Genomic DNA, 60,718 nt, shown 5'->3' with positions numbered 1-60,718 from the left:
CTTTGTTTATCAATGTTAGATTGAAATTTGTTGATCCTCAATGGCCAGATTAGAGGTCAATTGAGTGTACATTACCGTGCACACAACGTGAGTAGGCAGAGAACCCCATCTCTCATACAACTCACTGGGTATAAGAGGTGGTGGAGTCACATAGAAAGGGAGGCTCAAATTTGTGGTTTTGAATCCTGTTGTTGAATAGATTAATTTCCTAATCCTACAAGCTTAGGTCTTTCTCAAGCTTGAAGATACACCTAAGAATCTGTTTTGTCTACGAACAAGGAAGCTATAAGTAATGCAACTATGAATCTCATGGAGAGTTCGATCCTGGCTTTGGAAAAAGGTCGATGATGTTGAAGTTGAATGGAGTAAATAGAAACTTGATTCAAATTCCGAATGGTCCATGGCATTGAACATTGCACGTCCACGTGCCTCTGTGCCAAATGCCACATCAACTCGTGATTGTGTTCTCTATCTCCTACATGGTCCTCCTGGATTGGTTTAGGCATCTTGGTCTTCCTCGTATTGTGGTTCTCCATTATCCTAGTCGAATCCATCATCCCTCACAGTTCAATCATCATCTCCTTTATATCATAACATGGTGGTTTGTGGTTTTTATGTTTCTGATAATAAATTTTCAATTCTAGTAGTTCTAATGTCATGACATGAGTTTAGATTTTCAGTTGTGGTAGTTCTAATGTTCTTATATTAGTTTAAAATTTCAATTGTAGTAGTCCTAATGTTTTTACATGAGTTTAAAATTTTCAGTTAGTAATGTGTTTTTTTTTAATTTTATTTTAGAAGGTATGAGATCAATGTGGGTTTCACTGACTAAAAAATTTCTTCAAATTTTTTGCCTTATGAAATAAATCAAATAAATTAATCTCTAGCTAGCATGGCTGAAGGCTTTACTTAGAACATGATGCCAGTTTCGATCTATATCTTCAAAGATGTCTTAGGAGAATCGAAACCATAGGAAGACATCAATAATCCCACCAACTCCAGCCTTGGAATCCCACTAAGGTTCTCCTACTGCATCCCACAGTAGAGCAGTTTTGAATCCCATAGAACCATTCTTTGCCTCTCACAAAGCTCACAAGCTCAAGGTTAAATTGTTTTATAAATCGTTGGGGTAGTGTGATCCCCTACTTTTTATTTATAATTTCAATGAAATAAGCAAATAGAAAACCCCCATGTGTGGTAGGAGGAATTCCTTACAACTTAAGTTTTCCACAAAACAAAATTTCTTCTAGAACTTAAATAGAAAGTTACACTTTTTTTTTTTTGATGAAAAAATAGAAAGTCACACTACTCACGTATAAAATTCAAATCTCTCATATTTGGGCTTATAGCCCATTATAATAGTAAACCCAAAAATACTAAGCCCACGACCCATATAACCATTGGACACTCAAAATTAAACAAATTAATATCCATTCTTAATAGGGTTGCAACATGGTCAGGTTGGGCTGGGCCTTTTAAAACCCTAGCCCAACCCTGAGTCCCCATAGCTGGGCCCAAGCTCGACCCAGCCCTGACTCAAAGCCAGAAAAATCCAACCCTGACCTGCCCTCAAGGTCGAGCAGGGCTGACCTTGATTGGCCCTAATCATGGGGGGAAGGGAGATATGCATGGGCTGGCCAAGTTGGGAAGGGAGATGCATGGGTTGACCAAGCTGGTAAGAAGAGAGGAGAAAGAAGATAGAGAAGAAGAAGAACATTAAAAAAAAAAAACGGCCCGACCCTAACTCAGGGTAAAAAATTCCCAACCCTGACCCGCTCTCAGGGCCAAGGTATCTCAACCCAAGCCTTGTTCGGGCTCAGGGCGGGCTCGGGCCATCAGGGCCAAACTTGCACCCCTAATTCTTAGTGACTTGGTTTGCTGCTGGCCTTCTTGCTCTTCAGAACTACATCAATATTATATACATGTGGCCTTGGTATTATATGTCATGTATTTTTTATGGGAAAAAGAACTCTCTCCGGGAGTGTGGCATACACCAGCACTCCCATGAGTCTATCTCTTCCCTCTCCATATGAAAAGACACAACTACCCCCTTGTTTTGAAGAAGAGAGATATAACACATGGTAATGCTGGCGTAGGCCGCACTCCCGGACGCAGAAAACCAATTCCCGGTATTGGTCCTATTTGATTTGGATTGATTTCTTTTTCTCCTATGTTCTACGAGAAGCACATGCGCACTGCTAATTTTTGGTATAGAAGGCAAGCTATCAGGTGAGGATACTGCGTTAAAATACAGCTAATTCAGAAGTCTTAGGATTCACGGCCATGGATGTTCTTCGCAATACCTACTCAACTGCTTCGGACGACGAATATGATGATGAGAAAGTTGTATTACCTCCATCTAAGCGCTTCAGACCTGAAAATCCAACCGTACAGATCCATTTGTCACCGGAATTCCATCCATATTGTCCTTCGAAACTTCCAAAAGAAGCTTCAGTTCCTGGGAGATACGTTTCGAAGAGAGAACGAGCATTGTCTGCAGTTTCTAGGGTTTCTGATCCAAGTCCATCCTCCATGGTCATCACATCGCCTGGTTTTTGTCTCTCTTTCATATCCTTCTTCTTATACTTATAATTGCTGCTATTTTCTCATGTTCTCCTTTAAATTGTTGAATTTCTAATGGGACTATTCTGGGGTGTCTATATTCATTTCTAAATGTAGTCTGACAAGTATGAACTGAAGTTCAATGATTTTGCTGAGAATGAGAGGAGCATTTGTTATAATGTGATTATTAAGCACTTGCTGAACCTTCTCTGGTGTCAACTTTTCTTTAATGGTTTGGGGTGAGAAATTATAAAAGGAATATGAGAAAAGAAGACCAACAAGGTAGAGAAGAGCATAAAGCCCAGTTAAGCTTATAGTACAAGCAAGGTTGCTATTAATGTTTGAGGTTGTTTCCTGAAATTGGAAATACTTCTTACTTAGCACATTCACTATATTCATGATGCACTTGCATGGTTTTTGTTCTCTCAATTGTTGCATTCGAGATAGCCAATGGACAAACATTATGTATTTACACCTTATAAGTGGAGAAATAAGAAGCCCTCCCTGACAACCTTTCTTCAAGAGAATATTTTATCAATTTTCTAATCTTTCAACAGGTTGGCTAATCAAATTATTTTTTACCCTTAATGAGATCTTGGGAGCAATTTGTTTTTTTTTTTTAATGTTTTTCCATGTGAATAAGGAGTGAATTTTATTCACTAATAGTTGTCAATCACCTTTTTTGTTGTATTTTCTATATACCATTTGTTGAGTTAATATGAGCATATTAGATGCGAATTTGTGCTTGTTGCTTGTTTTTGCATCGTGTCATTGTGCAGAACAACTTCTTGGGTCTTGGGTGAGTTATAGCTGTTATGACTGAACTACATACTTTGGTGCTTAGCTTTCTTGATTAGAACTGCCAAATCCAATGATGCATAGAGTTTGTAAACATGCTTCTCGAGCCTGATGCACACTCATGGTGCCTCACCATATCGAGCATAATACTTTAATCGGGCGAGTGGCTTTTCTTTCTTTTGCTTTTGGATTTGGAAGTAAGATGCATCAGGCCTGTGCTAGATTAAACAGGCATGTGCATGTGCATCTCTCCTATGCGTGTGTCCTTGTCTTTATTGCGTTTTCACTATTGTTTTACTTTTTTTGTGTCACTTTCTCTCTAGAGCCCAAACTGAGAGACACAAAGCCAAAGAAGGGGTGCTGAAGACTTCTTTGCTTCCTCTTTTTCCTCATCTTCTTCTGTTATTTCCCTTTTGCGATGGATTACATTTCTCCTTCTTCTCCCCTTTTCTCCTTCCATTCTCAATCTCTCTGTTTTTTTTTTTTTTTCCCTTTTTCTCTTCCTGTCTTTTCTTAATCCTGCAACTTTCTTTGTTTCACTTCATGTTCTTTCTATCCTCTTCTCCTCATTGTTCTTGTTCCTTTTTTTATTATTTATTATTTATGCTCTTGGCTTCTCCATTTGAGCAAATAGAGCTTTGACAATTTGATTTCAGTTTGTCCTTTTTAACCATAACAGCCTCTAACAGCTACTTTGGATATATTACTAACTTCATTTGGGAACCTCACACCTTAGGCTTTTAAGCAATTTGAAGCCTTTTTACACTTTTCATGTGCACTTTGATAAAACATGGATAAACTAGGGGTCGCAATTTTTGGCCAGGATTCACCTGCCTGAGCAAGCCTGGAAGCCTTTAGTGCTGCTTTGAATTTATGTTTGGCTAGGATGTGCCTACATCTAGATCTTCCGTATGTTAGTGTTGAGTTATGTAACCCGATAAGGGTATTTTCTCTGTTTTTTCCCCATAGCTAGTATAGTCGGCTATGTAGGGACTGACTTGTAATTCTGCCTCCCTCATTGAAAGTTATAAATAAAGGGGCTTAGTGATCACATAGATCATTCAAGCCATTTAGGGTTGTCAAAAAAACCCGGCCATCCCAACCCGACCCTAACCCGCCTTGAGCCCGGACAGGGCTGGGCCAGGCCTGAGGATAAGAAAGGGTCGGGCTGGGTTTGACGTTTGCTTGGCCCTGACAGGGCTGGGCCGGGCCTGGGTTAGGCCCTCGGGCTAAGCCCGACCCGGTCCTGTATCTCTATCATTGTTTTTTTTTCTATCTTTTTCTATTCTTTGGTATCCTTTCTATATTATATTTTTTGTTTTTAATTATTCAGTGACCTTTTTCATTAAATTAACCTTTTGTTTTCTCTAGTAAACCCTCTCTCCTCTGGATTATCATCCCCTTTGTTCTCCTTCTCTCTCTCACTTCAACGTTAGGGTTGGAAATCCCACCACCTGAGTCTCTCTCTCCCTTTTGATTCTGAGTTGCTCTTAAATGTTGAATGGTTGATTGTCTCCCACGAGTTTTTAGGTATTTGTTTGTCCAGATGCAAAATCTGAGTTTCAATGTTGAAGAAATTGTCCAACTCTCTGGTTCTGTGATTTCACCGTGGGAGCTGGGAAGCAGCCCCACCTGCAACCCTAGGGCAAAGCTCCAATACGATGATGCCCTAGAATAGAGGGCTGAGATTTTCCCTGATCTCCCCTTGGATCGAATGGCTGAGGTCCATTTAAGACTTTGGATTTTTTGGGTTGGGCCGTTCTGGTAATGGGCTTGAGATTTTGGGAAGGGAGTAGGGTGTCATATCAGGGTCAATCAGGGCCAGGCCGGGTTCTTGTAAACCCTGCCAGGGCCGGGCCGGGTTGAGGGTTTGTTAGGCTATGGCAGGGCTGGGCTGGGCTTGGGTTTAGCTTAAGACCCTTAGGGTTGCATTAGGGTTTAGGGTAAGCCCGGCCCAGCCCGGCCCATTGACACCCCTAAAGCCATTCATATTTTTCTGTTTTGCTAACATGGTATCAGAGCTAAACCCTACTCTGTTCTAAGTTTCCAATACCCACCTCCCTTCCATCGTTTTTTCCCTTCTCTCTCTTTCCTTCGATCTCTTCTCTCCTTTTCTTCTTGGTTCGTCTCCTTTACCTTAGGGCAGCACTAATGAGGTGACCATATGATCTGGTTGGTGCCCTCAAACCTACCTCCTTTTTTCTATGTCATAAACCCTACTTCTACCTGATAGATGCTGCCCTCTTCCTTGCGATATTGGAGTTCTCCAAGTTTTTGAAGATCCAGCTTCTACTACTTTTCTGGGTTGATCGTCCCTTGTTGGAGCTTCATCTGCAACCATCACCAGTATCTATCCATCTCTACAGCCTTTCTTTGAAGACCCCTAACCCCAATCGATTTCCCCTTTCAGGGTTTTTCTAAACCCTGACATATATCGATTTTTGGGTTGGGGCTGCTTGCTGCTGCTGCTATTTTCAGAAGACTTTTATACCTTCAAGGAGGCCACTCGACCTTGCTTTCAACCTCAGGTTCTGAGTTTTTGGCCCCCATCTGGTTTCCTTCCCTATTTGGATCGATTTCAGCCTCTAGAGTTTCCTATCGATTCCAGTTTTTTTCTTCTTGCCTGGCTGCATCTTTCATTACTTCTTCAAGTGTTTAGTTGGCTGCAAGTATGACAGGCTCCGACAATTCTTCTGCAACTTCTGGGAGTGATGGACAGCCACGGACAGATTTTCTTCCCATTGCTGCTCCTATTAAGCTTGATGGCACTAACTACCTCATGTGGTCTCGGTCTACCTATCTGACCATTGCTGGTCGAGGGCTTACTGGCCATATTCTTGGGACTAACACCATGCCAGCAGACCTTGATCCTCAACAAGAAAAGTGGATGTCTCATGATGCAATGGTTATGTCCTTTTTGCTCCACTCTATGCAGCCGGATCTCTCCAGCAACTACTTACTCCTTGAGACAGCCCGTCAGATCTGGAGTGCTGCCAAGGAGACTTACGGGCAGGTTGGGATTTGGGAATGATGCTCAGGTGTACGAGATTTGTAAGAAGGTTCATGGCACCACTAATAAGGAGCTGTCTGTATCTCAGTACTCTGCTGCCCTCAAAAGTTTATTGCAGCAATTGGACCATTACTCTGATTTTCAGCCTTCTACTGCTGCTGATATTGCTGCCTATTGCAAACTCGTCGACAAAATACGTGTGTATGACTTCTTGGCAGGCCTGAATGTTGAATTTGATCCTATTCGAGTGCAAGTTCTTGGCCGGTCTCCCTTTCCTACGCTAGAGCAGTCCTTTGCTTTGGTTCATACAGAGGAGACTCGTCTGGCTGCTATGTTGCATTCTCACACTGTTGATCGCTCTGCTTTTCAGGCTGCTTCCAGCCCTACTACTCTTACCATCACTGATGGTGGTAATGCTGCCTCCAAAGAGCCTGTCAAGTGTGAACACTGCCACAAACCCTATCACACTAAGGCCCAATGCTGGAAATTACATGGGAAGCTTGCTGATTTTGAGGCAAAACGGGGCCAGGGGAAGCCCAAACCGAAGGCTAATCTTACTAAATCTGTTGCTCCTGCTGCCATAGTTCGAGAACTCGCGCGATCTCGGCGAGATCTCGCCGAGTTTCTCGGTTTTTGGAAAAGCCGAAACGAGACTACCTACGAGTCTCAAAAGTGCAATATCTCGGATCTCGGTTTCGACCCATTATTTTAACCCACCTACCACTTAAATACCTTACCTGATTGGACAAAACTCGACATATCTCGGCGAGATCTCGGATCTCGGGTTGACCCAAAGTTGAGGCTTCGAGTTGAAAAAAAAAAAAATGCACCAACTCGGCTGAGATCTAGACTCGTCTCGGTTTTTCCAAGAGTCGAGTTGGTACCAAGACCCGAGTTTTAGTACCTTGCCTGCTGCTGTAGCCCCTTTTACTGACACTGGTCTTACTCAGGATGAACTACTGGCTTTCCGTCGCATGCTTCAGACCTCTTCCACTGCACCTACTACGGCACCTGCACTTGCACCTGCTGCCCCTTCTGGTTCTCACTTTGCCTCAGGTATTCCGGTCGGTAGTCATTGTGCATCGTCTGTCTCTAGTCCTTGGATAATAGGCTTCGGTGCTACTGACCACATGACTGGTTCCTCCCATGTGTTTCACCATTATTCTCAAAGGTTCGAAAACTCGGGTCTCGGTGCCAACTCGGACCCTTGAAAAACCGAGTCGAGTCGAGATGAGATCTCGTCGAGTTGGTGCACTTTTTTTTTTCTTGACTCGAAGCCTCATCTCGGTGGGTTTTAGACCTAGTTTGGATCTGAAACTTGGCATTTAGCCTATTTTAGGCCATTTAAACACAGTGGCACTATCAGATTTTGCAAAACAAAGTCCAAATAGGAGTTTCAGTTAGTGGGAAAGCAGGACAGACACTTATGCTAGAAACCAGGACCGACACAGGACAAACACAAAAAACCAGGACCGACACAAGATAAACACAAACCAGGACCGACACAGGACAAACACACTTATTTATGCCTAATATCATTTAAGTAAATGAAATCATTTACTTAAGATATTATTCATAAATAAGCAAATACCCCCCTATTTGAATCCAATAAAAATAGTTAAAAAATCAAATTCCAAAAGGAAAAAAAGTCAATCCCCCAGCTCAAGAACAAAAACTGGATTTTCGGCGGTAGGTGCAATTTTCAACTTTCTAATGCTGGGGTTTTTCTCAAATCTAAAAATTCCATAAATCTTAATATGGTAAAACATTGCTAAAAACCAAAAGTGCGGTAAAATATTCGTTTGTTTTGATGTCCAAAAATATATTTTCATTCGAAGCGATTTTGACAACATTGCAAGACACGAATTAAGTTTGACCAGACATAACTCCTTCAATATAAATCAGCTTTCCAACAAGTCCAAGATTGCTTAAATCTGATTTATATCAAGGAGTTATGTATCGTCAAACTTTATTCTTGTCACGAATCGTCAAAATCGCTTCAATGAAAATATATTTTTGGACATCAAAACAAATGAATATTTTACTGCACTTTTGGATTTTAGCAATGTTTTACCATATTAAGATTTATGGAATTTTTAGATTTGAGAAAACCCAAGATTAAAAGTTGAAAATTGCACCTACCGCCAAAAATCCAGCTTTTGTTCTTGAACTGGGGTTGACTTTTTTTCTTTTGGAATTTGATTTTTAACTATTTTTATTGATTCAAATAGGGTATTTGTTTATTTATGAATAATATCTTAAGTAAATGAAATACAAAAGCATTTACTTAACTGATATTAGGCATAAATAAGTGTCTGTCTTGTCTGTCTTCGTTCCTGGCATAGATAGGTGTCTGTATACCAAGAATTTCCAGCAACATCTCGAGATCTGGCATTCATATAAAGGACCTATATGGGCATTTTCCTATGTCAAACCGAGATCTCGGCGAGATATTGACATTTTGAGACTCGTAGGCAGTCTCATCTCGGGATTTCGAAAAACCGAGAAACTCGGCGAGATCTCGCGAGTTCTCGAACTATGTTATTCTCCTTCTTCTAGAAAAGATACTGTTTGAGTGGCTAATGGTTCCCTTTCTCCTATTCATGTAAAGGGTTCCATTCGCTACTCTCCTACCCTTACATTAAATTCTGTTTTGCATGTTCCTTCTTTTTCTACTAATCTTCTTTCAATTAGTAGTATGACCAAGGATTTAAATTGCAAAATAACCTTCTTTCCCTCTCATTGTGTCATATAGGATGTGGTGATAGACAACATGATTGGGGGTGGTAAGGTACATGGTGGTCTCGACCTACTCGACACGGGTCCGACTTCTCTTCTGTCCGCTTCACCTCTAGTTCATCAGTTACTGTCTGCCACTTCTCCAGATCTCCATCTATGGCATTGTCGGCTTGATCACCCTCCACAGAACTTTAGCTTTTTTGTTTCCTCATCTAGTCAAGGATTGTAAACCGGATGAGTTATTATGTGAGGCCTGTGTTTTGGCCAAGCAGGCTCGTTCAAGTTATTCTCCATTAAATAAAAGAAGTGTTTCTCCCTTTGCTTTAGTTCATACTGATGTGTGGGGCCCTGCCCATCGTGTTTTAATTTCTGGCCATAGATGGTTTGTTTCATTTATTGATTGCTTTACTAGGACCACTTGGGTGGACATGATGCAGCATAAAAGTGAGGTTTTTTGCTGTTTTCAGCACTTTCATCGTATGGTTCAGACCCAGTTCAATGCCACATTAAAAATTCTGAGGAGTGATAATGGCAGAGAATACATGGAGGGATGGGACTGTTCCAAAATTATTTGGTTGAAAATGGAATCATACATCAGACCAGCTGTGTCAATACTCCCGCCCAGAATGGCGTGGCTGAGAGAAAAAATCGGCATTTTCTTGAAGTGGTTCGGCCCATTATGTTTGCACGGCAAGTTCCTCCCCAATATTGGAGTGATGGTATCCTCACCGCTGCCTACCTCATCAACAGAATGCCTACCCATGTACTTGATGGCCGTGCACCTATTGACCTTCTCCAGGGTTCTTCTTTTGTGGTGCCCCTCAAATTTTTTGGTTGTGTTTGTTATGCTCGCAACCATCATCCTCATGGCAAGCTGGATCCTAGGAGCATTCGGTGTATCTTTTTGGGTTACTCCGCCACCCAGAAAGGATAAAAGTGTTATCACCTGCCCACTTGACGTACTTTGGTTACTATAGATATTGTCTTCCATGAATCCCTAGCGTATTATTCTCAGCTACCTCTTCAGGGGGAGCTTGATCCAAGTTTTGAAGATGTGTCTGCTATCTTACCGGCTTCTATTCAGGGGCAGTCTTCTTCTTTAGAGCCTTCAACTTCAACCCCTAGTTTGATTCCTATTCAGGGGGAGCATAGCCCTGTGAGTCAGATTCCTGTTGATAAAGTCTATAACCGAAAGCACAAAGAAAAAGTTGAGACTACCACTACTGTACCTCTTCTCCAATCGTCAAATCCTGATCCAGATCCAGACTCTGCTCCATTACCTGGTAAGGATCCTTCTCTTGACTTACCTATTGCTGTTCGTAAAGGCGTTAGGTCTTGTACCCAACATCCCATCTCCAATGTTGTTTCTTATGATTCTTTGTCTTCTTCCTATCGTGCATTTGTGTCCTCTTTTTCCTCTGTTTCTATTCCTCAGAAATGGCAGGAAGCGATTAAAGATCCAAAGTGGAAAGCAGCAATGATGGAAGAGATGAATGCGTTATCCAAACATGAGACTTGGGAGCTACCGAGCTAGTAGTTCTTCCTCCGGGCAAGAAACTAGTCGGCTGTAAGTGGGTATTTGTTGTCAAGCAGAAGATGGATGGGACAGTAGATAGATACAAGGCCAAACTTGTGGCCAAGTACTTTACTCAGACTTATGGGATTGACTATCAGGAGACATTTGCCCCAATTGCAAAATTGAATACTGTCCGGGTTTTGCTATCTTATATTGTTAATCTGGGCTGCGATTTGTAGCAGTTCGATATCAAAAATGCATTTTTCCATGGGGAGTTGGAAGAGGAAGTTTATATGGAGATTCCTCGAGGTTTTTCTTGTGACAGGACTCATGGAAAGGTTTGCAGGCTGAAGCGGGCATTATATGGGCTGAAACAATCTCCTCGGGCTTGGTTTGGCAGGTTCCATAAAGCTATGATCTCTGTAGGATACAAATAGAGCAATGCTGATCACACCTTGTTCATCAAGCGAAGTGGAGATAAGATCACTCTTCTTATAGTTTATGTCAATGACATAGTTGTGACTGGGAATGATGCAGCTGAAGTTTCTCATCTGAAGAATTTCTTGGGACGAGAATTTGAAATAAAAGATCTAGGATAGCTAAGGTACTTCCTAGGGATTGAAGTTTCCCGTTCTCCCAAAGGCATTTTTCTCTCCCAAAGAAAGTATGTTCTTGACCTACTTTCAGAGACTGGTTTGTTAGGTTGTCATCCTTGTGACACTCCTTTGGAAGCTAATACTCGTCTGCAAGAGAAGGATGGTGATCCGGTTGATAAGGGTTGATATCAAAGATTAGTGGGAAAGTTGATTTATCTCTCTCATACTATACCGGATATTGCATTTGCAGTAAGCCTGGTCAGTCAGTTCATGCATGGTCTCTACTCCACACATATGGCTGCTGTCCTTCATATTCTACATTACTTGAAATCAGCTCTAGGAAAAGGGATTTTCCTATCTCCGCATGATCATCTTCATATTGAAGCTGATACCGATGTTGACTGGGGTGGTAACCCTGACAAGAAATCCACTTCAGGTTATTGTACATTTGTAGGAGGTAATCTTGTCACGTGACGTAGTAAGAAACAAAATGTGGTGGCAAGATCTAGTGCTGAAGCTGAGTTTTGTGCTATGGCCCAGGGCATATGTGAATTATTGTGGCTTCAGAGTTTACTCCAAGATATTAGTGGTTTTGTTCATCTTCCAATGATGTTGTATTGTGAGGCTGTGACAACAAAGCAGAAATCAACATTGCGCACAATCCAGTGCAGCATGACTGTACCAAGCATGTGGAGATTGACAGGCACTTCATCAAGGAGAAGTTAGAGAGTGGGCAGATTTGTATACCTTTGTGAAGTCTGGTGATCAACTTGTTCATGTCTTCACTAAAGGGCTAAGTGGAAAGTTGTTTCATCCTAGTTTAGTCAAGTTGGGCATGTACGATATCTATGTACCAACTTCAGGGGGAATGTTGAGTTATGTAAGCCGATAAGGATATTTTGGGTATTTTCTTTGTTTTTTCCCTATAGCTAGTATAGTCGGCTATGTAGGGACTTACTTGTAATTCTGCCTCCCTCATTGAAAGTTAAAAATAAAGGGGCTTATTGATCACATAGATCATTTAAGCCATTCATATATTTCTGTTTTGCTAACAGTTAGATACCTTGTGTGTGTGTGTGTGTGTGTGTAGGATACAATATTTGTCACGTGGTATGTAATATCACCTTGTAATATTGCACATATGGATAACTGGGACTTCCACGAAATGAAAATGGGCAGCATCGTCGTATGCTCGACATTAGAGGCCCAGTCGGATGGGAGTGGTGTTTCCAGTGGCAGACGGGTGAGTAATGCGTAGGAACCTTCCCTTGGGAGAGGAACGGAGGGATGTTCAGTACCGATTCTTATAGTATTGTTCGGGGAGTCGATAAGCTAATTCCTGTAGATGTTTATTTGCCCAGATGCCCTATGTGTTTAGGAAGTGATTGGTTAATCAAAAACAGTTACCATAAGAAAGCTTGAATTGGAGAAGTGCCTTGTTTAAGAGAAGAAAGAAAAACCCTAATCTTCTAACTGTTAAAGCTCTACTGGTATTTCTTTACTATTGAGAACAGATCTTATATAGTGCCTCAAGAGAGGGGGAAAAAGATCTTATATATTTTAAAAATCCATGCATACATTTAACTATGTGCACGTTGATTTGTCATACACTACACTTTTAACTATGTGCACGTTGATTCAGGAAAATCACAGAAAGGGGAGCCTTTGATTGGGTTGTATATGTGTTGGGCCTTTGGTTCTTTTTTTTTTTTCCAGTTGAGTAATGGACAACTTTAATGGCCCTATAATACAGGTGGAAGTTAGGAATACAGAATTTAAGTCTTTTCCTAGTAACATTTGTAAATTGGAAGTCAAGTTGGTTGTTCGGTCCTACTTTCATTAGGATTTTACAGTTGCTGTTTTCCTAGTCAGTTTAGGTGTTCAAATGTCTGCTCTTTTCAGTCTATTATTGGTCAATAAGTAGTGGTTTGAATTGTATTAGGATTAGGCAAGTTGTAGCCATAGTAGAGTTAGATTTAAGAGTTCTATATATACTTGTGTACTCTGCCGATTGGGCATTGAAATTTTGAGTTGTTTCAGCAATAATGCTTTGGTTTTTCTTTAACATGTGGATTCATGGTGCACATGGATGGATTTCTAGCATAACTAAGTGGATTGCTTAGTTGAAGAGAGGATTCTCTTCACAAGTTAAATGGATTACCAATCATATTTATTCTTTTTTTCTTATTCTCAGTTCTTTTTTCATATTCCAGCAAGCATTTCTGGGATTTCAAGTGTATTTTTCATCTTTAACAGCAGCATACGACAGTTCAGATATGGGTTTTACTTATTAAAATCTGATTTCAATTCTCTCCTACTTATTATAGTTTCAACAATCTGATCTGCTGTTTCCTTTCAAGCTTATCTAATTATTTTTTTTTTCAATCTGGAACTTCATAGCTCTTTGTTCTTTCAGTTTGAATTTGCTCTTTTCAATTTAGAGCTCTATTATTCAATCTGTTGTTATCTGTTATTCTAACCTGGTATTTTGGACAGATTGGGAAAAGGATACTCTATTGGATTTCTAGTTTGCCTAGGATCCTCTCTGAGTCCTATATGTATTAGGATTTCACAATCCCAGAAGGACTAGGATTCCTTACTTCCAATCCTACTTGGACTACAAGACCTTGTTTACCAATGATTTGTACTTTTAGAGTCTTACTTAACCTAGCATTCTTCCGAGAGACTCATTTTGTGAATGGGATTCCCAATCCTAATGCAATTTGGATTCTTTCTCACATTCACTGATTCACCATCATTGCATGTAGTGACAATTGAAGTTTTTACAGGAGCTCTTCATGTCAAACAATAGGTGTTTGCCTAATAGGTTAACCAGTTGGGACATTCTTAGTAGTTATATATCTTTTTGACTTTGTAGTTAGCCTGATGGATCCAGTTGTCTGGCATGGACTGGACTTTTATTTCTAGCCTGAATTCCAGTCTGGGTCAGGTCTGGGCCCACTAAAGATCTCTAATATGTTATCACAGCCTGGGTTGGTCTGACAAATTGCTACCCTGATAACCACTAATTATGTTATATTTATCTAAGTCTTTCTTTAAATCTTTTAGCTGAGATATAGCTGAGATTCATGTAGCAGACCCCATTCAGCTGAGATTCTCCTCACTTGCTGGGCTGTGCCTCTTTCCTCTTACTTTCATCTTTCATTTGTCATTTTCCAATTTTCATTTCTCATCTCATTTCCCATCCCTCTTTCCCCATCTATTCATTCCCTTTTTTTTGTTTTGACCTCAGTTTTCCTTACTTTGTTTTGTTGGATCCATGTAGCCGGCTCCATTTAGTTGGGATAAGGCTGAGTTTGTTGTTGTTGTTTCTTTAAATCTTTTATTTTGTCTAAATCATACTTGGAAAATTATGTTTTAAAAATCCATGTCAAAGAGTCAACTTCCTAGTGAATTTAGGATAGACGTCTATAAAAAAAAGGATGTCTGTGGGATGTAAAATTGTGTTCAAAAACTTTTTGGTGTTTCGGCTGTTCCTACACTCTGGTTAGTTCTATTTGCATTTTATTGACTGCTTTTTGGCAACTACTCCCACTTATATTGGTCTTGATTTCCTATGATTGTGGATCTTAGTTGAATCTCAGACCAGAAACTTCGGTCATTTTTTAGAAGATCTGCTTGCTGTTAGCTTTGACATTTCAGTTCTGGAGTGATTGTTATATCAGTTTTAAGCCTTTTCTCGAACTTCTTGACCTTAGCATATTCATAGTTGTGTTTCATGGTTCAGATTCTGGACTTCTCAAGAATCTTTTCAATCTGAATCTGCGACAAACTAATAATTAGATCTGATAACATTCTTGAGTTTCAACTAAATATTAGTTGATTTATAGCTGACTGATTATGCCCACTGATCAAGGGTTAGTTTTTTCTTTTGGAAACATGACTTAGCCAACTGGCCAGTTGTAGGTATGAGAAAAATGATGCCCTTTGGTCTTGTCATTGCTATGCTTTTAAGTGTTGTAGGGATTTAATGCATTTTTTTAGTTGATTTTCTCCCTATCAAAAGTTAGACCTTCCTATCAGCGGTAAAAAATTATTCTATTTCATTTATATCCTTTCATATCTATACATCCTCATGAAATTCTTTCATACTTCTCTTTAGCTGTCACACCCTCTTGATGTATTCATCAACACTAAACTGTCTAGGATTTACTTTCTTGGGCCCATAACTCAATGTTTGTATAAACTCTCCCACAGTAAAATCTTTCTTTTCAGTGATCATAAAATGAAAACGGGAAAACATTCTGTCTTAATTACTTCCTTCAATAAGAATTTACTTATGACTGGTGTTGTCTGTCCTCCTCCCCTCTCTCCTTCCCTTCTAGTCCTAGAATACTTAACTGTTTCCACATCTGTGGGTTGTTTCTATGTATTTATGTCAAAACTCTCATACACTGAACAAGAATCGCACAATAATCCTACCATCTAGGTCTTATGCATGTAAAGAAATCCAGGTACAAACCCAATACATGATTGGGACCAATTGACAGATCTGTATGCTAGTCCCAGTCTAGCAGGTCAGTGTGGTTGACTTGACCCCTTTACAGCCTACTAGGAATCAAGGTAAAATGGTAAATATTTCAATTACTGTTCATGGTCAAGCTGTCCATACTTGCCAAATTGCAACACTTGATATAAGTTGTAGCTTTATAGTATATAAACTTATAATAAGCACATTGATGTCTGGTGTGCTTACATTACTATGGTTAGTTGTCAGATTGAAGTACTGAACTGTATGTAACAACTCTTCAAAATTATATTATTTGTGTTTAAGGGAAGTTTAATTATAGAAAATTCATTTTAAATCTCTTGATATTTGATAACATGTTTGTTCCCATAAAATTTTTTGGATGGAGTATTGGAACCTATTTCTCATCCTTTAACCCCTTCACTGTCTGGATTGTCTGCATGAAAATTTGTTTAATTGGCTTGATAAGTCTGGGTTATACTTTTATATCCTGATTGACTTCCATCCTTGATTGCTGCAAAAGTTGCTTCTTTGCTTGCCTGAGATTTTTTTTTTCTTGTTTTCAGTTGTGGGAAGTATTTCCGAATCAGATGTACCATGCGGAATTTTGTCTTCATTGAGGCGTCAAGCAAAGGGCCATGCTCAGCTTGGCCAGATTCCTCAAAGGCTGTCAAAAGTTCTACGCAGCCATACCAATGCTGTCAATTCTATACAATGGTCTCCAACTCATTGTAAGTCATCTCTTAAAAACTATACATGGTGTTGTTTGCTTTTCTGGCCATTTTCAGTATTCTCTAAAATATTTTTCCTTACATAACTAATTTATGAAACTTGGATGATTTGCGTGTTTCTGTTTCTTGATGTCAAGGCTACTATATTGTTACAGGTATTAGTCATCATCTCCATGATTAGTGACACTTATAATAAATAAAAAGCAGAGGAAGAAAAGAGAGAAGAAAAAGTGCCAATTAATTTTCTCCTAGACATTCTTAAATATATGGTTGTACCTACATGATTGAAATTTGAAGTAGCTTTTTTCTCCCTCCTTAGGGGGAAAATAAACTTTTTTTTTGACTGCTGCCCATGTGAAGCTCTAGCAGGTGCAAGGTGATTGTTGAATATCTGAGGGTACGTAGACCCCAAAGGACAAACCAAAATACCCAAACAAAAGCTTCATGAAATACATTTAGACTGATGAAGTCGATTGAGGTTGAAGAGAAGGAAGAACCAGCAACAGCAAGTCCTGAACTCCCATCGAGCCAACCTTGAAAGCCCCTTGTGGCTTAAGTCTTAGACCCAACTAATGGGCCACGTTTTGGCCCATTAAGGGTCCCCTTTAAGTGACTTGCCTGGGATTATTTAATTAGTTTCTATTTTGGTAGGTAACTACAAGATATATTTATTTGTATCCAGTTTCTATTTTGAAGATGTAACTAGATGTATGAATATATTAGGATAGTTTCTATTTTTATTGGATTGCCACTTTATAGGAGATCCCCTCTCCATGCAAGGGAGGTTTGATTGCAGCTAATAATAAAAAGAGCGATTTTAGTTTTGAAGAAAGATTGGCTTATGTCTGTTGCTGTGAGAAACAGTCATGGTGAGAGACTGACCAAGGCCACAGGTGAGAGTCCTTGGTCACATCCTTCCCTCATCTCCTTTTTTCTTCTTTTTATCTAATATTTCTGTTCAATTTTAATCTCTGTTCTGAGACTGACAATAAGTTATCTACAGTTCTGTTGCTATATTTGAGGAATATTAGTGATGAACAAGAGGAAGTTTACTGGGGATCGATTGAAAGGATCTGTTGCCTTGTAGTGGAGGAGCCCTGAGGCTGCTCTGTTGTGGAGTATTCTTGATCTGTTTATGAGTTGCTAGTCTTTTCAGGTTTGGCTGATGATTAAGTGGATTCTTAGCCCAAGAGGAACCATAAGGCCATGAGTAAGTTCTGTTCAAATCTATTCCTTGAGGAGTATCATAGTTCTTAGATTTAAGCATTTAAAAGTTACCATCTCTGTTCCTGTGATCAGAGGTATTCAGGCATTGTTATTTTCCTTTTTTGACCATCGGTCCTCAGAGAGATTGCTGGGGTGTTGTTCTGTCTATAGTCTTCCATCGACTGTCCCATGAGGCTGACTTGTCCTGAGGATGGTTTATTTTGCTAGTTACTAAATTTGAGTTCCTCTGTTCTGAAGATTTTAGCTACTGGTTTTGGCTGATTTGTACATATGATGGACTGCTTGTGGAGTGCTTTTGTATACAAACTTTCGTGTTGTTATGATGGCTGGATGATGATATAGAGCATTGTTTCTAATTCTGATTGCTAGTTTCTAATTTGGTGTTGTGTTTATAACTTGAGATCCGACCATTGGATTGTTGTACTGTTTTGAGGGATTGTAGTACAACTAGTTGTCTATAAGTGATATGATTTTGGGGTTAATCGGAGTTCTAGATTGGTGGTTAAGAGTGGTGTTAACCTCTGAAACTTCTTTAGGGATACCTTGATTCCACCAAAGATCACGTCTAATCTCTCTTTTATTCTTATTCTCTCTTTTTCTATTCTATTTCTGTTTCTAGTTCACCATGTTTGCTGTAATATTGTGTAAATATTTTCTTTCCTTTGTATATTGCCTTATTAGATGGCATTCTTGTGTATTTATATTTTACCAGTTTCCATGCTATCAGAGTGAGTCACTGGCTTTCTGTTCACTGCTACTGTCCGAGATCTTCTCTGTTGGGTCTCCCCCTGTTACCTCCTGGTCTCTGTCGCCCAGCCCGATACTGGCCCTAGAATCTGCCCCTGCAACAACCCCCTGCCCGTGCAACCAGCAACCCCAGTACCTTTGGCGAACAATCCCGATGCATCACCTTTGCCGAATGTCTGCTGCCTGCTTCTGCTATCGGACCTTTGCTAAATGCCTGCTGCTGCTATCGGCACTCATCCAGCCGCTCCCGGAAGCCCCCTTCTCCTTCAACCCTGAACTGTTCCAAATGCTGCAGCCTTGAATCTCTCATGGCTGTGGCAACTTCAACCTCCGTGCGCAATCGTCACCAAATGTCCAACTCCTTCAGTTAACATCTTCTTCTCAGCAATGCAACCTTCTCTTGAGTCGTGATCTCAGTTCTTCGTTGATCTGCCTGCCCCTTTCACCCCGTAACCTACTTGTTGCAACCCACCTGGCTTACTTTTCTCGCAACTGGCTGCTTCACCTGTGATACCTGGTCTTCCCTGCAACATTGCATCCCTGTGAACCAGCACGAACTCCACCCTCTCCCGCAAGAACCCTCACCCTCTCTGGTAACCCATCTTCCTTCTTTCCTTTTTCTTTTATTCCATTTTTTGGTTTTCTTCCCCCACCCTTAAAATAACCTGTCACTATCCCAATACACGATCTTCCCCTTCCTTTTTTTCTATTTCCTTCACTGTACACCCCTTACGTTACCTCATCCCAACCCACTCCATTTGCAACCACTAGAAACTTCTCTAGCCCACTTGAACCCACCTGAACCAGCCACCAATCCTCATAACCCACTCCAGCCCATTACAATCTCACCCCAACCTAGCCCACTTGCAACCTTCCAGAACCCCCCTTCTGGCCCATTACAACGTAGCCCAACCTACTCTATTAACAACTCTTACCAGTCCAGCCCTGTCCATTGAAAGCCAATCTAACCATAGTACTATATCTCGCGATATATCGGTATCTCGGGCCTACCGAGATATCCGAAATATCCGAGATATCGCGAAATATGCCCGAGATATTGCATTTTTTCTGCAATATTTCGGGGGTCCGATTTGGCCATATCTAGGCCTGAAACTTCATGGACAGCCTTATTTAAGCTTAATAAACACATTTAAACCATAAAATTGTAAAAATGTGAATTCAAATTGGTGTTTTGGGCTTGCACCCTTGATTGACATACGGTCGCCGACCCTAATGTATAAATAGTTAAATACACATGGATTAATAAAATCACAACTTAAGTTACAAATTACAAGTGCTAAACTGCTAATAGTAGTTACTGTGCCTCCCTGGATCAATCCCACTCATGCCTCGCTGGAGTCGACGTCCATTGCTCTCTGTTTGAAGGACATATGTGGACCACGGTATAGAATCGGAGAAGAAACGAGTGTAGTCATCCACAAGTGTTGAGTAAATGGAATCATCAACATACTGTAGGTAACCTATCCTAGGATATAAACTAGGGTTACCAATCGATCCAGTCCGTGAAGAAGATGATCCACTATGACATGATGTTGGCGCCGGCGCAAGAGGCGATGGCATTGGCTGCATGTATGGCTGGTGAGGTTGGTAGCTAGGTCCGCTAGGGTATGCAAAGATGTTATCTACAAAAGATGATCCAGTATGTCCCTGGGACTGGGACTGGTAGTCATAGTCCCCTACCCCACTAAACTGCCCATATGATGATGATCCATATCCATATCCACCATAAGGTTGTGATGCACCATAATCCGATGCCAATGGAGTGGCATGTGCGTCAAAAGATGGGGCACGCCAATGTCCAGTCGGTCCTCCCTCCCTATCACCCATACTCAAACCACCAACAGAGCTAGATAGGTTATCAATGTCCATGTGATCAGGTTGCAACTGTGTTTGTCGACCCCTACGCTTCCTGTTGTATGTATGTAGGGGGCCTCTCGAGGGTGGGGGTGCGGGGGCACGTGCTCCGTGGTCCGTATCTTGTGTGGCATGATCAAACTGTCTCTCCAGTGAATCGGAGTGGCTCTACAGGTGCCGTATCCTGGGCCTCCTGGCCTACCACATAACGCTCTCGCATGCTGTCAAATTCTTCACCAGCATCACCACCACCAACATCACCACCACCAGCATTACCACCACCAGCATCACCATCGCCACCACCAAGATCACCATCATCACCATCATCATCATCATCATTTGAGGACTTAGACCAGTCTTCATCATCGAACATTGCCACCGTGGGCTGGAATGGAATGGTGAGGCTTCCTTGCATGTATCGACCCTCGTCGACCATATACTCGTCCACATCGGCCAATCTCGAGAAGCTATCATGGGGTCGGGCCTACCTCCCTCCTCATCCAACATTGGCTCACCTCTATCCTCACCCAATCCATAATAGGGTCCTCATCGTGCAGTCGACTTGAAAGATGTCGACTAGATCAATGGTGCCCCTCGTCCCACATGTCCCATGCGTATGTGTTGCAGTTTCAGCCTCAAGTTGTAGTGCACATACACCATGTCAGATAAACGTTGAGACCCCAATCTGTTGCGCCTCTTGGAGTGGATGAGTGCAAAGGTACTCCGTTCCTCTCACGACCGGATGCGAGAACATGTTTGGGCGAGGACTTTAATTGCTATTCTTCTTAAGTTTTCAGCCGATTCCCATACAACACCCACCATTCAATTGCATTACAAGTTTACAACAAAAAGACATGTGTCAAATCTTGTTTCAACTTTCAACTTTCAAATTTCAATACATATGTAATTTAAAACTTAAAAGAATTACCGATCACCACGTGCTCGCCTTGTATCGCGACCTCGGTTCCAAAACTTCCCAATGCATCCCTAAATACCTTGATCTACACCCATGTGGAAAATTAGTAAGTACTTCTTCACTACTTATTTGAAAGCATGAATAAGTTGAGTTTCCAAATGAACTCACTTCATTGTTGCAAATTGCTTGTAGTGCACCATCCGCTCCAACTTCTTCACTACTTGTTTCCAGACATCAATAAGTTGAGTTTCCAACCCAAGCCTATTGTTATATTGATACTTAGGGTTCAAGTAGTATCTTGAAATATGACATATAGAATAGAGGTATTGTCAAATGCATAGGTAATTAGTAAATAATAATACTATGAATTAGTAAACATAAAACAAATTTACTCACCACCTTATGCGGTGGATGCATAAGTTGATTCTCCCAGCGAGCATTTATGATATCTAAGAAGTGTTTGCTACTGCGAGGAGCCACACTATAGACACTATCTTTCATCAAGTCTATTGCGCATATAGGACGGCATGGTTGGGCCCTTCGAGCGAGTCGACAACGTGTAGAACTTTAACTCACGGCTCTAAAACTTTCACCACTTTGCTTAGTTTGGTCCAAGTCCTCGATGACATCGTTGTTTGTGCTTCCCTCCCATTTGCGATCTTGGAACCCTTCCATTCAAACCACTCCTCAGAAGCAAACATGCTTCTCAACCCGGCCTTCTTTGTCTCAATGCTTTTGAGAGCAATGTAGTTGGTGGCAAATCTTGTGATGCCAGGCCTAACCAAGTCACCCCCACATTTTTCCCTCAATAGATTGAGTGCATAGGAGTGGTTGTATACAAAGTTGGTGACTTGTCTTGCACTTTCAACCACAGTCTTCACCAACTTTAACTTTCCCATATCTTTTAGCATTAAGTCAATGCAATGGGCTGCACAAGGAGTCCAGAAGAGCCGGTACTTACTATTGTTCATCATCTTCTCACCGGCCAGCTTGAAGTTACTTCCATTGTCCGTTACAATCTGGACAACATTCTCAATACCCACATCTTTTTCCACTACTTCCTTTAACAATCTGTAAATATATTTTGCATCCTTTATCTCTTTGGATGCATCCACGATTGAGGAACACTGTCCTCCCATCACAATAAACCATGAAATTGATGATGGACTTTCTTGAGGCCAGTCCATCCATCCGCCATTATAGTCACCCCATATGTCTCCCACATATTCCTCATCTCACTAATGTACTCATCAATCTCACTCTTTTGTTGAGGTAGATAAACATTCATTACCTCATATGGGGTGGGGCCCTTGAATCCTGGGCCAGCCTCTGCAATGGTATCTATCATGGTATCATAATGGGGGCCTTGTGCGATGTTCTTTGGGATGGTATGGTATAGCATCCACTTAGCTATTGATTCTTTAACCAATCCCTTCATCCCCTTCCATGCTCCTTTGATTCTGGGTTGACTGCTTCCTTTCTTCTTATGCAATTTAGGATCAGATGTTGATGGTGGTCTGAGCTTGGTAGAGGTGTTGGGGTTGCCCTCACACTTTGTGATCTTTTAAAAGGATTCAAAGTTCTAGGACCTCCGAACGCCGACTCCTCCACTACCCCCTACTCTTTGTCTCTGTGATCATCTTGAAAACTTACTCTGCTCCTTGAAACAGATCGCCTAAAATCCCTAGCCTCCTCTGCTTGTTTGTATGTCATCGATGCATCGAATGTCATCATCATCATCATCATTGTATCGTCTTCCTCCTCCCATCGAACTCCTCATTGTATCCTCAAGTTGTTCTCTTATCCTTTGCTTGTCAGCCTTCCTCTTCTTTCTTCCCCTCAAACTATCACCAATCTCCCTGGCTACTTCAGTAGGGACCATATGACAACCTACAACATCTTTAGATCCTCCAGTCAGATGTTGTTTAAGTCTACTGGACCCACCTCCCATAAATTGCATGTGACAATAGTTACATATAGATTTTCTCTTATCCCCATCAATGGGAGTACCATGTAACCATGCAATGTCACCCCTATGCTGGCTGGCTGGTCTCTCTTGTTCCCTCTGTTCTCTTTGTTCCCTCCGCCCCTTTTGTTGACTACTTTCCCCCACCTTTTGCTTGCCCTTCGCACGTTGTCTATCACGATCCGCCATAATGATACTTGTTTACTGCAATGTAAGTAACACAAATAATTAAAAAACTTAATGTAGATGCACTTCAATTGACACTTTTAGATTACTAATACACTTGTATAGTTATTTAATATTTTTCCCCTAACCCTTATATTTTTCACATAATTAAAACCAATTTTTTATATATAATGTTAATATAAGTATTGACCTAACACAACAAAACCAAAAATTAGTAAACATAATATACATGTAATGCATCTCAAAACATATAGAAATAACTTTCATATTTTTTCATTATTTTTTAAACTTAAAACTCATATTTTTCCTTATTTATTTCTGTTTTTTTTATTTTTTATATATTTTTCTTAATTTTCGAAAATTAAAAGAATTATTTAAGAGCAGAAAAATAAATCCGACACTGTGAAGCCGTAGATCGGCCATTGGTGTCTAACATATATTTAATTCATTACCATCTAAGTCATATTACCCCTAATTATTTCTTATTTTAGTTGTAGGAAAATGAATTTTTAAAACCAGAAAAAAAATAAAAAAAATACATATGGGAAAAAAATTTCGACACCGTGAGGCTGTAGATCGGCCTCCGGTGTCTAACATATATTAATATCATCAACATCCAACAACATTTGTACAAAATTTAAAAAAAAAAAATAGTTTTAGAGAAATAGAATTTACCTTAAATAATGAAAATAGGCTTGGATGATGAGCTTAGATGACCCTCCGACGTCTTCCCGGCGACAAGGAGCTTCAACAATGCTTGGATGAGGCTTGGAAGGGAGGAAGAAGAGAGAAAATTTGAATTTCAGCAGCTCTCGGTCGAAATATCGACCAAGAGCTGCGAAATATGGAATTATAAGGCTCTTAATGTGACACTATTTGTCACTTTTACAATATCTCGCGATATATCGTGAGATCCACGATATATCGTCGATATATCACGATATATCGACGAGATATTGTATTTTTATGTTTCGGAAGTGTTTCGTATCTCGGACATATCGAGATTCACGAAATATGGCGATATATCGCCGATATTTCGCGAGATTTTATACCATGAATCTAACCCAGCACCGAGCTCGTGCACCCGGTCCCTGCGCCTTGCTGCCATATGCTGTCACTCTATTCTCTAAGATCACACTTGCCTTGTTGAGATCTATTGTTGCTTGTGATTTTATCGCCGTTGCTCGTGACATTCTGTCTCGTCATCAGAATCAGAACGGGTCTCACTGTCATATACTCATACAGCTGTTGTTGCTCTTGCTGCTGGCTCTTCTTCTTCACCACCCACTTGCTATTCCACTGTTGACGTTTTGGCAATGATTGACCATGTTCTCTCATTATGGTACAAACCCTTCAGGCACTGCTTTCTCTGCCACTTCATGTAACTTCCCATGGTTCATTGATTCTGGTACTTCCAATCATGACTCATGATCCCTCTCTCTTTAGCAAAGTTCTAAATCTCGGGTTTCGACCTGATTTCAACCTGCCCGAAACCGAGATATGGTTGAAACCAGGTTGAAACCTGGTACTTTTTCCCAGCCAGCTCGAGACTCTGGTTTCGAGGCCTAGAAATGTTTTTTAGGTCTGATTTTTTGTACACAGCCTATTTTTTACATTCTAAACACAATGCATGAACTATTTTCACAAAAAAAAAAAAAAAGGCCACTCAAAATGGTACTTGTGGTTATTGACCCAAGTTTACTGTACGCTGAAGGATACACTAAACCTGGTATTATAAATACTTAGTTCACATAGAGTTAAAGTACAAGAACACTGAATAATGCATGTGTTGAGTTATGTAACCCGATAAGGGTATTTTTGGGTTTTTTCCTTGTTTATTCCCTGTTATTAGCATAATCAGCTGTAAAGGGACATTCTTGTAGTTCTGCCTTATTATTGAAAGATATAAATGAAGGGGCCGAGCGAACAAACCACTCACTTAAGCCATTCTCCTAATTTCTGTCTTGCTAACATGGTATCAAAGCTAACCCTATTCTGATCTAAGTCCAAATACCCACCTCCTTCCTTCCATCGTTTTCTCTTCCTCCCTCCTTCCTTTGATCTTCTTTCTCCTCTTCTTCTTGGTTCTTTTCCTTCACCTTAGGGCAGCACTAATGAGGTGATCTTACGATCTAGTTGCTGCCCTTAAAACCACCTCATCTTCTCCATGACATAAACCCTATCTCTGCCTGATAGTTGCTGCCCTTCTCTTTGCGATTTGGAAGCTTTCCAAGTTTTGAAGATCAAGCCTCGATACCTGATGTAGGATGATCTTCCCTTGATTGGGGCTTCCCTTGCAACCCTAACCAGCAACTATCGACCTTTCCCATTCCTCCTTGCAGACCCTAACCCCAAATCGATCCTATTTTCAGTTTTTTTTCTAAAAACCTAACTCCAATCTATTTCTTTGGGTTAGGGCTGCTGGGCTACCTGTTGTTGCTGCTTTGTTTTTGGAGCTGTTTACTACCATCAAGAGGCTCTCTCGACCTCAGTTTCAGCCACTGTTTGTGCAACTTTCTGGAGATTCTTGTTTTTCCCTTTCTTGAGATCGATTTTCTCTCATATTGATCTCAAGGTTCTTGGTTCTTCTTGGCTGACTCCATCGGGTCACTGCTTGTTGCCTTCATTGTTTGGCTGCACCAATGACAGGTTCAGACTCCTCTTTTGCAACCTCTGGGCTTGATGGACAGTCCCGGACAGAATTTCTCCCACTGGCTGCTCCTATCAAACTCGATGGCATAAATTACCGCAAGTGGTCTCGGACTACCTACTTGACCATTGCTGGTCGTGGCCTTACTGGTCATATCCTTGGGACTAACCCCATGCCGGCTGAAACTGGTGCTCTGCAAGAGAAGTGGATGTTACATGATGCTATGGTGATGTCTTATTTGATCCACTCTATGCAACCAGATCTTTCCAACAATTTTTGCTTCTGGAGACAGCCCATAAAATCTGGAGTGCCGCCAAAGAGACTTATGGACGCATTGGGAATGATGCTCAGGTGTATGAGATTCGCAAGAAGGCCCATGACACCACTCATAAGGAGCTGTCTGTTTCTACGTATTGTGCTGCCTTCAAAAGCTTGTGGCAGCAATTGGATCATTACTCTGAATATCAGCCCTCTACACCTTATGATATTGCTGCCTATCGTAAACACGTCGACAAAATCCGTGTATTCGACTTTTTGGCAGGTCTGAATGTGGAGTATGACCCTATTCGAGTGCAAGTGCTGAGTCGCTCTCCCTTCCCTACATTAGAGCAGTCATTCGCTTTGGTTCATACAGAGGAGACTCCTCGAGCTGCGATGTTATATACTCCTACTGTTGATAGGTCTGCCTTACAGACTACTTCCAGCCCCACTTCCATTACCATTACTGATGGTGGTAATGCTGCCTCCAAGGAGCCAGTCAAGTGTGAACACTGCAACAAACTTTATCACACCAAGGTTTAATGCTGGAAGTTACATGGGAAGCCTGCTGATTTTGAGGCCAAACGGGGCTGTGTGAAGTCCAAACCCAAGGCAAATCTTACGGAGTCTTCTGCTGCCATTGCTGCTGTTGCTGCCCCCTCTACTGACATTGGGCTTACTCAGGATGAACTCCTGGCTTTCCGTCGCATGCTACAGGCCTCTTCCGCTGCACCTCCCACGACATCTGCATCTGCTACTCCTTCTGGTTCTCACTTTGCATCAGGTATTCTAGTCAGTAGTCATTGTGTATCGGCTGTCTCTGTTCCTTGGATTATAGTCTCCGGTGCCACTGACCATATGAATGGTTCTTCCCATGTGTTTCACCAATATTCTCCCTCTTTTAGTAAAGATAGTGTTCGAGTGGCTAATGGTTCTCTTTCTCCTATTAATATAAAGGGTTCCATTTGTTGCTTTTCTACCCTTAGTGCCTTACCTTAAATTCTGTCTTGCATGTTCCTTCCTTTTCTACCAATCTTCTTTCCATTAGTAGTCTAACTAAAGATTTGAACTGCAAAGTAGCTTTCTTTCCCTCTCATTGTGTCATAAATGATCTGGTGAAAGGCCACACGATTAGGGGTGGTAAGGTACATGGTGGTCTCTACATACTCGACATAGGTCAGACTTGTCCTCTGTCAACTTAATCCCCGGCTCATCAGTTACATTCAGCCACTTCTTTGGATCTCCATCCATGGCATTGTCGGCTTGGTCACCCTCCTCTTCAAACTTTAGCTTTTTTGTTTCCTCAGTTAATTAAAGATTGTAAAAAGGATGAGTTTTTATGTGAAGCCTGTGTTTTGGCTAAACAGACTCGTTCCACTTACTCTCCATTAAATAAAAGAAGTTCTTCTCCCTTTGCTTTAGTTCATACTGATGTGTGGGGCCCTGCCCGTTGTGTTTCTATTTCTGGCCATAGATGGTTTGTTTCCTTTATTGACTGCTTTACTAGGACCACTTCGGTGTATATGATGCAACACAAGAGTGAGGTTTTCGATATTTTCAGCTATTTCATCGTATGGTTCAGACCCAATTCAATGCCACATTAAAAATTCTGCGGAGTGATGATGGCAGGGAATACATGGAAGGCCAGTTCTAAACTTATTTGGCTGAAAATGGCATCCTTCATCAGACCAGTTGTGTAGACACCCCGGCCTAGAATGGAGTGGCTAAAAGAAAAAATCGGCACCTTTTGGAAGTGGCTCGGGCAATTATGTTTGCACGGTAGGTTCCTTCTCCATATTGAAGTGATGCTATCCTTACTGTTGCCTACCTCATTAACCGCATGCATACCCTTGTACTTGATGGTCGTTCCCCTATTGACCTTCTCCAAGGTTCTTCTTCTTTTGTTGTACCCCCAAAAATATTTGGTTGTGTTTGCTATGCTTGCAACCATCATCTTCATGGCAAGCTCGATCCTCAGAGTATTTGGTGCATCTTTTTGGGCTACTCCACCACCGAGAAAGGATACAAGTGTTATCACCGACCCTCTCGACGTACATTTGTTACCATGGACATTGTCTTCCATGAATCCCTGGCATATTATTCTCAGCCACCTCTTCAGGGGGAGCATGATCCAGTGTTTGAAGATGTGTTTGCTCTTCTACCGGCTCCCATCCAGGGGGAGCCTTCTTCTCCAAAACCTCCAATGTTAGCCCCCATTCCTATTCAGGGGGAGCGTAGACCTATGAGCCAGATTCCTGTTGATAAAGTCTATACCCGGAAGCACAAAGAGCAAGTTGAGACTACCACTACTATACCACTTCTCCAACCATCAGAACTTGATCCAGATCCAGACTGCTACATCACCTGGCAAGGATCCCTCTCTTGATTTACCTGTTGTTGCCCGTAAAGGCATTAGGTGGTGCAAACCCGAAATGGTTAGCATGCCAAGATCGAAACTGGTAGGGGATAGGGTCTGAACTGAAATGGGTTTAATTAGGGTAAGGTTGATTAGGATGGTTGGCTGCAGGTTTTGATGGAGGTAATGAAAAGGCCATGGCTAGAGGGTTATAGAAGGAAGGTTATGTATAGAGTTTAAAGGCAACAAAAGGGGTGTGCAATGGAAGAAGGGTGCAGGGACAGAATATAAGATGCCTTGATAGCTTACTTGAAGATGATTTGCTGTAATGGATGATGGATGCTTGAAGATAAAGATGATAAATAAAAGATAACTTAGACAACTAGAGTTCCACTAGTGTCCCAGTTGTAGGAGTCCCACCTAGACCACCAAGGGAGATCCACCCAAGGCCACTTGCTAACAAGTAAAAGACTCACAAAGAGATTGATTTGTTAGTTGTAATTCATCCTTCCATGAGCAGCCATGGTCTCTTTATATAGTATGAGGAGAGAGGCATAAATGCCTATAGGTTACAACCACCAATGACTTACAAACATGACTTTAGTAACCTACCACCAATGACTTTAGGTTACAACCAAGACTTTAGTAACCTACCACAAAAGACTGTAAGTTACAACCAAGACTTTAGTAACCTATCACCGAAGACTTTAAGTTACAACCAAGACTTTAGTAACCTACCACTAATGACTTTAAGTTACAAACATGACTTTAGGGAAACTAAAAGACAAGAATAAAGAGGGCCAGTCAAGGTGGTTTGATCTGGTCCTAGGCCCAAGAGGATTAGCCATGGGTTAGGCCTACTACTGTTGGCCAGACTTGGGCCTATGCACATGAATCCTTAGTTGGGCTGGGCCTTTGGCTGCTGCTGGGCTGTGGGCTTGGACTGGGCCTTTAGCCTAGCATACTTCTTAACAAAGTAGTGATCAGGCCTTCTTGATGGGGGGTTGTTGGTTGGACCAGCTGGATGCTCTGCATCAACTCCTCCCATGTTGAAATCATTCATCCCCGATGAATGCTGGATAGTCATGTACTCTTCATAGCAAATCATCGGCATGGATCTAAGTAAGACCAGTTCTCGGGTGTCCTTTTCATTTGACGAGAAACTTGTGATACCCCCCATTACGAGTTGCAACATAATGGTCATCAAGCACGTTTTCAATGGTATCCTTCAGGGCAGCCTTGAATTGGGGAAGACGAAGGGAATGCTCGGTATCGCCATCATCAGAATGATGACCAGTGTAAAGAGTGAGATCAGACACATTGAATACATTGGTAATGTTCATGTCGGGTGGCAACTCTAAAAGATAAGCATTAGGACCAATTTGCTTGAGCACTTTGTAGGGACCCATCTTTCGCGGGTGCAACTTGTGGTTGGTTCCAGACATAATCCTCTCAGCAGGAATACGAACCATAACCATGTCACCAGGTGAAAAAGTGACTAAACGCCGGTGCCGATTAGCATTTGCAGCATAAGAATCATTGCTAAGGGCAATACGTCAACGCACATCTACATGTACCTCAGTGATGTGCCTAATAAACTCATCCGCCTCAATGCTGACCCAGGCATTAGGATGGAGTGGGACCAAGTCTATTGGACGACGGGGTTGGACTTCAAGCACTATCTCAAAAGGGGTGCGACCTGTGGTGCGGTTAACCGAGCTATTATAGGCAAACTCGGCTATGTTAAGAATAGATGGCCAAGTCTTCTCGTAATCCCTTACCAAACAACGAAGGAGATTACCTAAGCTTCGGTTGACAACTTCTGTTTGCCCATCGGTAGGAGGATGGAATGCCGTAGAGAACTTCAATTGGGTATTGGTTTTCAGTCATAGTGTTTTCCAGAAGTAGCTCATGAACTTGACATCACGATTCGAAACAATAGACTCAGGGAGTCCATGAAGGCGAACAACTTCTTTAAAGAAGAGTACAACAATGTGCCGTGCATCAGATGTCTTACGACATGGGATAAAATGGGCCATTTTGGAAAAACGATCAACAACCACAAATATAGAATCATGCTTGTCTTGAGTTGGAGGAAGACCAAGCACAAAATCCATACTTATGTGAACCCATGGCGAATGTGGAATGGGCAATGGGGAGTACAAACCACTATTTTGCTTAGTTCCTTTCGCCAGTTGACACGTACGACATTGTTTGATCTCATGCTCAACATCCTTGAGAAGGTGAGGCCAATAGTAACGATCAACAACTTGTAGGAGAGTCTTATCACGCCCAAAGTGTCCACTTAACCCTCCTCCATGTAGTTCCTGAATAAGGTGCTGCCTTAGGGAAGATACGGGAATACATAAACGAGTGCCCATAAACAAATAGCCATCGTGTAGTGAGTATTTGAAATCTGTCCCACCTTGCTACAAGGTGTTATAGACCTCGGAAAAATCCTTGTCTGTGGGATACTCAGTCTTTACATGATCAATTTTCATGGCATGGGCTGAAAAAGTATTGAGCACCAATATTTTTCGGCTGAGGGCATCGGCCACCACGTTCTCCTTGCCTGCCTTGTATTTTAGAGCAAAGACAAACTCTTGCAAATAGGCTACCCATTTGGCATGTTTTTGGCTAACCGACTTTTGTGAATGCAAATGCTTGAGGGTCTCATGGTCGGTAAATAAGATAAATTCTTTTCCAATCAAATAATGGCGCCAATGCTTCAAGACTTGGACCACAGCATACAACTCCATGTCATAAGTGGAGTAACGCCGTTTTGCATCATTGAGCTTCTCACTATAGAATGCGATTGGGTGTCCAACTTGCATAAGAACGCCACCAATACCAACATGGGAAGCATCAGTAGACACCTCAAAGATGATGTCAAAGTTGGGAAGTCGTAGGACAGGCGCCTCTGTCATACACTTCTTAATTTGAGTGAGGGCTTTAGTAGCAGCAGGTGTCCATTCAAATTTTCCTTTGCCTTTGAGACACTCTGTTATAGGAGCCATGATGGTGCTGAATCCTTTGATGAAGCGTCGATAAAAAGAGGCCAAGCCATGGAAACTCCGGACTTCGGTGATGGTCTTTGGAATTGGCCAATCGACGATGCTTTGAACCTTCTCTGGATCAGCTTCAACGCCTTTGGAAGAGACAATGAATCCAAGGAAAAGAACCTTGGGCAGCATGAAAGAACATTTCTTCAAGTTGATATATAGCTTCGCCAAACGGAGAACTCGCATTACACGGCGTAAATGCTCCAAGTGATCGGTTGTGTCCTTGCTATAAATCAAGATGTCGTCAAAATACACAACCAGAAATTTACCAATAAATGGGCGCAATACCTGAGTCATCACCCTCATGAAAGTACTAGGGGCATTGGTAAGTCCAAAAGGCATGACTTTCCATTCATAGAGTCCCTCTTTAGTTTTGAAAGCCGTTTTCCATTCATCTCTGGGCCGGATGCAGATTTGGTGATACCCACTCCTTAGATCTATCTTTGAAAAGATATTGGAGTTGGAAAGCATGTCCAACATGTCATCGAGCCGAGGGATTAAAAATCTGTACTTCACGGTGATCTTGTTGATAGCGCGGCTATCGATACACATTCGCCACGAACCGTCTTTCTTTGGGGTGAGAAGGGTTGGTACAGCACAAGGACTCATGCTTTCTTGGAGAAAGCCTTTCTTCAACAATTCTTCAACTTGCTTCCTTAACTCCGCATGCTCCGTTGGACTCAAGCGGTACACGGGCAGATTTGGTAAGATAGACCCTGGCACAAGGTCGATAGCATGCTGAATATCCCTCATTGGGGGCAACTCATCTGGAAGTTCCTGTGGGATAAGATCTGCAAAATCATTCAAAAGAGCCTAGATAGGCTTGGGATAAGTAACTTTGGGGATGGGGATATTTGCCTTTGTGGCCAAGGCCACAACAAGGCCTGTTTCAGCACTTGTTTTTACAAACTCCCGGCGTGGTACAGCTAGAAGCTTAACACCATCGGAAGTACCTTTTTCCAGCTTCATGTTGAACTTTTGAATTGGTGTATTGCTGGCTGGTTGGTTCTGCGGCTTTGAATTTTGCAGGTTCATTAGATTGAAGATGATCTTCTTTCCTTTGAAAACGAAAGAACAAAGGTTCTTCTCACCGCCAAGTGCTACATCATTGTCATAAATCCATGGTCTACCAAGTAGAATATCGGTCATACTCATAGGAATGACATCACACCAGATTTCTTCTTCATAGGAACCCAACTTAAGGGGAACCAAACATCTTTGATTAACCACTATAGAGTTCCCATTGAGGAGGGATACCTTATATGGTTGAGGATGTTTCTCGGCTTGGAGGTTGACCTTTGTCATAAAACTTTGTGAGACAACATTAACACAGCTACTGTTGTCCACAATAGCTTGTGCTACTTTGGGTCCACAGGGCATTCTATTATAGAATATGCATTGCCTTCGCTAGTCCTCACCTTGTGTTTCAGCCACTAGAATTCGATGTACAACATATACATTATGAGATTCTAGCTCCTCTTCTTGGTATCCAAAAACCTGTTCATCCTCCTCATCAAGGGGTAAACCATCATTGATTTCAACATCATCATCATCAAGTTCAAGTTCAGCTACAGCAAGATTAGCACGTCGTACTTTCTGTGGACAGTACTTAGCAAAATGGCCAGTTTTGTTGCAGTGATAACAAATTTGGCTTTTGTCACTCTCTTGCATAGGAGACTTTCCTTTGTCAACAGGTTTAGGGGTAGCACTTGAGTGAAAAGGTGGCATATTGTTGGTTGATTGGTTGAAAGTAGTCCTCCTAGCATCTCTAGTGGAAGTGTTAAAAGACCCATACGGTAATTTTAACAAATCCTCAGCTTCCAAGGCTTTTTGATAACAATCCCTAATATCATAGATACTAGTAGTTCCCATTGCTCTACGAACCTCAAGTTTCAAGCCAAGCTTGAATTTGGACATGAGTTGAGCATCACTGGCCTCAATACCAGTTCGAGAAAGTAAGGAAGTGAATTGTTCCGTGTATTCAACCACGGACAAGGTTCCTTGACGGAGGGTGTTAAACTGATCATGAAGTCGATCAATGAAAGAAGGGGGAAGATAGTTATCTTTTAAATCATCTTTCATTTCCTCCCAAGATGTGATGGGAGTGCCCTTGGCAGCCATTCTATTTTCATGTATTTTCCACCATTCCCGAGCAAGACCAATTAATTTGGTCTTGACGAGTTTGATTTTTCTCAACTCGGGCATCTCATACCAATCGAAGTAATCATCAACAGCATTTAACCAATCAAGAAATACCTGTGAATCAAGCTTTCCATTGTACTCTTTCAGCTCCATTTTGACCTTGTGAGTATCGTCTTGCCTTCGGGGATGTTGGCCCGCATTTTGCTCAAAATAGGTTCGCATGTAATTCTCAAAGGTTGGTGGCTGATGTGGTGGTGGTGGTAGTGCATGTATGTTGGTCCTTAAAGGAACCATGCTGGCTGCAAACGATCCGGCTGGTGGATGATGCTAACTTCTAGCCTCCATGTTGTTGATTGGAGGGTGAGAAATAGAGGGCTGTCGCTGCTCTATTGCTAATATACGAGCTGACATCTCTTGCATGGAGTTAAGCATCTGCCTCATAGTAGCAGAAATTTCTTCGAGAGAGTGGAGGTTATCCTCTTCACCAAACATAGCTCTGATACCAATTTGGTGCAAACCCGAAATGGTTAGCACGCCAAGATCGAAACTGGTAGGGGATAGGGTCTGAACTGAAATGGGTTTAATTAGGGTAAGGTTGATTAGGAGGGTTGGCTGCAGGTTTTGATGGAGGTAATGAAAAGGCCATGGCTAGAGGGTTATAGAAGGAAGGTTATGTATAGAGTTTAAAGGCAACAAAAGGGGTGTGCAATGGAAGAAGGGTGCAGGGACAGAATATAAGATGCCTTGATAGCTTACTTGAAGATGATTTGCTGTAATGGATGATGGCTGCTTGAAGATAAAGATGATAAATAAAAGATAACTTAGACAACTAGAGTTCCACTAGTGTCCCAGTTGTAGGAGTCCCACCTAGACCACCAAGGGAGATCCACCCAAGGCCACTTGCTAACAAGTAAAAGACTCACAAGGAGATTGATTTGTTGGTGGTAATTCATCCTTCCATGAGCAGCCATGGTCTCTTTATATAGTATGAGGAGAGAGGCATAAATGCCTATAGGTTACAACCACCAATGACTTACAAACATGACTTTAGTAACCTACTATTAATGACCAAGACTTTAGTAACCTACCACCAATGACTTTAGGTTACAACCAAGACTTTAGTAACCTACCACAAAAGACTTTAAGTTACAACCAAGACTTTAGTAACTTACCACCGAAGACTTTAAGTTACAACCAAGACTTTAGTAACCTACCACTAATGACTTTAAGTTACAAACATGACTTTAGGGAAACTAAAAGACAAGAATAAAGAGGGCCAGTCAAGGTGGTCTGATCTGGTCCTAGGCCCAAGAGGATTAGCCATGGGTTAAGCCTACTACTGTTGGCCAGACTTGGGCCTATGCACATGAATCCTTAGTTGGGCTGGGCCTTTGGCTGCTGCTGGGTTGTGGGCTTGGACTGGGCCTTTAGCCTAGCATACTTCTTAACAAAGTAGTGATCAGGCCTTCTTGATGGTGGGCTGTTGGTTGGACCAGTTGGATGCTCTGCATCATTAGGTCTTGCACCCAACATCCCATCTCCAATTTTGTTTCCTATGATGGTTTATCTCCTTCCTATCGTGCATTTGTGTCCTCTCTTTCCTCTATTTCTAATCCTCAAAAATGGCAGGAGGCAATTGCAAATCCAAAGTAAAAGCAGCCATGATGGAAGAGATGACGGCCTTATCAAAAAATGAGACGTGGGAGCTAGTGGTTCTTTCTTTGGGTAAGAAACCAGTGGGTTGTAAATGGGTGTTTGTTGTCAAGCAGAAGCTGGATGGAACAGTGGACAGGTATATAAGGCTAGACTTGTGGCCAAGGGCTTTACTCAGACCTATGGGATTGACTATCAGGAGACGTTTGCCCCAGTTGCAAAGTTGAACACTATTCGGGTTTTGCTGTCATATGCTGTCAATCTAGGCTGGGATTTGCAGCAATTGGATGTGAAAAATGCATTCCTTTATGGAGAACTGGAGGAGGAGGTTTATATGGAGGTTCCTCCAGGTTTTTCTTGTGACAAGACTCAGGCTGAAGAGGGCATTATATGGGCTGAAACAATCTCTTAGAGCTTGCTTTGGTAGGTTCCATAAAGCAATGATCTCTGTAGGATACAAACAGAGTAATGCTGATCACACCTTGTTCATCGAGCGAAATGGGGATAAAGTCACTCTTCTTATAGTCTATGTCGATGACATATTTGTGACTGGTAATAATTCAGATGAAGTTTCCCACCTGAAGACTTTATTGGGATGAGAATTTGGAAAAAAAAGATCTGGGACAGCTCAAGTACTTCCTTGGGATTGAAGTTGCCCGTTCTCCCAAAGGCATTTTTCTCTCCCAAAGGAAGTATGTTCTAGACCTACTCTCAGAGGCTGGTTTGTTAGGATGACATCCATGTGACATTCCTTTGGAAGCTATTACTCGTCTGCAGGAGAAGGATGCTGATCCAGTTGATAAGGGATGATATCAATGGTTGGTGGCAAAATTAATTTATCTCTCCCACACTAGACCGGACATTGGTTTTGCAGTAAGCTTGGTCAGTCAGTTCATGCATGATCCCTATTCCACTCATATGGTTGTTCTTCGCATTCTTCATTACTTGAAGTCAGTTCCAGGAAAAGGGATTCTCCTGTCTCTGCATGATCATCTTCACATTGAGGCTTACACAGATGTTGACTGGGGTAGTAACCCTGACAGGAAATCCACTTCAGGTTATTGTACTTTTGTAGGAGGTAACCTTGTCACATGGCGAAGTAAAAAGCAAAATATGGTGGCAAGGTCCAGTGTTGAAATCGAATTCCGTGCTATGGCCCAAGGCATATGTGAGTTATTGTGGCTTCGGAGTTTACTCTAGGATATTAGTGGTTCTATTCATCATCCAATGATGTTGTACTGTGATAACAAAGCAGCAATCAGCATTGCCCACAATCCAGTGCAACATGATCGTACCAAGCACGTGGAGATCGACAGACACTTCATCAAGGAGAAGTTAAAAAGTGGGAAAATTTGTGTACCTTTTATGAAGTCTGATGATCAACTTGTTGATGTCTTCACTAAAGGGCTAAGTGGAAAGTTATTTCATCCTAGTCTAGTCAAGTTGGGCATGTGATAACTATGCCCCAACTTGAGGGGGAGTGTTGAGTTATGTAACCCGATAAGGGTATTTTTGGGTTTTTTCCTTGTTTATTCCCTATTATTAGCATAGTCGACTGTACAGGGACATTCTTGTAATTCTGCCTTATATTGAAAGATATAAATGAAGGGGCTGAATGAACAAACCACTCACTTAAGCCATTCTCCTAATTTCTGTCTTGCTAACATGCTATCCAAATAAAACATTAAGGTGCTCCTTTCTCAATTCCGTGCGGAGTTTCTTGGTGGGTCCAATCCACGAGCTGCGTACCACTGAATTTTTCGGAGTCGTTCCTATGAATGTACCACATATGTATCCCATGACATGCTTTGGGCCCAATTGTTCTGAGAGTCCATAACTGCCCATCTATAAGCCCCATCATCAACTTGTATAAGATATCCCAACCTAGGGAAGGGCTCACCGTGATTGTAAGAAGTTGGAGCCAACACACATGGCTGGGATGGATACCCGAAGATATTGTCGACAAAGGATGACCCAACACCTAACCCATCCCCATATCCATATGTAGCAGCAGATGTATCATGACCAAACGAAGAAACCTCTCGAAGAAATCCACACTTTTGAGCCAAACTCCCACTCCATGTGTCGAAACCACCGAGGCAGGGTATGTTTCGATCGAAACTTGTGAGAAATGGCAAGTTTCGATCGAAACTTGTCATTTTTATATGCCGGTTTGGGTTGGTTCAACTAGTTTAGACCAGTTTCGGCTGAAACCAATCGAAACCTTGTACTTTTTAAACTCCCACCTTAACTCATCTTGGTTTCTTGTGAAGCCGAGATATCTTGGTGGTTTCAGTTGGTTTCGAACGAATTCTCTTTCCATGCTCTTTAGTTTCAAACATAGTTCCATTTCTTTGCCACCCATCCAAACTGCCAATGGGTCCTCTCGCCATGTTAGTCACACTGGTCAGGTTTCTACGCCTCACTTATCTGTTCCTGATGTTTATCTTATACCTCATTTAAAGCTCATCTACTTTCTAATGCAGATCCAAGCACTAGGAAGAAGAAGCCGAAGCCATGACTTGGCTGTGGCTGTTCTCTGTTTCGTTGGAGCCTTCTATTTAGTTTTTAGTTTTTTTAAATATTAGGGTTAAAACAGTCTTTTGTTTCCCTCCACGGTTTTAGAGGGATGATTTTTTTTTTGTTATTTGTTTGTTAAACTTGTACTTCTAGTTAGAGTATGAGTCTACTGTTTTTATATTGTTTTTATTAGGATTCAGGTTAAGAGAGTCACTACTCCTAATCTGACTAGGATTGGTTTTAGGACTTCGAACTAGGATTCCTAGTGCAAGTCTACATATTTGTGTAAGGCCTTTGGCCATCCTTTTATTATAAATAGACAATTCGTGGGAGGCTCCCCCACAACTTTTCAGCTTAAAAAAATCTCTGTTTCAGATCTGAGTTGCTGCCTTCGAGCTGCTGCTTCTGCTCCTCTGCGAGCTGCATCCTTCTGGACTCAAGGTGGTGAAGGGTGGGTTCTCCTGCGACTCCTTGCACTGTGAAGGTCAGGAGGTCTCTTCAAAACATCAATCTGTTACTTCTGTTCTGCAATTCAAACCTGCAACCAGTAAGTTACAGCTGCTCTGTTATTTCTTTTGTTTAACCCTAACCTACAGCCATTCTCCCTTAAACCCTAAAAATCCTAAACTCTGCCCAGCCCTAACCAGCCAACCAAATCACACCAGACTTCAACCAAATCTTCTTCCCTACCTCTGTGACACTCAGCCAGAATCCTTTGACCTGTTTCCCCCTAGAAACCCTAGTTCCCTTCATTCCCTTCATTCCTAAAACTCAAAACCCTAACCCTAATAATTCTGAAATCTTATTTCCTATTCAAACCTAATTAAAACCTATACCAATAGACTCCTAAAAACCTGCATACCATTACCCAATAAAACCCTAACTCAAACTCCCATTCCTAACCCTAATTTTGCCCTAGTCAACCTAATCTACCCCATTCGGCCAACCCTGTTACACAATCTGGTCCTAAGTGAGATCTATTCCACCTAGGCTACATCACTTTCTGTTGGTCAATTGTGTGATCTTGGTTATAACGTCATTTTTTATGCTCTGGCTGTGTTGTGTAGGATCCACAGATGGGCCGAACCATTGGGATGGGTCGTAAAGTTGGTTGCTTGTTTGAACTTTCCTCCCTTTACCTTCCCAACACTTGTGTTGATGCTTCTATTCGGTCCCCTCTCTCCCTCTGTCATTCCCGATAAGATAATGCATCAGTCTTTTGTGTTCTCTCTTTAGGTTCTAGTGGCAAGTTTTATGTTTTGATCGATGATTTTGGTTGTCCAGATTGCATTATTGCCAGACAACCTGCTTTACCTTTTAGTCATAGTACCTCTATCTTGTCTGCTCCATTTGATCTCATTCATTTGGATTTTTTGAAGCCTACCCCTATCCCCTCCAAAGGTGGACATTGATGATTATTCTGTCTTTACGTGGATCTACTTATTTCATTCTCGCTCTTAGATTTTGTCCATCTATCGAACTTGTTAACAAAACAGAATTGAATGAATGGCTTTACATAATTTAATTCAACACTCCCACGGTATTTTGGATTACATAATTCAATACTCCCCCTCAAGTTGGCACATAAATGTCAAACATGCCCAACTTGACTAAAGCAGGATGAAACAACTTTCCAGACAATCCCTTGGTGAAAATATCAGCAAGCTGATCAGCAGACTTCACAAAAGGAATACAAATCAATCCTTCTTCCAACTTTTCCTTGATAAAATGTCAATCCACCTCAACATGTTTGGTATGATCATGCTGTACTGGATTATGTGCAATGTTGATTGCAGCCTTGTTGTCACAGTACAACATCATAGGGAGACGAACAGGAATACCAAGGTCTTGTAGCAAACTCTTCAGCCATAGTAACTCACAAATGCCTTGTGCCATAGCAGAAATTCTGCTTCAGCACTAGAACGAGCCACTACATTTTGCTTCTTGCTACGCTAAGTGCAAGATTGTCGCCTACAAAAGAACAATACCCAGAAATAGACTTGCGGTCAGGAGAACCAGCCCAATCAGCATCAGTATATGCCTCTATCCGTAGGTGATCATGAGGAGACATGAGAATGCCTTTCCCTGGAGCTGATTTCAAGTAGTGAAGAATATGAAGAACAGCCTCCATATGGGAAGAGTAGGGATCATGCATGAACTGACTCACAGTGCTCACTGTGATAGCAATGTCTGGACGCGTATATGAGAGATAAATCAACTTCCCTATCAACCTCTGGTACATGCCTTAATCAACAGGTTCACCTTCCTTTTCCTTAAGACGAACATTAGCTTCCATAGGAGTATCTGAAGAGTGACATCCTAACAAACCAGTCTCTATCGACAAATCTAGGACATACTTCCTTTGGGAGAGAAAGATGCCCTTGGAATATCTGGCAACTTCAATCCCAAGAAAGTACCTTAACTTTCCTAGGTCCTTATCTCAAACTCCTATCCAAGAAAGGTCTTCAAACGGCTGATCTCATCACCATCACTGCCAGTGACCACAATATCATCAATGTAGACTATAAGAATAGTGACTTTTTCACCAATCTTCTTTATAAAAAGAGTGTGATCAACATTACTTTACTTATAGCCCACAGAGATCATGGCCTTGTGAAACCGACCAAACCATGCTTGAGGTGACTGTTTCAGCCCATAAAGTGCACACTTCAATCTACACACTTTGCCTTGGGTTTTGTCACAAGAGAACCCTGGTGGATTATTCATATACATTGTCTCGTCTAGTTCTCCATTAAGAAAAGCATTCTTCACATCTAGCTACTGCAAATCCCACCCAAGATTAACTGCACAAGATAACAAAACTTGGACAGTATTCAGCTTTGTAACAGGGGCAAAGGTCTCCTGATAATCAATCCCATATGTCTGAGTGAAACCTTTTCATCTCTAGTTATATTCTGTCCAGCATCCATTATATCCTTTAAAATATAATAGACAGAATAAATTCAGTCTATTATATTTTTTGATTTTGGTTCTAGTTTCTGCATAAGTGCATATCAATCACATCACTGCTAGCACATCAATTCTCCAGTTTCAGTTCTATGTTCTTTTATCAGAATCCCCTTTAGGACTTCTGTTTCTGCGTGGATGCATAAGCAATACCTTCACTGCCACACTATCAGAAGTCTGAGAGAAATTGCATATCTCATGACTACACCTCTATTCATCATTTGGCTAAAGTCTTATTGATTTCTAATTTTATTTTTTAGTTTCTCTGATTTTCTCCTTTAATTCATTATGAATATATAAACTTGAGTTTTTTTCCCCCAAGTTTTTCCTGCTTCCTTTTCCTTCAAGGATTGGAATAATGCTTCTCTTTCCTTGGTTAGGATTATACTCTCCTTTATCTAGTGGTCCTTGTAGGATTAGGATTCTACTTTTCTATTGATAGTGTGCTTACGGATCCTTAATAACATTATTATCCTGGGTGTTTTCCTACATCAAGGTGTTTGGAAGCCCCTGGACATCAATGAACCTCCTCATAACTATTTTGCAAATGATATGGAGATGCCTAGAAGGCATGAACTTCATAAAGCCCTGATACTGTTCAGGAAATAATGTGGAGATATCTAAAGATGTTTGGAGATTAATACAGAGGCCTTCCATAGGGGCAATAATGTATATAAAATGAAAATAATTTGAAAATCATTCAGGTAAGCATTTGCATGCACGCACACAGGCAAGTGTGTCGTTAAATGATTACATTGTCTTGATACCAAAGTGATGCTGGGTATACGGTATACCAGTGGTGATTTTACATAGCTCATGTATAATAACTCTCCTTTGTGTATCTTGATATAGTTGCGTGAGTTCTTGTTTCACTTCTATCAAACTCACCAGTTGGATATGGAAAAAACTGGACATGCTGAAATATTTGTAATATCATGTGCATAAAAGGTTGATTGGGCCTTGGTTAGTTCGCCATATTGTTCTGTTCTCTGATTTTGTTTCTTTTAAACCCTTCGGAGAAACATGTGAGGACATGATAAGTTTTTTCTTATTACTATTTTGTTCTTCTCTTTCTATCATTAATTTGGATTGCTCTGCAGCCCATCTTCTTGCTTCCGCTGGAATGGATGACACTGTCTGTGTATGGAATGTGTGGAGCAGAAGTCAGCAAAAAGCACGTGTTTTCAAATATCATAATGCTGCAGTCAAGGATGTGAAGTGGTCAGAGCAAGGTTTGTCTTTGCTTTCTTCTGGATATGACTGCTCGTCAAGGTTGGTTGATGTTGAGAAGGGGATAGAAACTCAACTTTTCAAAGAGGATCAAATTGTGGGGGTCATAAAATTCCATCCAGACAACGGCAGTCTTTTTCTTTCTGGAGGGTCAAAAGGACTTATTAGACTTTGGGATACGCGAGTTGGCAAGGTTGTCCAGGAATACATTCGAGGACTGGGCCCAATCCTAGATATAGAATTCAGTCTTGATGCCAAACATTTCATATCTTCCAGTGATGTTTCCAGAGGCAATGTCAGTGAAAATTCTATTATTGTTTGGGATGTCCAGCGACAAATACCTTTATCAAACCAGGTAGGAGGCCCTCAACTAATAGATAAATTGTTGTTCAATTGCTTGCTGGAGAAGTGTAGAGTTATCTTCCTGGTTGGGTCCTTTCTTGTACTGTTTTTTGCTTTGATACTTCACTTTTGCAAAATAAAAACTTTTCATCAATTAGTTGATTCCTCATTTTAGCCAAAGATTCTAAAATTGGATATTAAGTTCTAGAATGTATTTATATTATATTATATATATATATATATATATATCAACCCTATATCTTCTGGTGCCAACTGTTAAGGACATGTATACAACCATGTATCATGTTATTATGGCCTATTAGTTGTTACCCTGTATTATTTTAATTTTATCTCATAATGGTCTTTTACTACACATATTAAATATCATGAAATATGTGACTTTTTATGACATAAATTGACCTTGTGGACATGCCAGATTTTCAGTAAATTAGGACACACCAGTAAATCGAGCCCAGATAGAAGATCTAGAAGGGGCCAAAATTTGGTTCAAGTCCCGCTTTGGATAGTCCCAAGAGGGGTTGACTGGAGTTAGTCCTTACCTGTGGCATTTTAGTGTCTGCCTGCAGTCCTGTCTTCACACTGAGCTTGAGATCTTACCTCTGATATAAAAATTCAGCTTGGTTGGATGTATTACTTGACTTTTTTCCACCATTAAAACAATTTCTGTAAAATTGCACTGATCAGTGCCCTTTAAATCTCCTGTATGGCTTTCAGTTTACATATCATGCATAAATGGCTCTGTCATGATGTGATAGAATGTCCAAGGTCCATAGCCAAGGCTATGGAACCCAACTAAAAACCCCTACTTTGGAATCTTTGATATCTGGAGTTTGATTAAAAGGATTGAACCTGCATGACAGGATCACACGTTCTATGTGATGGAAGCATGATATTCTGATCTGTGGATAGTTACATTGAGTCTTATCATCCTTGATGGAAAGTGTTATACACTTTATTGCTTCCCACCTGTAAAGATTTTGAAGTAGTGGTTTTTAGTCGAGGTCATGGCCTTGGCTGTGAAACCTGGGTTATTGTGAGATCATGGCCCATTTGAGTTTAAGGTCATGTGAGTTGGAATTTAGGTGATGGAAGTAAGCAAGGAAGAAGGACGGAGATGAGAGAAAAAGAAGTAGAAGAAGAAGAAGACAAAAATAGAGAAGAAGAGAATTCGGTGGAATGTTGTGTGTTAGAGAGATGACTCTACCACACCTATATATTACTTTACTAATAAGGTAAAAGAAATTACATACACTCCCTAGGGAGGTAAAAGGTAAAAAGAGAAATTACAATATAAGGCAACTAGTCAATACATTAGTTCCTAAAGTACCCTTACTACATAAACTCAAACACTCCCCCTCAAGCTGGAGAATAAATGCCATGCATTCTCAGCTTGCATAATAGGGTACCAAATTGAAGAGAAGTAAGCCCTTTGGTGAAGATGTCCGCCAATTGATTACCAATCTTCACAAAAGGGGTGCAAATGCAGCCAGAGTCTATCTTCTCCTTCATAAAGTGCTGGTCCACTTCGATGTGCTTTGTCCTGACGTGTTACACCGGATTGTGAGCAATGCTTATAGCTGCCTTGTTCACAGTAGAGCCACATAGGTTCTTCAGTATCAAACCCCAACTCCTTAACCAATCGTCTCAACCATGTGAGTTCACAAACTCCATGAGCCATTGCCTTAAATTCTGCCTCTGCACTGGATCTAGCTACAACAGGCTGTTTTTTGCACTAAATTACCACCTACAAATGTGCAATAGCCAGATGTAGACCGTCTGTTTGAGATGGATCCAATCCAATTAGCATCTGTGAAGCCCTCCATCCTCAAGTGGTTGTATCTGGCATACAATAGTCCTTTCCCTGGGGAGGACTTCAAGTATCTGAGAATGTGGTATACAACATCCAAGTGCCCATTCTTGGGAGCATGCATGAACCGACTCACCACTCCCACTGCATAAGAAATATCTGGACAAGTCAAAGACAAATAGATAAGCTTCCCCACTAGCCTCTGGTACTTCCCTGCATCAACAAGGGAAGGACCACAATCTTCTCCTAGCTTGTGGTTTTGCTCAATAGGAGAAGTTGCAGGTTTGCAACCCAATATTCCCGTTTCTTTCAATAGGTCCAACACAAACGTTCTTTGTCATATGTTTATTCCCTTCTTAGACCTTGACACTCCAATTCCCAATAAATACTTTAAGGGTCCTAGATCTTTAATTTCAAATTGTTTGGCCAAGTAGGTCTTCAACCTAGATATCTCAACCATGTCATCTCCAGTCACCATAATGTCATCAACATAGACAATTAGGGTTGTAACAGCTCCATTACCTCGCCGGGTAAATAAGGTGTGTAGTCAGCTTGACTATGGAAATATCCATTCTTCTGAATATCCTGCTTGAACCTCTCAAACCAAGTTTATGGAGTTTGATTGAGACCATATAAAGCCTTCTTGAGGAGACACACCTTCCCTTCAGCTGAAGGGAACTTGAAGCCAAGAGGGGGCTGCATGTACACTTCCTTAGTTCCTCCTCTAAGTCACCATGTAGGAAAGCATTCTTCACATCCAATTGATACAATGACCAATCTCTATTTGCTACCAATGATAAGAGGACCCTTATAGAATTATGCTTAGCCACAGGAGCAAATGTCTCCTGATAGTCAATCCCGTACACCTGACTGTACCCTTTGGCCACCAACCTTGCCTTGTACCTCTCAATAGCACCATTTGACCGGTACTTGACCGTGTAGACCCACCTACATCCAACTAGAACTCTCCTCTTGGGAAGATGAACTAGTTTCCAAGTACAATTTTTTTTTAAGTGCCATCATTTCGTCAAACATGGCCTGCTTCCAGTTTGGGTCAAACATGGCCTCAGTGACATTCTTGAAAATGGAAACAGAGTAAAAGCAACACTTGTAGGAGAGGGAGCATCATAGGAAACAAACTGGGATATAGAGTTAGTGCAAGCTCTCTTTCCCTTTCGAATAGCAATTGGAAGGTCTAATTCAGAAGGAAGAGAAGGCATGTTACCTAACTGAGGATGGGAGATCTCAAGATGTTGATTCAAAGAGGACTCTTGGCAGGTCTTCTTTCTCCAACAGCCTCTTTTGTACACATTTTACTCTTTCATATTGTTAGAACCAACACCTGAATGATCATTAATATCAACAACAACCCCTTCTGTGTTTCCCAATATCAAACAAAAATGGAGAAGTAGGCAAAGGTGGGAGGAAAGGAATATTAGTAGCCTCTTCTTTTATTCTCCCCCTGAAGCGGATGCTAATGAGGAGTGAAGAAAGGTATAGACTCAAAGAAGGTAACATCTTTGGAGAGAAGTCGCCTTCAGGAAGAGGGATGGTAGCACTTATACCCTTTGATAGAGGAGTAATATCTAAGGAAAATGCATTTGAGTGCCTTGGGGTTAAGCTTAGTCTATTAGATTTATTGACATGGACATAGCAGACACACCCAAATACCTTGGGAGGAAGAGAGAAAGCAGAAAAGTCTGAGGAGACAATGTTTCCAAATGGGATTTGGAGCCTAGCAATTCTGTGGGCATGCCGTTGATTAAAAAAGCAGCGGTAAGGAGAGCATCAGACCAAAAAGTTTTAGGAACATGTATGTCAAATAAAAGATTCCTAGTGACCTCTAATAGATGGTGACTTTTCCTCTCAGCTACCTCATTTTGTTGGAGTGTGTCAACATAAGATAGTTGATGGATAATGCCATTATCAATGAAAAGGTTTTGGAGGCCATCATACATGTGCTCCCCTTTATCAAGACGAACAATTTTGATTTTAGTTTCAAACTAAGTAAGAACCATCTGATAAATTTTTTTAAAGGCATCATAGACATCATTTTTATGCTTAAAAAAAAAGGTCCAAGTGGGCTGAGAATAATCATCAACAAATGAAACGAAATAACAGTAACCAAATAAAGATGTAGTGGGAGAAGGTACCCAAACATCAGTATGCACAATATAGAAGGGAACGGTGGATCTATTGCCATTGTAAGGATCATAAGAATGCCAATGTTTAGCAAATAGACATGGTTCACACTGAAATACATGGGAAGAATGAATGGAAGAAAACAAATGTGGCAGTTTTTGTCTCATAATACTGAAAGAAGGGTGGCCCAAACGTTGATGCCACAACATCACAGAGTCAACGGTACTATTGTCACTACGCCCACATGTGTAAGACTGAGCAGTAGGTAGGAGGGATGTTCCTGGATCAAGAAGGTAGAGTCCCTTTCCTCACGTCCATTGCCAATAATCCTCTTTGTCACCAAATCCTGAAAAACCCAATGAGATGGAAAAAAGGTGACAACAATTCAAGGATTTTGTTAGATGACTCACAGATAAGAGATTAGTGTTAAACTGAGGAACATGAAGAACAGAATCATAGGAGATAGAAGAAGTGACATAGACACTATCCTTATCAGAAATAGAAAAAGAGAACCATCAGCAAACCCTATTTTCCTTACCAGAATAGATAGAGTAGGAGTCATAACACTGGGATATGCCGGTAATATGGTCAGAGTCAATGACCCACCTAGAGGGAGTAGAAGAAGCAGATGCAGAGACTTGTAAAGTGGAAGCTGAAGAATGCACTGCAGGTATAGAAGCAAAGCTATCCAGATATGACAAAACCCTGTGAAATGCTGCAATATCATCCTAAGTGAGAGATCTGGTGTCTGTCCGTAGTCCATGGATATCTCGTTAGGTTCAACCTTAGTCATCATAGTGTGTGCTCTGGCTCCCCCTCTCCTACTGTAATGCATACCAGGGGAATGGCCATAAAGTATCCGACATCTCTCTCGAGTGTGTCCATATTTCCTGTAGCGGTCACAGCTGAATCTATCCCTATCATTCCCTTAGGGTGGAACTCGGCCTCTTCCTCCAATAACTGACATAATGTAGGGGATACACGTAAAAAAGTAGGGATGAAACCCAATCCAATGGGGAGTATAGTCTCAACCCTAATAAGCCCAAAGAGCCTTTCAAAAATGGTAATCACAGTCCAGTAATCAAACAAGGCAAATATCTCAAAGAAAATCAATTCCACCAAATCCTTCAAAGCATATCTTCATCATACAACCACTAGAGGAGCTCAAACAGCACATCTCACCAACTCCAAGCAATCGGAAGCATCATAGATCAACATTACAGGCAAAACAGAGAAAAAAACAGAGGCTGGCATTAGCTTAAAAACCAAGGAAATGAGAACTCCAAGGGTCTATTTCGTCAAATGAGACCTTCTCTTGGTGTCTCCATGGTTCTTGTTCATGTTCTTTGAAGATTTCTTCAAACATTTCACATAGTAACCTCTTCCTTAGAACCCCTCAAGGAAAAAAATTCCAGTCAAGGAAAACAATTACTAAATCTGAAGAAACTCCACTTAACCATGCCCTTCAAATGGTAACATCATCTCATACCAACTCAAAGAATCCTTATAATGCATTGCATGACCATTTCTCAACAAAGAAACATCACACATTGCATTCCAAATGCAAGAAAGGGAGGAAAAACCGATACTGGTTGTACATGGCAGTCCACAAGAAGAGGAGTTGTACTGTAACAACTCTTGCTATCAACAAAGGAGACCATATGGCAAAGATAGGGAAGCCTTGGGCAATCCTAATGAGCCATATCACAGCCCCGACAACAACCGAGAGAGAAAAAGAGAGCAGCTGCTCCAAGAAGCTGGTGATAACCCTCGCTGGCCCAAGGACTGTGTGTGTTGAGATGAGCTTCAAGATGGATCATATGATCACTTGAGGTCTTCTTGAAGGCTTTGTCCAAGACCTATCTCATACTTCAATCGATTTTCACATATTAACCTCTTCCTTGGAATCCTTTGTGCCCTAGGATTCCAAAGAGAGGAAAGAGGGAAGAAAGAAAAGTAATACGACTCAAACCGTAGAGCTCTAATACCAAGTTGCAATTTAGGTGGAGGTAAGCAAGGAAGAATGAAGAAGATGAGAGAAGAAGGAGAAGTTGAAGAAGAAGAATAAGACAAGAAAATAGAGAAGAGAATTCGGTGGAATGTTGTATGTTAGAGAGATGACTCTACCACACCTATATATTACTTCACTAATAAGGTAAAAGAAATTACATACACCTCCCTAGGGAGGTAAAAGGTAAAAAGAGAAATTACAATAGAAGGCAACCGTAGTTGTCAAGGCGTTGCCTATGCATTGCCTAGGCATCCAGGAGCCTTGGTCGACTTGGGTGCCTTGGATGCCTTTGTCGCCTTGATTTTGGGCCCTCTCCAACGCCTTGGGTCGCCTAGCCGCCGTGACAACTATGATGGCAACTAGTCAACAAACTAGTTCCCAAAGTACCCGTACTACATAAACTCTAACAATGTGATCACTCAAAACTTGTTATTTTCACATGAAGTATATGTGCATGGGTTCAGGTCAAGTTGGCAGACATAAAAAAGTTCAGGCCTTTACCCAGAAGGGGATCAACTTGAAGCTGAGAAATGACAGGTTAAAGCGCTCTTTCAAAGTCCTGGCTCAGACTGCTATGCTTGGCTGGTTTTAACTGGATTACAGATCAAACTAGCCCTATGTAGACCCTTAGATGTATCCCTATAGTATACTCATTGATTATGATCTCGTAATGACCTATTCCCATGGAGACCCATTGTCGCCTAGAAGAGTTGTGTGATCCAGTTCTCTTAGAGATACATAATGATTGTATCCAATGGAATGTTGATGTAGATCAAAATATGAAGAAAAAAAGACCAAACATTGTTCACGGTACTGTTCATGCTAACAGTGTCACAGCCCATATTTGCCTTGTGCGGGGATGCTTTTTAGAAGATCTTGTGGGCCCATCAAGTGGAGAAAGCTTCTATCTTAATGCTGCCAAAGTTTAGTTTATATTTTCATATTTAGAAAGCAGGCTTAAGTTTCTATTTTGATGTATGGCAGTTAGATTTTATAGGAAATTTCTATTTTATAGGTTTTATGAATTAGTAGTTTCCTTTTCTAGATTTATTTAGTTTCTTAATTAGATTGGGACTGGTTTGCTTTGTAATTGGGTTATTATAAATAAGAGTATGAGGCTGAGCAGAGAAGGACAGAAATTGAAGAGAAAAGAGCTATTGATGAAGTTGTGAGATGCGGCAACGGTGAATTACCGGTAAGAGGATGATGGGCTGAGAGAGCTTGATCCTATCCCCCCTTCTTCTTCTTCTTCTTCTTCTTCTTATCCTTTTTTGTTTCTTCTTTCATATGTAAACAAAAATAAATAAATAAATAAAGTTTCAGTTATATTCAATTTGTTCTTCCTTGTTGTGTTGATCCTGGCTGCAATCGATCTCTCACTGGTTCTTCCCTGGTTTGAGGTCGACTTTTGCATTATTTGGTATCAAAGCTAAGTAGAGGCTGTTCTAGATCAACAGTTGCATTCTACTTGAAGATTCATCATGCAAGTCAGATTCGGCATCTCTCCGAAACTCGAGGATGAGTTTTTTTTCAAGATGGAGGAGAGTTGATGTAGATCGAAATATGAAGAAAAAAATACTAAACACTGTTCACGTGAACAGTGTCACAGCCCATATTTGCCTTGTGTGGGGATGCATTTTAGAAGATCGTGTGGACCCATCAAGTGGAGAAAGCTTCTATCCTAATCTGCCAAAGTTTAGTTTCTATTTCATATTTAGAAAGTATGCTTAAGTTTCTATTTTGATGTATGGCAGCTAGATTTTATAGGAAGATTCTATTTTATAGGTTTTATGAATTAGTGGTTTCCTTTTCTAGATTTATTTAGTTTCTTAATTAGATTGGGACTGGGTTGCTTTGTAATTGGGTTATTATAAATAAGAGTATAAGGCTGAGCAGTGAAGGACAGAGATTGAAGAGAAAAGAGCTATTGATGAAGCTGTGAGATGCGGCAATGGTGAGATACCGTGGGTGAGAGGATGATGGGCTGAGAGAGCTGATCCTATTCCCCCTTCTATATCCCCTTCTTCTTATTATTATCCTTTTATGTTTCTTCTTTAATATGTAAACAAAAAAAAAAAAGCAATAAAGTTTCAGTTATATTCAATTTGTTCTTCCTTAGTGTGTTGATCCTTGCTGCAATCAATCTCTCATTGGTTCTTCCTTGGTTCGAGGTCGACATTTGCATATAATGTAGAATGAGGTTACAATCTGTTTGTTAGAAAAGGAGAGCCTTTTTTCCCATTAGTCTCAGTTTGGTATTCCTGATTTATTTCTTACGGTTCTTTTCAATTTCTTCTTATAATTGTTTGATGGTTAACATACACTCCGATACCATCTATGTTTTTATCATCCTGTTCTGTACTCCACTCGTTATTGTTTGATTATTGCATGTGCCTTCATTTCATGTACCACTTTTATAGGAAACATTGCCAACATTGGTCGTGGCTATGACTTCTAAGTTGTTGGCTCTTAGCTATGTGATTTCATTGTAATTGCCTCTGAAATTTGGGAAGATTAGATTGGATAAATGATTGGAGGCAGTTTCCTTCATCCACGCCCCACGGTCAAGGTAGAATCCTGGACTGAGGAGTTTGAATGGTGTGCGGTGGATATCGAGGAACGGTATAACGGTATTATTAACTTCGTACTGTAGGGGTTAAGGGTGTCAATATGTACCCCATACCGTGTACCAATACCGATACTGTACCAGTTTATCTAGACCAAACCATACCGAATAAATTCGGTATGGTATCGATATGTGATACCTGTACCGAGTCTATATTCGGTACGGTATCAGTATGGACAAAATAGTGAAAATACCAAATACCTTTACCAAACAATACCGAATAGATTCGGTATGGTATCAATATAAGGTATATACGTAGTATACTGTATCGATACCAAACCATATACCGGATACCATACCGATTGACACCCATAATAGGGGGCAGAACATTTTTTACCATTGATGGGTGTACTTTTCCTTCACCCACGGTGCAGGAAAACTTTTTCCTAAGGCCCTGTTTGTTTGACGGGGACTTAGGTGGGGTGGGAGAATTGGGGTGGGAAAATGCTGATGTGACACTTGAAAATCCCACCCCAACCTTGTTTGTTTAACCTGGGGTGAACTTACAAAAGCTCAGGGAACAACAATAAATGCTTTGTTTGCTGATGTGGCACTTGAAAATCCCACCCCTATGCTATACAAAGTCCCAGAAAAAACAATGGACTTTGGTTACTGTTCATGCAAAAAGTAAAAATCCCACCCCTGTTCCCCAACCCACAACATTCCCACCCCATTCTCCCCGTCAAATAAACGGGGCCTAAATGATTTTATGTTTTCTTGTATAATGAGATAGCTACAGGGATATTGCTTTCCAGTTTGTGAAAGTAGAACCTCTAGGTAGTTAGATATTTGTACCTTGTAGAGGACTTATGGAAGTATTATATGTTGTAAAAGTTTTTCCTGCATTAATAGATGTGTCCGGACATTTTAAAGGGGGAGAGTTTTCTGTCCGGGAGCATGGTCCCAGCGCCAGCGCGGGGCCAATCAATAGGGATAGGATTTCCGCCTTTCATGGGGACAGGGCAGCCATTTCGCCCCATCCTGTGTCTGGGCCCAGGAGCCACGCTCCCTGACAGAATCCTTTTCCCCTTTAAAGAATTATCCATAGTTGTCGCTCATTTTTGTCTTTAGTGGATGCAGAATTACCTGAAAAGCTCATACTTCCTGCGTGTGTATCCAGGTTTATGTGGAAGCCTTTACTTGTCCCTGTGTTAGGTATCATCCATTTGATCCACTTTTTGTTGCACAATCCAATGGTAACTACATAGCCATCTTCTCATCCAAACCCCCTTTCAAGCTGGACAAGTACAGGAGGTATGAGAGTCATGGAGTTTCTGGGTTTCCCATCAAGTGCAATTTCTCCTTAGATGGTGAGAGGCTTGCTTCGGGTTCCTCTGATGGATGCATATACTTCTACAACTATAGATCCTCCAAGCTCCTTTGTAAACTAAAGGCATATGATCAGGCATGTGTAGATGTTGCTTTTCACCCCATCATACCCAATGTCGTTGCTTCTTGCTGTTGGAATGGAGATGTTTCGGTGTTTGAGTGATATGCTGGCACATTTTTGGCAACTTGGTTCTCTCACTGGCCTTTATTTTGGGGCTTAGGCCTTTTATATCTCAGGCAAGCTTTTCTGTCACAGCACTTCCAAATGCGAGGTAAAAAATACTGTTAACATCTGTTATGGTCATTTCTTTCATTTAACCTTTTGGTTATGTAAGGCACTGTTTAAAAACTTGGAAAATATACCAAGTCGCAGGCCAGCCCATCTGATCAAGTGAATTGCTGATTTGTATAATTGTAGAAAATTTAAAATATGAGAGGAAAAAGGAGAACCAGAGGGGTGGGAGGAGAAAATTCATAGGCAGGAGATGGAGATTGCAGGACCCAAGACTGAGGCATATAGAGGAAAAAAAAGAGGGGAAGATAGAGGTGTTTAGAGAAAAAGTAGGGGGAGAATAATGGAGAGTGATATGCAGAGACAATTGGAGAGGAAAAAGGAAGTTGCAAGAACCAAGACAGGGAGGATTCCAAAGGGGGAAAAAGGAGACATGGAGAGGTGCAGAATAAAAATGTGGTGTGAGAATACTGGAGAGTATTTGCAGAGACAAAATTTGAGAGGGAGAGGAAATTGCAAGACCCAAGATAGAGGAGTTTGCAGATAAAAAAAGGGGAAGGGAGATAGAGTCATGGTCTTAAAATTTGGATTGTACTTGGTGGAATCAGCCTATTGGACTCAAAATTGACCAATCCGGATTGTCAATAACCAAGTTCTGACCAAGTCAGACCCAGTCCAATAGAGTCTGGCTGATTCCCGGACAATTCCGAGGCGATTAGAACTATAATCGAATTGGAATCAATGGAGACTGATCTCGTTCTCGATTCCAAGTTTTAAAACCTTGGATAGAGGTGTGCATAAAAAAAAATAGGAAGAGAAGATGAGATTACCAGAGATTTGGGATAGGAATTTCTAGAAGAAAAGTTTGTGCTGGAGAGAGATCTACTGAGAAATCAGAGGGAGGGGGGAGAGGGGGAAAGCTTCATAGGGTTTGCGTTAACATAATTTCCATGGTACTTTAAGTTCTGAAGTTCGCTTTCTGTATCAAATTCAATTAGGTTGTCGGTGCTCGGTGGTGTTTCTGGCTCCTGTGGTAGGAGATGTGCGATTTTGGATTCACCATCTTGTTCATTGTTTGATTGAAATTTTGAAATGAATTGAATCAGTCTCTGCAGGTGCTGCCAAGCAAATGTGTAATCTGTCACCACGGTGAACAGTCTCTGCCATCTTGGGTCTGTGGATGGCCCATCTTATTAAGATAGTGATGTACTTATTATGATATTTTTTTTGGTAAGAATGTACTTATTATGATATTGGAGTCCTACAAACCCATGAAATTGGTAATCGAGGACATAGAATACGGGCCTGTTTAATCTATTCCTATATGAGGAGACATTCTTCGATCTAGTCCTTAAGCTGACGTTTAAGGCTAGTGCAATAAAGCCTAACCCCCTTGAATTAAAAAACCCAGCCTCAATTCTAACTCACTAATAAAATCCTCTTCTGAAAATTCTCCTACTTCATCCTGGTTTCAGAGCACATAAAATTGCACTAAGGCTTTGTTTGGAAGGTAAGAAATGGACAGAAAAGAAAAGGGGAAGGGATTCGTGACATCAATGATCCCTAAAATAGGGGTTGGTTTTGATATTTCGATGGGGACCATTGTCCTCTGGTCTCCATCCTATGGTTCATGCAACAAAACTTTTGCCTTGCCAAAAAAATAAAGAAACAAAAATTTTGCCAAAAGAAAATAGGACAAAAGTAATGATTAATTAATGTATATTTTTCTCACTTACTTTTAGAAGTTTTCAAAATTTTTTTCTTGCCTTCCAAACATAGCCCAGAAGTATTTCACCACGGTAGTTGTTACTTTTCACACCAAAACTTCCTCTCAGCCATGTTGCCCAGATCTTCTCCATCTCATCTCAAAAAAATCTTAAAAAAATACAGCATAAATCATCCACAAATAAATATGTATACTTTGTTGAGGAAACAAGATTTTGTTTTCAACGTTTTCAATGCATGAAATCATATACAATACATAAAATTATATACAGCTAGAGAATTTTGTACGGCACATAAAAAATGTATGTGTAGGAGCAACGAGCACATGAATAAAACAAACATACACACAAAAGATAAAAGATTTATTTGGTTCAGCAATATTGTTTACATCCACGGAGTAATTCAATCTTCCTCTTAAGGACAAGATAACAGATCCAGTACAATCTTTACAATTTGATCATCAAATCAAAGTCCCATGTAGACCCCTCTCTTTTCCCTTTTCTCACTTGGTCACTTTCTCTTTCTGTATCTCGGTGCCTCTCCAATACTGGCTTTTTCACTCTCTTACACCTTGTAGACACATCTCTCCTTTATAGACTTCTTCTCTTCCACACTTTGTAAGATTCCACTCTTTTGAAGAATCCACCTCTTCGAAAGATTCTTCATCTTCCACTCTCGTAGAAGCCTTCACCTTCGTGAAGACTCTACATTCTTCCACTTTCTTGAAAGACTTAACTTCCTTGAAGGTCTTACCCCTTCTCCATTAGAAGGCCCTAGTGGATAGCCCAACTAGACATTGTTGACCCAAACCCATCAGCCGGTCTAGATAAAAGATACATAACTCAACTAGGAGCAACTTTTAGTTATACTTATTTGACTTGTATCATCATGAGTTTTGTCTTCCTTTCCGTTCTCTTCCAAATATTTCTTCCTTTCCGTACGATCTGTTTTTATATGTCCTAACTTATCACACTAGAAACATATGAGTTCTTAGTAGTTGTAATTTTTTATTGAGGGACTTGGACATATATCGTTGTTTCAAAGATTTTCACAATTTAGTAGCAGAAGTTTCATTTAAAACATTATATGTATTTTATCTCAATTGCAAGAGACAAGCAGATGGTTCTTACCGTTTTCATGTTCAACTCTTCCTAGTCCTCAACTAAATCCTTTTTTGGCTTTTCTTTGATCAATTGTTTGATCAAACCTTGTTGCACCGAGATGTCCTTGATTGTGCTCTGCCCCAAATAATAATTATTCTTGCCCTCAAATCTCTAGTTCAAACTTTGTTGATCCTACCATCTTGTTGATCTCGAATCAACTTTTCTCAGGAAACCACATACATAAAACTATATATGCCCATAGAATTGTGTATGATACACCAAAACATATGCGCAAGAACGAGCACAGAAAATAAAACAAGCACACATACAAGAAACAATAAGAGACTTACATGTGATTCAATCTTCCACTAAGAAAAAGAGAAGAGATATGGTACAGTCCTGGCAATTAGATACGCAAACCCAAGCCTCTTGTACTCTCTCTCACTCTCTTTCTCTCTCTCTCTCTCTATGTGCAAGCTTCTCCATTCTTGGCTTTTTCACTCTCTTATACCTTGGTAGATACATCTCTCCGTTTAGAGACTCCTCTTCCATACTTTAGAAGACCCTTCACCTTCCATTCTCTTGGAAGCCTTCACCTTGAAGATTCCACTATTTGGAAGACTCTAGACTCTTCCAATTTCTTGAAAGACTCTAACTTCCTTAAAGACTTCACCCCCTTCCCCCATTAGAAGACCTTAATGGATAATCCAATTAGACCATTGAATCAAACCCATCAACCAGTTCTAACTAGATGACACCAAACCCAACAGACTTGTATTGTGATTGCAAATGTTGTGACATTTTGATCTATTATTTCAGACAGGCTCATAGTCCACAAGGCAAAGATTCTTCTATGCCACCCCAAACTTTCATCCCAGTGACTGGAGTGGTTGATGGCCTAGTGGGGGACCCCCGCCCGGCGGGGGGGGGGGGGGTGGCACGCTCTGGTTATGTTCATGCCCTTAATAAGATTGAGAGGAACACAAAAGTGTACTATACAGAAGGGAAGGGAGATACGGTTGGTCACCTCACACGACAGTTCTCAGCCCCCTTCATGAGATTAGACAGAGGGGGACAAAAGTATACTACACAGGACGTAATAATGTCTCCCTTCCCTTCCATTTCTTAAGAAGGGCCAACGGAAGATAGACACAACACACCACTCTTTCCTTCTAGATACATTTTGAAGAGGGGACCCTTCCCTTGAGGGGACCCTTCCCTTCAAACCTTAGCTTTCAGCACCTCTCTCTCTCTCTCTCTCTCTCTCACACACACACACACATATATGAACACAAACAATAACTGAAGGAGTAAGGAGAAAAGACAAACACAGTCCTTTCTTAGCACTATCTAGACAAGCCAGCGGTTCTTCGGTTGAGCCTTGGTCCACAAGGACCACAACCCCCCTAGCTTGTAACTGTTTATGTTGGAAGCTGCGGTCACCTTAACCCCATCTCTAAAGTCTTAAAAGCTATAAGACACAGTTATGTATCTAACCAATTTGCGTTATGTTTTTTCTCAACTCCCACATAAATGTGCTCCCCACCTCTCTATATCTCTGTCTCTTTCAATCTCACTATCTCCTCAAAAACAAATGAAAAGTTCAAAGTAGAAAAGAAAAGAAAATCTCCCAGAAAGTAAGCTCAAGACTGCCGGCTCCATCTCATCCCTTCCCCTTCGTCCATATGACTGCAATCATCTTCCAAAAAAGAGTGATACGCTTTGTGAGTACTTTGTGTTTGTGCTAAGGTCCCACTGGTTTACCCAACCCTCGACACAAAACGATGGGCAAAAAGGTCCCCTCTCAATACTTTCACCCTCTTGGATTGGCTATGAACTCCATAGTCCAAAATCACTAGAGAGCCATTGTTGTTGGATTAAGGGAAAACCAAAAGAACTCCCTTAAAAAAGGGGAATATTAGCTTGTGCTTAGTGGTGGAAGATTGTGTCCCAATAAACCCAAGTTGTTAAATTTCTTCTTCCTTTCTTCATTATTTTTTTTAATCCACCATGTCAAGTTGTCAATATTAGATTAATGTCATCTTTCTTTTACCATAATCAATGTCTGCTTCTCTTCTCTACTCTACCCAATTAGTATGATCACCAGTTTCTTCCCATTGCCCACCTTGAGAAGTGAGCCGACAAACCCATCTCGCTGTATCCACGTTATGATTTGTAGTCATAGCTGATACAGCAATTTGACTGGTTCTTCTTTGTTCTTGTTCCTCAGTCTCAAAAAAGCATTAATATATTTAGTGAAGCACTAATCTTGTTTCCAGTTATATGCTCTGTTCTATTTTCTTAATTAGGATCTGTTCCTTGAAAGGATTTGCATGTAGGCCTTTCACCCTTTCTTCTAATTATCTAATATGGAAGTGCCCCAAACAGGAAACAAACACACACTAATGGAATCCAAGGTACTAATGCGGCTGCTATTTCATTCTAATTTGTATTTATGATGGTTGTTGTATGCTTGACACTTGACAGACATAAACAAACAAGACTAGAAATTCAAATCACCTAATGAGAATTTGATGGTAATTATCTCCCAAAAGGTCCATTGACATGCTATGTAATTGATACTTTGATTGACTAACCAGTCAACTAGAAAGTTTATGAGAATGACCAGATGAGGCCAGCTTGAGCTCAGTTGAAGTAGGCTTAACAAGTAAACACTATTTTTCTCTTCCCCATCTCTCTCTTTCTTAATTTCCCTCTTTCTATTTGAGAATTTACAACTATTCTTAATTAATTGGTCTCATGGGCTCCCAAACAATTAAAACAAATTAAAATTTTAGCTCTCGATTATGGGATAACAGTGTTTAATATTGTCTAATAATAGTGTGATGAGATGTAAAGCCTACCTTACTTGGTAAAAGCAAGGAAGAAATAATAAGATATAAAGGGATTAAAAATCTTTTCTAGGTTATAACTTTATTGGAGCTTCCCTTTTTAGTTGCAATCTTTGAACCATGGAGGGAAATCGAATCATAATCCCTATAAAGCTAGCTAGCTTTTAATGATACTACTTAAACACAGACCAAGGAAAGTTGCACTTAAATCTTGAAACTTAATAAAGCTCCATTATTAGCCTCTAAAAACCAATGAAATCAAACCATAGGAATGGAAAATAACCCTTGTTTAACTAATTACTGTTTGTTAATAGTAGTTTGAAATTTTCCATGTTGGCTACACACCCACTCCCCTCTCTCTCTCTCTCATATGTGTTTGATATTTTCCTCTTAGATGAAAAGAATGTGTGCAGATTGATTTTGTGAGCAGTGGCCCTAAGGTAAGGGACACTTGACCGACATGAGTGAAGTAACAGTAAGTGGATAAAAACACTGTGCCAACACATATAATCACAACCAAGGAGAAAAGAAGTATTAGAACCCAGGAAAAGTTAGTCCCCCATCTCCCAAATGGGTTAAAATCATTATCCATGAAAAGGAAAGCAAGGAAAAAAAAAATGGTGAAGGATAATAGAGAGCAAGTTTAGAGCCCAAAAGGTCATTGGCTACATTTTACTGATAAGAAGGGGGTTACAAGGACTTCTCTTTACAAACGGATCACCTAGGATCTTTGGTACAAAAGAAACTCAACCACCTTAGATACGTCACATCTATAAAGCATAAAACCAAGGAGAAGTCAATTCTGTAGAAGATTCATGTTAGTGGGTTTTGATGATTTAATAGTCTTGGGTTACTGTCATCTCTCTTTAGTGCATGAAGTGGAGGACATGTTATGACAGCATCCAAATCATAAAGATAGACTCACAGACTTTGGCTGTAGATTGATAACCCAATAAAGCATGCATGGCCATGTTTGGTTCACCTGAACTTGTTGGGGGTATGATGTTTTGTATTTCATTATTTGTATAAGTGGGTTGATTTCGAAGGGCTGTTAAGAGGTCTTGTAGGGGTTGATGGTTCTGATGCTATTTGGCTATCGGTAAAATTCCTTTATAGGGTTTTGCTATAAATTTGTAATGAGGGTTTTTTTTTTCTTTTCTCTATAATGCAATCTGAGAGAGGTGTGAGGATAAGCGACCGTAACCCTATTCTCCATTGTTGGAAGTAGATCTCTTGAGACAATCTTGTCAATCCACGTATATCCTTGTGATCCACTTGTTATGCGCTGATAAGCTGCTTAATTGGTCTTTGTATGCACATGCTTATGTCTGTGTTTGCATGACTCTGTATAAAATGCTGTTAATTTGTCAGTTTTGGTGACACACAGGAAATTAAGAAGTTTACATGTAATGAAATAATAATAGTGCAAGACTGTCCTGACGAATCCATGCATGATTGCATGGAATGGAAGCTTGGAGGGTTTTTTTCTCTTGCTTAATAATGGTTATTTAAAACAATTAAACATTCTTCCTGTGGGGAAGGGAGTAAACCAAAAAACAGCATCTAAAGAAAACCATGATTCCTTCTAATTGAAAAGATGAAGAAAATGTGAACACGAGCTCCAAAGCCTTTTTGAAGCGTCAAAAAGGCAAAAAAGTCCTGCCTAGTTCTTGGATGACTGACCAGGTCATGAAATTTATTTTATTTAATTTTTAAAGAAGTTTGCATGTGAAGGAATGAATAATTTACTGTTTTAGCAATTAATTTAGAGGTTAAAATAGCCAATTAAAGGCAAGGTTTGGAGACAAATGATCTGATTGTGTTGTACTTTGAATCTTTACTACTACTTAAATTATCAATTCATGGGTGCATATTAGACTGTGTCATAGATCTGTTGCTTTAAGAATGAAAGTGGTTTAATTTCATTTTAATGTCTATGTTTGGGTTACAGGAACAGGGAGTGATGAGGGAGTAGTAATAGTAGGAGTAGGAGTAGTAATGGTATTAGATTGCTGTGGGACAGAGCAATGAGAGTAGTAGCTAGCTAGTGATCATGGGATCCAAAGGATCACTTTTGGATTAAAAATATTTATCATCTCCTGTTCTGTTTGTTATAAAGGATGTTTCATGATTTTTAACTACTTAATCAGTTCAGACTCCAGAGAGGGGTGAATGGGATTCCAATTTGCTTAAGCCTGCAATGTGTGCAGGTGCCATATAAGATTATTAATGTCATGAATGCCAATGTGTGAGATTATTTTGAGAAAGTAAAAAAAACAAAAATGAAGGGGAGGAGAGGGGGAAGGGGGTAATAACAGAATGTTATACGTTA

The 60,718-nt window shown here is 40.7% G+C and overlaps 1 protein-coding gene across 1 annotated transcript; it reads left to right on the top strand.

Annotated features, from left to right (window-relative positions):
* The first annotated feature begins 2,149 nt into the window (after positions 1-2,149).
* On the top strand, positions 2,150-52,790 carry LOC122640803 (WD repeat-containing protein 25). Its single transcript, XM_043834047.1, has 4 exons — positions 2,150-2,551; positions 16,277-16,441; positions 42,067-42,551; positions 52,266-52,790. The coding sequence occupies exons 1-4, from the start codon at positions 2,284-2,286 to the stop codon at positions 52,635-52,637; spliced, it is 1,290 nt and encodes a 429-aa protein (XP_043689982.1). The 5' UTR covers positions 2,150-2,283; the 3' UTR covers positions 52,638-52,790.
* Positions 52,791-60,718: the final 7,928 nt, after the last annotated feature.

The sequence above is a fragment of the Telopea speciosissima genome, chromosome 9 (genome assembly GCF_018873765.1).
Source record: "Telopea speciosissima isolate NSW1024214 ecotype Mountain lineage chromosome 9, Tspe_v1, whole genome shotgun sequence".
NCBI lineage: Eukaryota > Viridiplantae > Streptophyta > Magnoliopsida > Proteales > Proteaceae > Telopea > Telopea speciosissima.
Note: the sequence above shows the minus strand (reverse complement) of the source record. Positions and strands in the feature narration are given on the sequence as shown.

Coding starts and splice junctions, on each gene's coding strand:
- LOC122640803 (XM_043834047.1), top strand. CDS start 2,284: ATGGATGTTCTTCGCAATACCTACTCAACTGCTTCGGACGACGAATAT. Junction 2,552..16,276: donor CATGGTCATCACATCGCCTG/GTTTTTGTCTCT, acceptor TCTTGTTTTCAG/TTGTGGGAAGTATTTCCGAA. Junction 16,442..42,066: donor ACAATGGTCTCCAACTCATT/GTAAGTCATCTC, acceptor ATTGCTCTGCAG/CCCATCTTCTTGCTTCCGCT.